Raw genomic sequence first — 58714 nt, forward strand, 5'->3', positions numbered from 1 at the left:
GAGGTCTACCTTTTGTTGGAGTTAAGGTAAAAAGCTGCCACCCTTCAGCTGACATACAGGAACTGCCCACTGTGTCTGCTCCCAGTTATGATGCAATTGCAGAGAAAAAGCGGTTTGCAGGAATCCATGTTCTGCATGGGCCTGGTTGTATATCCAGTCAGTTTCTGTGTTGGGGATGGAGAAGGAGACAACCATTGCCAGCTGGGGACACTAGCAGCAAGGATTCTTTGTGCCCTGTGAGCTCTGAATTAACAGGGAAAGTTCATACAGCGTAACCAGCCAGCTGCCTAGAACTGCCAAGTGGTGTGAAGGTCCCTGCCAGTCCCGGCAGCGGACTTCTGGGTTTTAGTTTAAACAATTCAGAAAGTTTGGGAGTTCCCAAAGCATTTCACAGTTCTGGAAGCATTACAGCTTCTTCTGGCACTACACCTACATAGCCTGCCTTCATAGAATCATAGAATAACCAGGTTGGAAGAGACCCACTGGATCATCGAGTCCAACAATTCCTATCAAACACTAAACTGTTGGCAGGAGCATCACAGAATCAAACGCAGAGATCAATATGATCAGCGAGTGTTCAATTTATTGCGCTTAGCTGTTTCTTTATAAACCCTTTTCGGTTACATAACTGGGTGCCCACGAGGGTATCTACAGTGTATTATTGGTTAAAGGTAGCTGTCCATAAAGCTATTACTAACATATTACTGGCTAAACCACTGCACATGCTAAGAAACCAAGTTACACTAAAATTAACTATGTTGATAGTTCTCTTTAATTGGTTTTCTTTCAGCTGGTACTCATTCCCACTGAACTAGCTGTTGTATTCCTTTCAGATGGCATTTTTTTCTTTCGGCTCTGTTTCAAGGCCTTGTTAGAGTTGTTCAGTATCACAGCATCCAGGCCTTGTTCTCTGTAAAATGGTCCCACACTAAACCATGCCCCTCAGCACCTCATCCACCTGTCCCTTAAACACCTCCAGGCAAGGTGACTCAAACACCTCCCTGGGCAGCCTGTTCCAGTGCCCAATGACCGTTTCTGTGAATTTTTTTTTCCTAATGTCCAGCCTAAACCTTCCCTCCCACCCTCTTTGGGACAATCACCTTTGGGCTGGCAGTCACAGCAGTTGCTTATGCAACAGGATATGAGGAAAACCTGGAGCGTTTTCATTATCTTCAGAACATTTGGTACTGGTTTTTAGGAAGAAAATTTTACTTGTTCTTTGTTCTCAAACCTTCTTTCTTCATTTCCCCAATTTCACGTGCATGTCGTTCTGCAGCTAGACCCCTGTTACCTAAGCAATGTTCTGGCCCCAGCCAAGGAGCAGAGAGAACATCACCTTACTGCTCATTGAAGCAATTTCTTAATACAGCATCACTTCCTGGCCAGAACAGCTCTCCAGTTCATTGTGGATGCATTACAGCGCAGGGCCTGTGTCCCCTACTAATTTTAGGTGTAAGGAGGAGCCGTGACATGACCTGTTTTTACTTAAGGGCCATCATCCAAGTAACGGCTGGTAGTTGGGCCAAAGCGATGACCTTCACGTGCAGAGCAAAATTCCATCAGTGCTACTGGTCAAGCGCACACAGCGCGCTTCACTCAGTTTTATTTCCCATCCATTTAATACATTTTACCCAGAAAATGTCATTCATGCAGCGCACGCAGCACGCTTCGCCCGGTTTTATTTTCCATCTACTTGATATTGAACACATTTTATGCAGGAAATGTCGTTTCTACACTCGGATGCCTCGGTGGTCAGGGAGTAAAGCGCGGCCCCGGGGCCATCGGGTGCCAAGGAGCCGGCCCCGCGCGGGTGCAGAGCGCCCAAGGTCACGGCGGAGCCGCAGGTCCCGGGACAGCCGCGGCCCCGGGGGCACCGACCCCCGCACCCCGTGAGGACGATGACCCCGCGCCGCTTGCGCCGGACGGGGCGTGTCCCCGTCGGAAGGCGGTGGCCGCCCCTCCGCAGCGCTGCGGGCAGGACGCGTGCGCCGCGGGAGGGGGAGGGCGCCGCAGGCCCGGCGCCGCGAGCCGCGGGCGCGGGTAGGAGCGGGGCCTGAGCCGCTGCCGCCCGGGCCGCCAGACAAAGGACCGGTGCCGTCATGGGGGAGCAGCTCCGCGCCCGGGCCGCCGCCTCGGCGGGGCCGCCGCCCGCCGCCGCCTCCCCGCGCTCGCTACCGGGCGGGCGGCTGCACAACGGCTTCCGCCCCTCGAGCCCCGGCGGCCGCGGGGAGGCGCCGCACCCGCTGCTGTTCCGCCCGGAGCCGCCGCCGCTCGGACACGGCTCCCCGGCCAAGAAATGCCGTCTGCGCCGGAGGACGGACTCGGGCCGCCGCCACCGGACGCGTAAGTGAAGAGCGCGGCCCCGCGCCGACACCCCGACGTCCCCTTCCCCCGCGCCGCGGCCGGGCGGAGCGAGCGCCCCCCGCGCCGGCCAATGCGGCTGCCCTGGGGTGGCGGAGGCCGGGCCCGCCCTGCGCCAATGGGGCGGCAGCGGGCGGGGAGCGGCGGCACCTTCGCTCCGCGCCTGCAGGGTCCCCGCCGGCTCCGCCGCCGCCAGGACGCGCCCATGAAGCTCATAGAGCCCAAGCAGCGCTGTAAGTAACGCCCGGGCGCTTTTGGGGGGCTCTGCCGGCTCGGGTCGGGCCCCTACCCTCTCCCGTGCGGCGGCGGAATTCAGGGAAAAGTAGAGCTGGGAGCGGAGGGCGAGTTATCCTGGCTGGAGGGGAAAAAAATACCTCGCAAAGGCGATAAATTTGTGATGAGCTCCTAATGAGCATCGCCTCTGGGTTTGGGGTAGAAGCGTAGAATCGTAGAATAGGTTGGGTTGGAAGGACCTCAAAGATCATCCAGTTTCAACCCCGCTGCCGTGAGCAGGGACGCCTCCCAGCAGCCCAGGCTGCCCAACCCCCCGTCCAACCTGGTCTTGGACATCTCCAGGGATGGAGTATCCACAGCTTCCCTGAGCAACTTGTTCCCGTGTCTCACCACTCTCATTATGAAGAAATTCTTCCTTATATCTAGTCTAAATCTGTCCCTCTCCACTTCATAGCCCTCGCCCCTGGTCCTGTCACTACAAGCCTTTGTAAAAGGTCCCTCCCCAGCTTTCTTGTAGCCCCTTCAGATACTGGAAGGTCGCTGTAATATCTCCTCGGATCCTTCTCTTCTCCGTGTGTTCTTTCGTTGGGAAGGTGCTAGTGAACTGGCTGCCTGCTTCGTGTTCTGTTTGAAGGCTGTGAGTCTTGGACACCCCTGTTCGTTGCATACTTAATTGTATGAGGTTTCTTGATTAGCACTATCTTCTACTTACTTTGTCTTAGATAACTACTTAAATATAGGTATGGAGCTATTGAATAATTCCGTTATGAGCTCTACAAGTAATGCAGTCCGGTGGAGAAAGTTCTCCATTTCTGTGCACTCTCACTTCGCTAGTCAACAAATAAAGCCAACATATGTTTTCTTCTTTGTTCTGAAAGGGTGATTTGGGATCATCAGAATCACAGCTATTCACTGCTAAAATGTAAAAACGTTTCCGCTCAGTGTAGGGAGTAGTGTGCATGGAGCCACTCTGGATTTTTTTTTTCTTCTTTCTTTTGAAATGAAAAGCTTAGAAAAGCTTTTCTAGATAAGCAGAAGGAAATAGTCAGAAGCAGCCTTGGAGAGCTGCAGCTTTTGCAGGGCTGCTTATTGACCAGTACCTTCTCTGGCTTTTTAAACGTTTTTGCTGAGCTATGCAGACCACTTTCTTTTAGAGTATTCTCTGCATCAATTAATTATGTAGTCCTTTCAATACCTGTTGATAGTTAAATTAATCTTTTATCAAATCTAACTTACTGATGACCAAATCATCCTCTGTTGCAAACTGGTTTTGCAGTCTTTGTCCAACTTCACATTTTCATTCAGGAACAAAGTCTGCAGAACTTGGACTAACTTGCTTTATTATTTGGTGTAACTCAGAGGAGTCAGCACTTGCATATCAAACGCTTCATAGTAGTAAAAACTACTTTGAATCAAAGAGTAAAGCTTTTAGGGATTCATGTCATCACTTGAATAAGAATGAGGAATTTGGAACGTCCCTCCCTTCTTGAAGGGAAAACGCCTATCAGAGTAAAGAGTGCTTTGTAGAATTCTTTTGTGGGCGATTGCTTTGCTAAATATGTGAATTCTTTCTGATCTTGTACTTAATTTGTATGGTTTATTTTGCACAAGAAAAAATTTGCAATTTACTATTAGTCTTGCAGGAAAATATCATAGCACGCTTTCATCAAATCATACTTAAATTCTCCTGGTACTGCATAGGTTTTCACTGTGTCAGTGCTACAGTGAATGCTACAAAGTCCCGTTTTGCTGGGTTTTGTATTTAATGGCCTTTGCAGATGTTTGTTCTGTGCTTAAGGACACATTGCAAAATGAAGTGTGGTTGCCACACTTCGCTATTGATTGTGGGGTTTGCTTTGCGTGGTGGTAAGGATAATGAGATAATTGATATTTCCCAATATTTTAACCAATGAAATGTATCTGCAGCAATTATTGTTTATAAATTATATGTTCTTTTGCTTGCTTTTCCTTTCTGCCAAAGTGAGGTAGACTTCTATATTCCCAAGACTTTTTCCCCTCTGAGAAGGGAATATTTTCTGTGAAACCAGTGTGTTTCGCTGATTAGCCTGTGGTGACAGAGGATCTGTGGACTAATTTCTATCCTTTTGACTTGCCTTCTGCTTTTTCTGTTGAGAAGCTGTTTTTTGTTTTGATTTTTCCTCAGTTGAGCTAGATGAGTTGTTAAGGGTAGTGGGCTTAGTTTTCTTGCTCAAATCTGCAGACCCTCTGTGAGGCTAGGGTTTACAGTACCTTTTTGTACCATAGCACTGCGCGATGAATAAGGGAAAGTATCTGTTATGATTCCTTGAGCTGTGAAGTCATCCAGAAGACAATAAAATACTGAAACAATGTGAATTCTGCAAATTTCAGAAGCCTGTTAAAGTGTCATCGTGTTCAGTTTAAATGTGATCTTTGAACAAAAGAAAGAAAATATGTTAGGTGACTTTATCAATATATGTGAAACAGCATTGTAGCCGAGTAAGGACTAAGATTTCAGTGTGACAGTTCACTCGACTGGTGCTCCACAGCCTTATTCTGCATCAGATATAGGGAAGGAGCCGGCTGAAACGCTTTGGGGTCTTTATTCCAATCAGTGTTTTGCATCTCATCCCAGGACAGCTGGTGTTTGTTAGGGCTCAAAGAATGTGTGTTTTGAGACAGGGTGACCCTTTACAACTAACTTGGGTTATAACTGCCACAGTTAATTTCTAAACACTTCAAGTTGTAGCTTCACAGCAGAGAATGCTTTTGGCCAATATTTAGATTAAACGCCTGATGTCTGGCTCTAGCATGGCTATGTAGTAAGGCCAGGTGGAAACTGGAAAACCTAGGGCTTTCAGCTGCGGTGGTGTTAAATATGGAACACCACAATTATATGGCATATTTTAGTGAAGAATACAGGAGTAAAAATTTTGTCTTGCTGTTGTTTGACACAGCGAATATGTACAACATTATCAGTTACTGAAACTTTGTCCAGGGCATCAGATATCCCACAAGTGTTTAATCTTGAGAATTTCTTCAGGAAACATGCTGTGTGAAGTCAGTCTCTAGCTGTTTTTAATGGAGGTGGAAGTGAGGGTTGCTTATGGAATAGGACTGATCTAACAAACTGAACTAGTTGGTGTTTTGTAGTCCAGCATTCTGTTAGTTAACACTGCTTATCTGCCTTACCAAGAAGATAAGGCCTTTCCAACAGCAATGGGAGACAGGCAAATCTCTTCCATCAGGCTGGGTGCTGCCAGACCCAAGAATGAGATTCTCAAGACCTAACCATCGCTTCTTGTAGCATTGTAAATTTGGCTTTTATTTGTTAGGGATTTTTCATGAAGCTATACAGGCTATGGAATGATCTAGTCTCCCAGTGCTATCTTCAGCAATCAATGTTTGGTACTATGACTATATAGGTGTGAATGGTTGCAACTGTTTAACAAACAACCCTGTGCTTTTCTGTTTAGGTTTGGTTTAGGGTGTGTTTTCAGTTGTGTAGGGTTTTCTTTTTTTTTTTTTTTTTTTTACAACTTCTCTGTTGAGGAGGTAGACATCCATTAAGCACTTGCTGCTGAAGGAAGTAGAAGGCTTCACCTGAAATATGTGCATGATTTATTCAGCTCTAGCTTAGTAAGGTTTGAAGAAACTTCCATTACTAAGCAGATATAATTAATATTTCAAGGTTTGTATTCTATTTTTGTTCAAATGCTTCCATCTTACATGTTTGGATTGCTTAAAATAACTGTAAAATAGGAAGAAATAATTGAAAAAATATATATAAGCTGTTATCAGCTTTTTTAATAAAAAAACAGCTTTTAGAAAAGCTCTGAGAATACTATGCCATCTCACTGACCATTTTGATTTTTTTTTCCCCTTATTTTTTGCTCTCTCCCCACTTTCAGTCCCAGTTTAAACAAGAAGTTCTTAGATCATCAGAGCATCAAGCAATGCGCAGATTAAATGCAAATGAAAAATGTTAATGAAGTAATAGGATTTCATCATATGTGTGTCCAGGAAGAAAGGCAGCTGAACCGAGTTTTTTTTCTTGGATACTTATGACTAAGATATCAGAGTATTGATAACATCATTCAAACTACTGATAAAAACATGAGATACTGTACATGTGTTTAAGGAGTAAGAGAGGTGTATAAGCTGAAATGGTTTTGGCAAAAGAAGAAGCTGCTGCAGACTAGTCATGGATAAGCCTAGGGTTCAGGTAGAGAAAAGGAAGTTCTGTCCAGCAGGATTCAGGCACAATCTTTTTGTAAGAGTTGGAGTAAAAAGATTCTGCTAACTTATGTGGTGGTTGTTTAAACATATGAAAAGGATTACACTTGCTTATCCTCTTTATTGGAGGGGAAATGTTATTCAGTGACCAGAGTTCCCTTTCATTCTTGCTGCCCCCATCTTGTCCTTGTTGTGACTTCATGTTCGCCCTCCACACTTGCTCCTTGTATTGTATGATACACAGAATTTTTTAAAAAATTAAAAACTGAACTGTGTTCAGTTTTGGCTGTAATACACCTTATGGGAATAGCCTTGCAGGTTCATTCTCTTCAAAGTTTGTGAAGAAACTAGGTAAAATGTGTCGTGCAGTTTCTCATGAATGAACCTTTCCCCTAGATAGCCCAGTTTCTGGTGTGCATCAAATTACCTCATTATGCAATGATGTAGATACCTTCTGTTTGCATTGTTGCATGCTTCTGCAGCGAAATTTTGGAGTAATGGAGGTTTTTATCTTGAGATAACAAACTAGTAAGTAGATGGTACAGTTTAACATAAGGAGAAGTGATTTTCTTAAGAAGGTAGGTGGAGTCTTTTGATTTATGCTAGGCTTTTAAGAATGCATGATTCATCTTGACACTTTATGTGTCAGTTTGATTGGACATAGACTTTGTAGTGTTGTTATCTTTTATGGCTTACTGCAGTGTAGCAATACAGTAGAACAGTTTCTCCACAGTAATAGATTGCATTGACCCAATAGGTGTATTGCATACTGACTTTGCTGAGAACAGAGAATTCAGCCCGTAACAATGTTGTCAGACAATTTTAGTAAAGGAGTGCATTTTTCACACTGTGAGAGCATCTCTGTAACATACACAATGTCTTCTTTTTCATAGTAAATAACACAGTTATTCAAAGTGTTAGCAAATGTGCATATGATGTATTTCGCTTCTGCTTATTTGCCTGGCTTTTAGTAACTCAGACTGGACATTTATTCAGGTTCTCAATGAAATGCCGGACTTCCAGTTTGAAACAAACAACCCAGGCTAAAAAATAAATAAATAAATTTTAAAAATGCTACAATGTTACCCGGATTTTCTCTCAGCTCTGTAGGGATTGTATCTACATGAATAGCTTGCTTTCTTCATACTCTCTGGTTGTGGCAGGGAGGGCCCTAGTAATTTTGGCTGCCTCTGAATGCTATGCTCCCTCTGTTCAGGGAGGCAGGAGAACCCAGGAGGACTTTGCAGTCTGCATGCATGCTCCCTTTAGCACCGCATTCAATGGTGTCAGGGAAGTTGAGTAGCTAAGGCAGCAGCCTAGGTGGGTTATCTAAAGATACTGAAGTTCTTCAGTGGTGCATTTTGTTTTGGAACGTATTGAAAGTAACAAAATATAACAAGATTTATTTTTTTTTAAATAATCCCTGGAATACAGTAGTGTTTCTACTATAACTCCAGCTGTACAGAAGTTATATGAATTTCAATGGGACTTGTCAGGAACTTTGAGACTTGCGTTTTGACCTGATTGGTTGACCAGTCAAAATAGTTGTCCTCTTTACTGCCAGTGATTGTAACAGATAGCTGGTGTGAAAGATAGCTGTGAAGAAAACTAAACTGTTGTTCTGCATGACTGAAATAGTTTTTGTGGACTGATCTTGTACTCATTATTTGTGTTGAAGAACACTGCTGCTGTTCTAGGAGTAAAGTTCTCCCTGCAGCTCTCTGTTTGGCTCACAACAAAATGAAAGAAACTTAGATTCACAGCAAGAATAAAATAAAAATGCATATTTACTTGCTTTTTAAATGTGAGCATTGTGTGTACCTATCCCAAGAACGATACAGACTTTTGAAATAACTTCATAGTTGATTTCTACAGTACTTATTTTTTCTTAATGATTTAGTTATGACTTCTCAAAATGTTAAGATATAAAAGTAAATAGCTTGGCAGTCATTTATGAATAGCTCTCAGTTATTAGGACTTAACACTTTTATTGTTGGACTTGTGTTTGATAGGAAGGTGGAATACTTCTTACCTGTCTTAAAGATTAGATCTACAGTATAGCTTTAAAGCAATTGTTGGTGCAGGTGGATTGTAGCAAGATTTTATGCCCTTAATGCCGAATATTGGAAATAGTCTTATGCTTAGCTACAGGCTGGTCCTGTATTGCACAGTGCAGCCATGTCAGTTTTAAACTTCTTGCTTGCATAGTTAAGATATATCTGAGGAGGAAATTTACTGTTCCAGTAGGACAGCTAATTAAAGTTCTTACTAGCTTAAACAGATTCGTATAAATTGCTAACGGGATTAGCGTCCTGAGCTCCACATCATTGTACTTGTGTTGCCCAGTGTGGACCCAACCATGCCTGCTTAAATATTTACCTAGTACTTCCAAAAGTGTTTGAGTTATAGGTTAGTGTGTGGTAACACTTGTTTTGGATGTTTCATGTTTCAGGGAGCTTTCATGCATCTGTGTGGGATGTATCTTCCCAAACCTCAAATTAGACTTCATGTCAGTATCTTTACGTCTTGCAGCCTGTAGAGTATGGAAGAAGATATTGGACTTTACAACAAATAATAGTAGATGCTCTTAGAAAACCTTAACTGTAAACAAGGTACTTCAGGGGAGTTTGCGCATTATGCCTGCCTTGTCCTTAGGGAAAGAGGGGTGAAGCTGATGATTCAATTGTTTCACAAAATCACTAGGTTGGAAAAGACCTCCAGGATTGAGTCCAGCCATTCCTATCAACCACTAAACCGTGCCCCTGAGCACCTCATCCACCCATCTTTTAAATACCTCCAGGGATGGGGACTCAACCACCTCCCTGGGCAGCCTGTTCCAGTGCCCAATGACCCTTTCTGTGAAATTTTTTTTTCTGCCTGAACCTCCCCTGGGTGAGCTTGAGGCCATTCCCCCTTGTCCTGTCCCCTGTCACCTGGGAGAAGAGGCCAGCTCCCTCCTCTCTACAATCTCCTTTCAGGTACATGCATTTAACATACAGCAGTGGAGCAAAATAACTCCATTATGGTTAGGGGGAATGTATTAACAGTTATGAAATTTAGACTTTAAAATTATTCAGCCTCACAGAATGATTCTTAGATGCTTGTGGTAAGAAATAAAGTGTCTATGTTCCTTGCAGCCTGAAGCTGTGTAACTGAATGCTGATTTGTGATTACATGAGGAAGAACAGTGTGATCAGTGCCTCCTTTTCTTATTAAAAATCTTTGTAACAAGTTGTTTACATTTAGGCTAACTGACAGAAAAATCGGTGATTCATGTGGTGTTCATGGTTTGGAGTTTGTGTCAATGCTAAGTGGGATGTCCTAGTTGGTAGAATCACATTGCTAGGAGCTCTGCCTGGTTCTCCCTAAAAGTAGAGAGATGACTGTGTGACTGCAACTTTAGAAATGGATCTTGTGTGTTAGCCACATACTTGATGCTTCTAATTTAATTTCTCCAAGAAACATTACTAGCTGCCTCCTTCTATAGTACCTGTACAGATTTTGTGTTCTCACTACTTACTGCTTCATGAAGTTATCTTATATATAAGTAGAACAGGCTGACCAGTCTGGTCAGTTATTATCTTCTATGTGTTATCTGTAGTGATTTTCTCTTGTTAACAGAACAAAGGCTTTGGTAGACCTGTGCTGGCTGTGGCAAATGTATGTATGGTGAGAAGCAAGTAGTGGCATTTCTTGTATAGTTCTATTATAGTCTATAATATATACTAGCAAAGGGAGCTTCTGCTGAAAGAGGAGGACTGTTAGTAATAAATACTGTACTTAAATTGGCTTATTCTTTTTCTGATAATATATGCAGATTGTGTGGTACCAACAGAGCTGCTATTTTGAGTGGGTTGAAGTCTGAAGACTCCCAGCATAATGGGAGTTAATGAATTGCTACTGCTCAGAGCTTTGTGATTAGAAATTCCAACTTGTCTTGGAAAGCCAAGATGTTTCACAGTGGGAATACGACTTGAGAAATCTTATTCTCCTTTTTCGTTGTTTCCTCTGCCTTCCCTCCTTAGTCTATTTTAAGAATTGGTGCCAGGGGTCAGACTGGGTGAAATGCAGTTAATGTGTTCTTTCAAGAGGTGATGACTAAAGAGTAAAATGTTCTCCTGGGAAAAAATATTTTCATTTTTACTAAAACATGCTTCTCCAGAGAGGAGTATTCTGAGATTTTATTTATTCTTTTTCTTAAATGAGGCTTTATGAAGTCTTAACTTGGGGTGTTCAGTACATGTGAATTGGACATGTAAATGACTTCCAGCTTTCAGGAGCAGATGCTGCTACTGTGACTGCACTGAATTGTCTTTCAGCAAATGTTTTGGGTGATATGGTTAACCTGTATATTTATAGTGACTTTCTCTTTCTTCCTTCCCAAACCCCTCATCTGTAGCGTTTCCATGGTTTGGAATGGATATCGGTGGAACATTGGTAAAACTGGTCTACTTTGAACCTAAGGACATTACTGCAGAAGAGGAGCAGGAGGAGGTGGAAAACTTGAAAAGCATTAGGAAATACTTGACCTCCAATACAGCCTATGGTAAAACTGGCATTCGCGATGTCCATCTTGAACTGAAAAATTTGACAATGTGTGGACGCAAAGGAAACCTGCATTTCATCCGTTTTCCTAGCTGTGCCATGCACAGGTTCATACAGATGGGTAGTGAAAAGAACTTCTCCAGTTTGCACACCACGCTCTGTGCCACAGGAGGCGGAGCTTACAAGTTTGAGGAGGACTTTAGAACGGTACGTGAACAGTTCGCAAGGGTTCAGTGGGAAGTGCTTTGGGAAAACATGGGAATCCCGCTGCTAAAACTTGCAGAGAAAACAACATTTTTTTTTTGTGTATCCTAACTGGTTAAGGATAGCAGAATCAATTCACTGGTGGAATTGCTGAAAACATGGAGGATATTCTGCTTGCTGGTTATTGTACTGAAGCTTAGCTGTGCAGGATGTCTACAGTAAATAAGTTCTTTTTAGAGTACAGCTGTGATGATCAGATGTGTCATAATCAGCTGAGGGTGTGTTATGACAACCTAAAAGCCTAAGATTAGGTGCTTGTCTTGCAAACTGGATGTCTGTTAGAAAACCAGAAATTAAACCATATGGGCTGGAAATTAGATTCTGGTTCCTTTTCTCTTCTATTAGTCTTCAAGGAGGCTTAAGTCAAGAGTCTAGAAGGCCAAGTGTGCAGCAGGGAGAGAAACAGTGTATGGAAGCATGACAATAGCAGCTAGCTTTTGGTTTCAGTTCTGGGAGTGTGTCTTGTGAAGAAAGCAGTTCATGAGGTGACTAGGTCCCAGATCCCCTAGAATTTAAAAGTAGTATCTGCAGGGAGCCCCAGAAGTTGGTGGAAATCTGAAATATTGGGATGCTGCTGTTCGTGTAAACTTCAGCAATAGTCTTAGGTCCTGCATGAGTGCAGTAGCATGCACTACAAAATTTAATTGTGGGGACAGCTGTAGTACAAACTGCGTTAGAGAGAGAGTAATTCAGAAGGCAGTTGCCTGTTGTGTGTGTGTCTCTCTACTGTAGCATATCCATTTATTTTCTGTGAAAGAATGACTAATCTGCCTGTACCAGAGCAGTATCACTAAGATTAATGTGAATTATTTACTTGGCAGGCAAGTCTGACGCTTTGTTCCACAGATTTTGACCTGATCTTGAGAGTGAGGGACAACTGCTGGTTGTGACAGGTTACACAGTTGCTTTTCTCGCTCTGCTTCTGTCTGGGGAACTATCATACTGATGTACCAACTGCTGTTGACTGCAGTCCAAGGCTTTATGTGCTTCACTTTTAACTCCAAGCATCCATTCCTGCAGTCCAAGAGTTTTTTTCATTGTCAATCCCTGTCACCTACCAGATGATGAAGATAGTAAGTGGGAGAGAGAATGCTGTAAGAGGTGAACATGAATTCCAGCTGCTACACTGTTGCACAGTCGTTTTCAGTGAATATTGGATATGGAAGCAGCTGGTCTAATGAAGGACTATCAAGCTGCTGAATTCATAGGATCATAGAATAACCAGGTTGGAAGAGACCCACTGGATCATTGAGTCCAACCATTCCTATCAAACACTAAACCATGCCCCTTAGCACCTCGTCCACCCATGCCTTAAACACCTCCAGGGAAGGTGACTCAACCACCTCCCTGGGCAGCCTGTTCCAGTGCCCAATGACCCTTTCTGTGAAAAATTTTTTCCTAATGTCCAGCCTAAACCTCCCCTGGCGGAGCTTGAGGCCATTCCCTCTTGTCCTGTCCCCTGTCACTTGGGAGAAGAGGCCAGCACCCTCCTCTCTACAACCTCCTTTCAGGTAGTTGTAGAGAGCAATGAGGTCTCCCCTCAGCCTCCTCTTCTCCAGGCTAAACAACCCCAGCTCTCTCAGCCGCTCCTTGTAAGACCTGCTCTCCAGCCCCCTCACCAGCTTTGTTGCTCTCCTCTGGACTCGCTCCAGAGCCTCAACATCCTTCTTGTGGTGAGGGGCCCAGAACTGAACACAGGATTCGAGGAGCGGTCTCACCAGTGCCGAGTACAGAGGGAGAATAACCTCCCTGGACCTGCTGGTCACGCCGTTTCTGATACAGGCCAAGATGCCATTGGCCTTCTTGGCCACCTGGGCACACTGCTGGCTCATGTTCAGTGGGCTGTCAACCAACACACTCAGGTCCCTGTCCAGGCAGGTTTCTAGACAGACTTCTCCTAGTCTCCTAGAATTGCTGTAGTAGTCTGCTACTAGTGCCACATCTTTTGTCCTTTAGGCTGGTTGCAAGTCCTTTATGTAACTGTTAGTCTACCAATGATTGAGCCCTCAAAAGTTTCAGTTTGTCTCACGTTGTGTGAGGATGTTGGCACTACAGTAGTGGGTGAGTTTCAGTGCTAATCGTGTGGCCTCACTTCAGGTTTTTAAGCATCCTTCCATGTGTCCAGAGGATGATTTGGCTTGTATTCTCTAGTGACTGTGAGGGGCATTTGGAGACTTTCTGAAGAGGCTGACTATCCTTTTGGAATGGTCTGTCTTCCAAAATTCGTCTCTCCTGCATCATGCATTGCTTACTTAATAAGGAAGTTGATGGCCCTTGCTCCCACAGCTGTACAAGTGAACTGGAAGTTGTCTAGTGGCTATCACAGCTAGGCATTTCTTTCCATAGGTTTGGCTTTATCAGACATAAAAATGCTGTTTATGCTGAGGGACCAGTCTCTGTGATCTCAATCGCAATATAGTCAATGTAGCGCTGGAAGCCATTGCTGAAGTCTGGGCTGTTTTGCTAGCTATTGTACAAAAATACGAGATTGCATAGCAAAGTACTAGTAGATTTAGGTATGAAATTCCACATCTGTGCAGTGCTAGTTAACATTGTGTGCACTGCAGAACTTGTAGGTAGTTTAAGAACAACACTATAAAGGCTGGCTGGGCTGTTTTGTAGCATGAAGCTATTGCTAAAGTGCTCTTACACCTGAGTGAGTGCTTTTGACATGTCTTTTTGCAGCTATCCAGTTCCACATGTTTTTTTATAGCAAGCCTTTCTTGGCTCAAACTAATATCCGTAAAGTAGTACAGAAGCAAAATACTCTCCATTACATGAAGGTTTGCTTGCTTAATCCCTCTTGAAGGGCTGAGTGTCCTAGGTACTAGCATTTAAATTGTCATACTTCATTAGCTGTCATAACAGCAGCTGGCTGTCTCTGTGTGTTCTGCTGGCTATAAATTGATATTGGACAACAGCTTCAGGATTACTCTCAAAGCATTGAAATGCCTCTTTCAAATATTTGATCACTCTAATGCACCTGTAGAAGTAGAGAAAATGTGCCAAGTCTAATATCCTGCTCTTGCAGCATTCAATATTGTGTCATGCCTTATGTGAAGGAGGCTTTAAGTGTTACTGTTTCTGTTACTTAGAAGCAATGTGGAAAAACCTAAGTATGTTTGTGAATGTTAGTTTCTGGCTAAGTGCTAGGAAACTCACAAAACCCATAGAGGTAACATGCTTTTGTTCTGTCCCTTTATTTCCCTGTGTATGTACTTTTAAATTATTTGTCTTTCATGGTATTTGTAAATGTTTATGCGACTTTCAAGATTGCATAGATTTAGGACAAAAGATCCAACATATTGCAAAACAACATTCAAATCCCAAAGAAGGAATTATTTTAAGATTGCAGCAGCTTTTTGTCCTTTAAATAGACAAGTAAACACACTGTTGTTACTTGCCTCTTCCAGTGTCTAATTCTGAATACCTACATGAGTTAAATAGATTTGATCTAGACATCTCTGTTGCTTTTGCTTGCTAAAAAATAAAATGAAATTGGGAAATATCTTCTGTTTGTCTTAAGCCTGTCTTCTGTCCTCTAGAAAGGCAACTGAATCTGCAAATCTGGCTATGTTTAGCTATCCAACCTCCCTCTCATGATCCACAGTGTTGGATAGGAGGAGAACCATGGAAATAATTTTACTGAGAATATACTTTGTTTGCTGAAGAGCATCAGGAAGTGAATGATTAAAAGGACTGTTTCCAGCTTAGGGTTTTTTCTTGGTTTTCAGGGTTTTTTTCCCTCCCCTTTCTGAATGACTGGTTTTTATGACTGGCCGATGTTATTGTCACCTACCGGTGGTGTTGAGGCATGGATGAATCTGTTGCTTAATTCTGATAATCTTCCCTCCTTTCCCCATTATGTACTGTCACCTGGCATATTCTGTAAATGCTCAAGTAACATCACTTCTTTTAAAGTAAGGAGTACATAGACTTATTTGCTTGTGTACCTGTAATACAAGTCTCTTCATACTCTGACTTCTCCATGATATCACACGCGTGTTACTTGCACAAAAGTATGCTGTTATCATAACAAGGAATAAATTAGAATCATAGAATAACCAGGTTGGAAGAGACCCACCGGATCATCGAGTCCAACCATTCCTATCAAACACTAAACCATGCCCCTTAGCGCCTCGTCCACCCATGCCTTAAACACCTCCAGGGAAGGTGACTCAACCACCTCCCTGGGCAGCCTGTTTCAGTGCCCAATGACCCTTTCTGTGAAGAATTTTTTCCTAATGTCCAGCCTAAACCTCCCCTGGAGGAGCTTGAGGCCATTCCCTCTTGTCCTGTCCCCCGTCACTTGGGAGAAGAGGCCAGCACCCTCCTCTCCACAACCTCCTTTCAGGTAGTTGTAGAGAGCAATGAGGTCTCCCCTCAGCCTCCTCTTCTCCAGGCTAAACAACCCCAGCTCTCTCAGCCGCTCCTCGTAAGGCCTGTTCTCCAGCCCCCTCACCAGCTTTGTTGCTCTTCTCTGGACTCGCTCCAGAGCCTCAACATCCTTCTTGTGGTGAGGGGCCCAGAACTGAACACAGTAAATTGCTAGACTGTCACTCAGATTTGTAAAGTAACTCAATGTAAAAGGTACAGGGGGTAGGAGGGAAGAAAGGACTATTTGGACTTTTGTCTAAAACATGCTCAGTTGCAAAATTCCTGTTGATTCCAGTGGCTCAAGGATAGGATGTTCGTACTCCTTTCCTGAACAGACACATACTATACCTGACTTCTCTTGATAGAAATTTTACTGCTTGCTTCTATGGAAGCAGTGCCTAGGCCAAAAACCAATCACTTAATAAAGAGCGTTTGCGGGGAGAGGAAGGAAATCTGTTCCCAACACAAATTTTAAACTTGGAGCTTGACCTTTCCTGTAACCTGTAAGAAAAATAGTTTACCGGTAAGCTTGGTGGCTTGAGAGTGATTTTTGTTTTCCAGTTGTTAGCTGGAGATGTAAGGAAAAGCTAGACCATAAGCTATTATAAGAAATAAAAATTGGACCAATGCCCAGAAGGCGTATAAAAGCCAGAGTGATACTGTAAATGAGGCTGTTTTAATTGATAATTAAAAACTTGCAAGATGTTATGTTCCTAATTGTTTCTTACTGGGGGAAAAAAATGTATTTCTGATTGGAGGTCCAAGAGACAGATGGACTCATAACTGCATCTAGGTTTGGACATTCCTATGCTCACCAGAACTCAGTAACAGTGTGAAAATTCAAACTAGGTGAAATCTTTTATGAACTGGAGCTTCATTGAAATGATGTCCGCATACCAGTGGTAATGCGTTAGGCTTCAACCCTGCTCCATATATGTCATGGCTGCCCTCAGCTCACTTCTAAAGGCCTGGGCTGTTTGATGTTTTCCGTGCTGAAATGGAAATATTTACTGGCCCATAAAGAAACAAACCTGATCCAAGTCTTTGACTTCTGTGCTACCATACTTGAAAGTGGTAGCAAGTTAGTACAATGTTTTTTTCCTTCTATGCTGTCTCGTACTTGAATACAGAGAAAATAGTTTGACATTATGCATATTATTTAAAAAAAAAACCCCAAAACAACAAAAATGCCAAAAACCCCAAGCAAACAACACAACGAAAATACCCCAAGCCCTAAACTTGAACAGACAGTGTTGTTTTCCAGCAGTTCTTGCAAATGTATGACAAGAGGTGGGCTTTTGTTGTCCTTCAGATAGCATGTGTACACAGTAAAGCCAGACCTTCTGTGTATCATTAGCATTCTTGAAATCAGCTGAGTTTCAGGAGTTTGTTGCTAAGGTAAGAACTGTCATAGGGAAGTGTTCACTGTTTCCTTGCTTGTTGCACCCACTTGTAAACATCATTAAAGTCCTGAATCCTTCCTTTTAATGGTCTTGAATAGTTCCTTGAACTGGGAAGTGTTTTGTTCCCTCCCTTCTCCTGGTATTTAAAACATAGTCTAAAATAAAGATAATTTTCTACCGTCTGGCCATAATGAAGAAAAATTATTCTTTTAAAAGTACATGTTGTTTCCCTGTAAACATCATACATATTCCCTCCTGGGTCCTGTATACTCTTAAGTTCTGCAGTTCTTCCTCGCATAGCACAACTTTCTGATTTAATACTTTTCTAGAGAGGCATTGTGCTGAATATAGTTACAGGAATGCAGAGCAGGATAAGGTGACCATTACACTGTCTGCCCTCACATTAAGGATTGTAAAGGGCTGGAAAATAACTGCAAATGCATTTTGTAAAAAGTTGGAGGAGAAGCATCCGCTTAAAATGTGCTCCTACATACATCTCCTGTTTTTCTTTTGGATTTTGCACATAAACTTTGATTTCTGCAAGGAGAAGTGATTTGAACAGCTGACAGACAAGGACAGGTAGAGTGTGGGAGGTCAAGTGAATACTCTGGAGAAAAACATTTCCTACCCTTACGTTATTTACAATGTTACAGGCACATCTATTTTGTGATGCAGTTTTGCTACTTAAGTCATTGTGAGTGAGAAAAATGATAGAGAAAAGGCAGTTCTAATACAGGGAAAGGGACTGAGAATTGTGACCCTGGCTTTGTCATGGCTGGATTACTACATCTTGTGCAACTGTGCCCTAATTCGTGTTCAGAAATGAGAAGAGTGGTGGCTCATTGGGCTGTTCGGAGCCTCAGAGGTCTGGTAGCTCACGGTTCTCTGAGTGAAGGTGGATCGACATGGAATACTGATACCAGTCTTCATCCTTCCAAAACCAAAAAGCAGATTCCTGCAACAATGCAGGACAACAGTTTTTCAGTCTGCTATGTATATCATAGATGAAAGAAAGAAGTGATAGGGCTTTTCTACTTTCAGTATATCAGCTGTTAAATATAACACAGAGCTATAAAAAGCAGAGCAATTTCTGGTATGTCTTTTATACGTGGAGGGCTGGATCTAATAAAACGGCTATGCTTAGTGCTTGAAAAAGAACCTTGGATTAGTTTCTTTTGTTCTGTCCTTACAAAAGTGGTGTGTTGAGTGGAGAGTTGGTAGAAATAGGGATTTTTGTGTGTTTGCACTGGTGCCAGAGGTGCTTTACTCTTTGATTTGTACTGCTTGCTTGTGTCTTGCCATGTCTCTCAGTGATGCTCACATATTTATGGAAGTGTAGTGTGGATGAGATAAAAGAAGCTTGTATCTGGGTATTTGGCTTGCGGGAGAATAGAGGTTTTACGGTAGGGGCCATAAGTTTGCTAATGACTTGTCTTTGTGTGGCAGGCTTCTGGTTCATTGCGTGTTCATCTGTGCATGCTGTACCTGTATTAGATTGTGTTTGGTCATGAGCATCAACGCTACACAGTAAGATGAGGAAACTGAGTCTCCACAGCGCATAACCTAGAGAAAGTCATGTTTAATTTAGTCTTCCATTTCTTTGACTAGCTGTGTGCAAGTGGGTCTTTAACAAACTAAATCCTCTAACTAGTGATGACTTCGTGGGCCTGACACAATGTGCGTGATGAGAAAGAGCGCATGAAGCGTTTATTATGTTGATGCCTTGTATCGTGTCTCTCTTGACTGGAGCTTTTGCTTTCAGTCTAGTAGCAAGGAATTGCTGAAATCCAAGATTTTTGCGAAGTAGCCTTAAGATTTTTGTAACATTTCCTTAAAAATCTTTTCTCACAATTTCTATTTATTTTTATTTGCTGGCTAAATGGTTCAAGTCTTTTATGCTGTGTTTATGCAATTGTTATTTGTGTAGGCGTGTGGTAATACTGAAACAAGAAGAAACTTATCTCCACTTGTCTCTATTGTCCTATGAATAACTGGATCTATACTGAGGTCTTTGAGACTGCTGGCTTGGTTTTTTTGGTCTTATTTCTTTTCTGCGGTTTCCAGGATATGAGGACTAATAAGTATAACAAAAGGGCAGGCCTAAAGAGTAGAATGGCTTTCAGTTAGGGCAAGTTAAGGCTATTTACAAGTAGAGGAAAAAATGTAAGGGGAGAGATTTAAATAGCTCAAAAGAATGTAACCATTGGCCATGCCCCTTGGACAGAAGTATCTTTCCTCTATATAGTGACTTAATATAGCTTCCAGTATTTAAAAATAGGAGGGAGGTAGCCTCATAAATCTTCTCCACTAGCTGTTATAAAACATCCTGCAATGTGCAGATGTTTGAGATTCAGCTCTGTGCTGTATAACTCAGTTTTGTTCCTAATACCCTATTGCTTTTTTGGCTGGAAAGTGGAGTTAGGTAAGACCTACTTTGCAGCTGTGAGGATGCAAATGACCTCAGAGTTTGGGCAGGCAACTTTACTGTTTTTTCTCCCTCTCTCCTCCCTAACACAAGTCTAGGCTCAATATCATCTTGAAAGGAGGCTTTCTGCAGGTGTCACTGTATCCTATTTCAAGAAAGGGATGTGATTTCCAATTCTAGTAAAGAGAATGGCAAGTTGGTGTGTGTGTTTAAGTACAGTATTGGTAACCTGTGAGGTCTTACAGGGAATATCCTTTTTAAGCTCTTATAATTGTTTTTCTGCCTTCTGTTATGTTTATATTTTAACGAACATTTTGCCAGGGGCGTGGGTGGGGCAATGTTTTTGACTGGGTTTATCTTGTTGGTTTTCACCAGATATTGGGAATACTCTTTTATTCGTGAGGCGTATTTAAGAGCTTATCATAACTTAAAGATATAGCTCTCTCAGATTACTGGTGACGTACAGTATAAAAAATGCAAGCCTTCCAGCATAATGCACTGCGTATTTAATGCATATTATAATAAGCATCTGCACTTTGTAAGGCTTTGTGTTGTTTAACTGAAATTTCTTGATCTTAATGATTCTGTTGAATATGTCATTAAATTGCTGGGAAATATGGGTGGATGATGAGTTGCAGCACTTCGCATTCTGAGGAATGCTGTTGTGTAGGCATGTGTCAGATACTGTCCAAAAGCTGCAGAACAGAGCTTCTCTTGGGACAGGGGTAAGGGAAAGAAATTTATTGCTTCAGAATAGTGGGGGAGGAAATGTTTCCTGCTTGTGGAGTAGGGAATATCTCAAAGGCAAAGGAACTAAAGGACCTTACTGCACAGCACATCGATGTTCTGGGAAGTACCCATTGTCAGGCAAACAGCAAACTCCTTTTAGTTTGTCTTCATGCTTGGGCAGGTCTTTGTACTGTTTAAATAGCATAATGTGTTACTATTATAAAGTGATCAAAGTGCTTCAGTGGAGCCTTTTGTCCTCTCAGTATGTTATACTAGGAAATGTTTGTTAATTAATTTCTTGTTCTTTTACAGATTGCTGATCTACAGCTCCACAAACTGGATGAATTGGACTGTTTGATCCAGGGCCTCCTTTATGTTGATTCGGTTGGTTTCAATGGTCAACCAGAGTGCTATTATTTTGAAAATCCTACGGATCCTGAACAGTGCCAGAAAAAGCCTTACTGCCTTGATAATCCGTATCCTATGCTGCTGGTTAACATAGGCTCAGGTGTCAGCATCCTAGCTGTGTATTCTAAGGACAACTATAAAAGAGTCACAGGATCCAGGTAAATTTAGTTCTATTTTCTTTTTCTTTTTTCTTTTTTTAGTTTGATTTTCTTTTCTCCTGAATAATTGAACAGATAGAACCATATAGTGTGGCCAGTTGGTGCAGCCCCAAATTGTGCTTATCTTCTCATTTATTTTAAAAGCTGCCAGTAGCAAGACTGGAAGAATCCTGAGATCTCTTTGGAGAGGGGGTCTGGGTCAGGGAAATAATTGATCCATTCAGCTTTAGAGCTGCCATAGCTTCTTGGCATTCTTAACTACTTCCTATCTCTTGCTGTGAATCATCAAACTGAAGTGTCCCAGTAAGTGAGTCTTCTCTCCCCTGCTTTGATGCCACCAAAGAACCAGAGCAGTGGAAAAATGTTTGGGCTAGAAGAAAATTCCTGCTTAGCGGTTAGGATGTATCCAGGGTATAGGAAAACTTCATGGAATTACTTGCTACTGCAAGATTTTGGCAGAGGAATCTCGCTTGATCTCATTTCCTTACTGACTGTACTTTCCTTATAGGTAGTCTTTTGACTATGGTGACAAGTTAAGGAACGCAAGCGTGTAAAGACTAAAATCTAATTGTCTGTATTCTTACTTTGTTTTTAGGGTGATTTCAGCCTGGGTCAGCTAGTGCTCTGAGAAATTATTTGTAGGGTAGAGGCAAGTTGAAAGTCTCTGGCCTGTGTTTAGTAAGAGATTCAGATGTGACTGCTCTGTTTAAGAATTTTGGGGTTCTGTAGTGTGGATGCAGAATTTTTTTCTCAAGACCAAAAAACAGCCAGAGGCATGTTTAAGTTTCCTCTATAGATGTAGCAACAATACCTACAGAAAGCCACTTCAGTTACAAATGTGTCCATCCAGACTAGTAGTAAAAATACCAATAAATCTATTCCTCATATGTGCAAACTAAATGGATACACTTCATTTTAGTTATCTTGTAATCTTAAGACAAAACAGAAACAAACCAACCACCAAAACAGAATTCTGCAATTCTGGTTGTTGAAATTTCAAGCATAGCCCTTTTGGTATCTGTAAATGTGCTTCTGATCCTTTCCACTAAGAAAAGAAAAACATGACTGTGGTGGGTTGCTGAGTTGTTACAGATGATACAATCAATACTGTCTTTGGGTGGTATGCAAAGCTTCCTACTGTTCAGATACTGAATATATTACAGTGCTACTAGATTTGTTCTGAAAAACTTGCCTAATAGTCAAAGAACACTGACTGAATGGTGTTACTATCTGACTTACTGTGCATTTTCATGAAATGCAAGCGTGGTGTCTCACCAATCCTCTTGTTTACAGAGTCTCTGATTGGTGTGACTGTGATTAGTGCAAATAAGCAAACTTTCTCAAGGGTTAAAAAAGAATGAGGAAGGATGTAAAGGTAAGCGAGCTGAAGATCTCATCTGTTAAGACTGAAGAGTCCAAACTAGAATTTTAATGAAATGAGTTAGCAACTTGTTCTGCGCAGTCATATACTCTCTGATAAATTTATATAGTCAGTAAATACCATACTTGAGGCTGTGCAAGGCATCAAAGTGGCTGCTCCTCGCTCAGAGTTCTTTGGAGGGCTGAGACATTCAGGGCTAATGCTAGGCTTGCTCTGAACAGGAACAAAGCAGACTGCTTCCTGCAACTGGCTAGAGGGACAAAATCTGCCTTGGCTGTCTGGCCCTGCATAGGTATTTAGCTTTGATCACTGTTTGTTCTTTCATCAGTGACTTAAGTGATCTGCTGGCTAATTATTCTTGCACAAGGAAAACTTGCTAGGGTGCTACTAATAGCAAACTAACATCTGCAGTGTTGGATTGGACCTTGTTCTCAGCTCCCTCTATTTAGCATCATTTCTCCTATTTAAATATTAAGGAGTTAACAGTGGTTTAGTTAAAACTGCACTGGATTACATTTGTGGTAAACAAACTCAATTTAGGTTGTATGTCTTTGCTTCATGAGAGAGGAGTCGAAAAATATAATAGGTAGCTGTGTAGACTCTGTTGAAAACTGGAGTCTGAATAGCTGTGGTTAAAAGCTGGTTCAAGCTCCTGGTCTGAAAGAACTGTGCTTTTCTAGTCTTGGAGGAGGAACGTTCCTGGGCCTGTGCTGTCTGCTGACTGGCTGTGAGACATTTGAAGAAGCATTAGAAATGGCTGCGAAAGGAGACAGCACCAATGTAGATAAGCTGGTGAAAGATATTTACGGAGGAGACTATGAGCGCTTTGGCCTTCAGGGGTCTGCTGTAGCCTCAAGGTATGTGGTAATTGAGCTGGTTTTAGAGAGTTCCTTGGAAAACTTACTGTGCATGCTGAACTGAGCACATAATCCTTGGACTATGTGCTGTGTCAACGTGGAAATATTTCTGTAAATGTGTCACATGGTTTGTCCTTAGATCTCTCACCTACTTCTTGCTCTTCTTTTTGTAAACAGGTACAAGCAGTGCTTGATGTAGCTTACTTCCATTTAAATTAGAGTTTTTAGAAGTGCCTATGCTCAATGTTTTGTCTTTCCAATGAGATCACTTTTCACATGTTCAGATCTGTCTCAAATCTATGGATATCAAATCCAAGCAAAGCTTATTACATGATAAAATTTCTAAAGGCTTTTAGCACTCCTCAATAACTCATATTAAAAGGAATAATCTTCCTCACACAGCTTTGGCCATATGATGAGTAAAGAAAAGAGAGATTCCATCAGTAAAGAGGACTTGGCCAGAGCTACTTTGGTCACCATCACCAACAACATAGGTTCTATTGCTCGCATGTGTGCATTGAATGAGGTAAGATAGCATATTACTATAAGCTTAAAACCTTTAGAAATGACATAGTAAGATTATCAAAGCACAAAAATGCAAATTCTGTTATAGTGGATGTGTAATTGGCCTTGGTAAATACGCATATATTTAATGTTGGATCCTAACTCTTTTGATTTGTGCTATGTGTATGCTTTGATGCAAAGTGTAAGGTACTTTCAGCTTCAAAGGCAGGGAAGATAACTTATCTGTAAAGGTCTTGAGCCATTGATGCCTAGAGCTGTTCAGTGGCTTGCAAGCTGTGATACATAGATAATAACACCTTTGTAATCCAAATTAATACTCTCAATTACCTTCTAGTAATTAATGGATCTTACCAGATGACAGATTTTTCTTTGCTGAATAGTATTTTGCTTGGCTTGTTTCCATAGCATGATGTGCTCTAGCTGTGCATTGTGTGAAATACAAGATTCACTGTATTAGGTCAAAGAGGAGGAAAATATAGTTCCTTATTCCTGCCTCAGACTGCTATCAGATGCTTGTTACATCCTCTAAGTGTGATAACTATGGATGGATTGTTCTAGTAATACACCTTTCCAGCTTACAGCAGTTTAAAAAACCAAAAACTCAAACATCTAGATGCTCGTTTTGAGCTGTAAATTGCATCCTTTGCTGCTCTGTGGTAACTGATCTCTTTTGTCTAGTCTCAATGAATTGATCGATTTTTTTTTTTTTTTAATACATCTTTAGTAATGGTTTTTACTCCAGGTTCTGTGGTTAGGAGAAAGTGCTTCCTTTTTACTTTTTTCTTTTATTTTTTTTAATCAATGCCTCCTTGCACCCCTTAACCCCAGAAAATGCTAAAAAAACAAAACCAAAAAAAACTCACCAAACTGCTGTCTGGTTACTTTATTGGGAAGTATTAAGCTTTTTGCTTTATGAGAAATAGGAAATAATTAATCGCAAGTGCTTTTGGTGGGTTTTGGTTTTCTGAATAAACCTTCACCACATCTTCCTTTTAATCTCTCCGAAACAGAAAGTCCTAATACTTAGTCTCCTCTCTTACAGAAGACGCTCTGTGTCTCTGTCCACTGTTTCATTCTGGGTTTTTTTAGTCTTTTTATGCTTCTAATTTTAAGATTGAATTATCAGATCTTCGTGCAGTATTCAGAATGTGGTTGCAAAATGAATTTATGTGATAGTATATTCATAAATTTCATGTTCTGAGTTGCTTTACTAACAGTTCTTAATATTTTTTGTGAGCATAGAGCTCGTGTTTTTTCCGAAACCATCCACAGTCTTTTCTGGAGTGGTGGTGGCTAGTTTGGAGCCTATCATTGTGTCTTAATAGTGAAGTATTTGTCTCTGCTCCCTTCCATTTTATCATTTAACTTTTTAAATTTAAGCTGCCATTTTATTCCTCATTCACTGGATTTAAGTCTCTTCAGTATTGCTATGCTGTTCACTTTTTATTCTGACTCTCTGAAGAATTTTGTATGCCAATAAATGTTACATCTGTTGGTAATATCAGCACTTTCTAGAGCACTTCACAGCATGTCAAACAGCACAAGTCTCAGTGTATGCCCCAATCAAATGCCAACAATAACCCCTCCATCATGAAAATTAGCTGGGACATTATTTATTTGGCAATTTGACTCTTCGAGTCAGGATGACTCTCAGTGTTCTCTTTGCTTTCAGCTTCTTTACAGTGTTGCCTTGTGGCATGGAGTTCAAGCAGCATTGTACAGGGCTATCAAAGCATGGAGAGCGGCAGCAGGGAACCACACATGATGCATTCAGAGGAAGAATTAGGCTGCTGATGAAACTAATGCTTCTGAGTCATTGTGGAAAGGTTCCTAATATCTTTGTTTTATGGGCAGCCTTACTGAAAAACTAGATGTGATCCATAGAATTTTGGGGAGAATGTGGATTGATGTGTAAAGTATTTTTCATTTCCCAGGCAACGTCAAAGTAGAATTTTTCCAACAGAATTAAATTTATTCTGTAGATTTAGAGACAAAAAACCTCATTGAGTAGCTTTACATATTATTAAAAAAAATATTTATGACACGATATATCATTGCAAGTCAGCTAATTGCCAGATAACTTGCTCTCAGGGAAAAAAGTAATGCTGTTGTTCTGATAAATAATCTACATACCTAAATTGCCTGTGGGAGATAAAGGTCTGACTCTCACTGAGCTTGATGAATGAAATGACCAAATAAGAACTTAAAAAAAAGTTGAATGCAATATATATTTTCAGTGGAGTTTGTATGTAGTAGTAGGATGGTGAAGCTCACTTTTAGGTTCTTTGAAAAAACCAATTTATACCTTTCAGCATGAGTTTTGATGAGTTTGGGTTTTTTCCTTCCCCCTGCCCCAATGACTGCAGCTGTAATATTGTGTTGGAAATGACTTGCATATGTGCAGGAAAAAAATGAGACTGGGGAATAAATTAAATATTCTGTCTGCAGAACTTCAAAGCAAAGTTTGCTTGCACAAAGTTGGCAGTAGGGTAGAAAAATTCCATGGTCTGGAACCATTTGGCTACACATCATTTGAAACAGTCTGTCCTAGGCACAGCAGAACTACATAAAGGAAACCAATCTCTGGTTTATACTTTTCTTACTAATGGAACATGTTGCATCTGAACAAGGCTTCTTGTGAAAATATGTGCATAATTTTTTTATTGCATCTTTGATTCAATTAAATTGGCAAATATGTATATATACTATATAAACTATACTGAAGCTATACCATAGCTTTCTTTGTAGGGTAGCTGAAAAATTTAGCAAAACTCCACAGAGTGGAAGACTGTCTTTTCCAGGGTGTTGTAATTCGATAGCTTAAGCAAGCATTTTCATCAGCATCCGTTCCTCAGTTCAAGACTTCTGTCTTTCAGCAGTGAACAATTTAGAAGTAAATTGGTGAGGCACCCTTCAGAGATAAAAGTAGCATTTCTTTGTTTGACTTCTGAAAAATACTAAAGCTGGTTTTAGTTCAATTCAAAAATCTAGGAAAATTTCCAACTTTAACATAACTTATATCTTTGTCAAGGCAAGGGATATATTGGTAAATGAAATTGATAGGAGATCTGCATGTTGATATGCACTCTGCCATGCTAGTTTATGACTACTCTGGGTTAGGTACTGCTTGCTTGGAATTCTGGTAACAGTAGGTTTGTGTGTATATTCAGGAAAAAAAAATCTCATGAAAATGAAACTCAGATGTAGAATGTAATCAGTTTGATGGTATTGCATTACAGGAAATTAATTAGTTACCTGTTTGTCTCTGCTTTGTCAGAAATTACTTCAGAGACAAAACTACCTTGTTGGAGGATGCGAAGTGCTCTTGGCCAGCGTTAATAGTAGCCTTTTCAAATTTGAGTTGTTATTTTCAGCCATATAAGTTCCTAGGAACAAGTGTGAATGCATGCTGATGTGACTGCAGAGTCTCAGGGATAGGTGACTGGCTGTATACTTGAATTATTTAAATTTAGATTGTATTCATGTGTTTGGTTTGAGGACAATCAGGCATATAACTCAGTCATTGGTGACTGGATAAACAAGTTATTGCATCTAGGTATCAGTAGTCTCTAACACTTGAGTATTCAGGTGAGAATGTTCGCTGTGGTATGTCACATGCACAGCACTGGACACAACAAAACTGCAGGCTGTAGCTAAGTAATTGCTACAGAACCAGGTGTTGGAGTTAATAGAGCTGCACAAACCTAGCCTCTCTGCATGTATGTCTTTGCTGGTAACTTTTAGCAGAGGATTCTTAAAGACGTATTTCTAGGGCTCCTTCAGGATTCCTGTAAAAGCTTATGCCTTCAGGATTTGGCCTTCTACTGAATCTTCTAGACCAGTTCTAGAGTATGGTGAACACCATATGGTACACCAGTTCAAATTGTAAGTGTGTTTTTGTGCATAACAGACAAAAGTGGGCTTGGTAAGATCGTTGTGGGCATGGTTTAAGCACCAGGACTGCATGCACTGATACGCACACAAGAAAGGATAACGTGTGGCTTTCTCACTGACAGTGTAGTGCTGATTGCTCAAACATCTGAAGCTTCTACATGAGAACTGAGTTTAAATGAGCTCTGAAACAAAGGAATGCAGTGCATGTCAAGTGTCATGTTTTCCATCTTCTGCTTGCTTTCTGAAAATGGAACTGTAGTCCAGATAACAGATAACGAAAGATGCTTCTTTCCATCTCCTCCATAATCCTTCTCCGATACCCTTCAGAGGTTCTCCATCTGTATCTAATAAGCATAGTGATCTCAAAAAAAGTTGCTTCATTTAATAAGCAAAGGGGGAAAGATGTCTTCAGCGCAACCGTGTCATGTACAATTAAAAACCCCAACCAACAACAGAAAAAAAACACTAATCCTGTTCATGTTTGGAAGGTCCTGGGCTTTTAAGCAAATATTTGCCATCTGTGATATCGGCCTCTCACTTTCTTTGGGATTAAACTTTTTTTTTTTCTTGCAACATCTCCACTTCGCAGTCAGTAACTGCTATTATTTTTTAACTTTCCAGTCTGGAGAATTTTAATGTAAGTAAAAATTCCCATTTAACTTCATAACAGATGCAGAAGTACGTGTTTGATAAGGCAAATGTAGCTGAATGTAATTTTTGCTGGTTTGCTTTCCAATTCTACAGAATATCGACAAGGTGGTATTTGTTGGCAACTTTCTCAGAATTAATATGATTTCTATGAAGGTGTTAGCATATGCTATGGATTATTGGTCCAAGGGACAGCTGAAAGCTCTGTTTTTGGAACATGAGGTAAGGAAATTCATGTTGGGCTTATTTGTATTTGTAAGTACAATAATGTTGTGAGTCTTGACATGGCGAAGTTAAAAGGGAGAATTTTGATGCCACTGCTTTGAAGTGAATGCACAAACTAAGTAGTGCAGAGAAATAACTTTATTACAAATTCATTTGCAATTACCCCTTGTAATCTCACTGGCTTGATCACTAATCTTGTGGTATTTGTTGCTAAATGTTCCACGTACCTTATTTTTTGACCCTAAGTGCCAACAGTGTTCATTTGTGTGGTCGGGTATATAAGCCTCAATTAAAATTAATTTTTGTAAGCATAATTTTGAGGTGATTGTCAGATGGATGTGTTCAAAATGGAAACTGACCACCCTTGATAAAGCATTGTTATAGTGGTTCCGTAATTTCTTCTTCTTTTTTTGACAATTTTGGAAAACCGTGTAAGATTTCTCCCAGTATAAGGTCCGAGAGAGGATCATATGATCTAAGCAAGATCAAATTAAATAATTCAGATACAGCAAATACTTGACCTAGCAGGGCTGATCTTCTAAGAAAGGTCTTTTAATTGCCCTAACAGAACTGCTCATTCACATGCTCATTCTTATTTCGGAATGTGATTAGTTTTGTTTTGCTTTTGCCTCACTTAAAGGGTTATTTTGGAGCTGTTGGGGCTCTTCTTGAATTGCTTAAAATGACAGATGATCAGTGATGAAGCTCTATGAAGAGATTCCTACTGCAGATGCTGCTGGATAAGAGTGAAAGCCACTACAAGGATGGAAATGAAGCCATTATGGTAGTTCTACCTGCTGGATTTGTAAATAATTTAAAATCCTTTTAGCTGATCTTTAACTTCTGTTTTGAGCTTATACTTCAGAATTCATACTGGGAGTAACAAGATTTTTTTTTCCTGTACACTATTTTTTATGGGAAAAAATGTGCAAAGTGGCCAAACAGATTTTATGGATTTATTTTAAGTAGTAGATACTGTTTAATGTAGGACCTGTGATATGAGGCATCTGCTTTTCTTCTGGGGTTTACTGATTAGTGTGGTAATTTTAACTTCATTTAGTAATTACTCTAGGAGATTTTTTATCTTATTTTCATGACGTTTCATGATTTTGTTCTTGGTTTCAAATGAAACTGCAAAGCTGATGCATTTTACTGTGAAAACTAGTAATTGATTTTTTTGCCTTTCCTCATTGGATGAGACACTTAATTTAACACCTCCCTCCCCCCGACCCCCCCAAAAATGTCCAAGCTTTCTGTGACTACGTGCGTTTCTTGGCAAGAGTGCAAGAGAACTTGGTCTAGGGTCAAGGGGTTTAAGATTGTAGTTTGTTATTAATCATGAATTGCAACAGGAACAGTCTGCTAGGAGGTTTTGCAGGTCTAATTCTCCTCTATATTAAAAATTTCAAACAAGATGTGAACTAAAATTCTAATCATTGTCTTGACGCTAAAATGAAATCCTGTTTCTGTTGAAAATCTGTGATCTGTATGAAGAGCTCTGTAGTGCAGATGTTATTTACATGGTACATACTTGGTGTTATATGACAAAGGGTGGAGATTTGTTTTCATTTATTTGAAGACTTTTCTGTAGTCTGCAATTTTTAACTTGATCTTAATTGAAAACAACTGATAACTGCTTTATTCAAAGCCCAGTTTCTAAAAGTAAAAAAATACTGACTTGTGTTTTCTGGTTTTAAGCTAATCTTAACTTTCCCTCCAGGACACTAAGATTTGAGTGTGTATTCCAATAACAATGTTTTCTGCTTTTTTTTATTTTGGACCTTTCTAGATTTTTTTTTTCTAGTTGAATTGATACCCCTTTGAAATCTATGTATTTAGGTTAATGTGTAGCATAATTAAACTTGCTTTTCTTGGACACCATGAGGGCTTACAAATCAGAGGCTGAAAACCAGTCTGTATATTATTTTGTCTTTAAAAACTGTATGTGATGTCACATAACATAAAGGGCTCATCAGAGGGACAGTGTACCATTCAGACCACAGGTGTTAACTAATATATTTTTGGAAGGGGGGTTATTTCAGTTTTTTTAATAGTCACTAATTTCTGTATCTCCCAAATGTTGAAATAAATTCATATTAACTGAAGTGTTAAGTTGTCTGATGGAAATAAAGACCACTACTGTTTTAACGATTTTAATGTATCTGTAGAATTAATTTATTGAAATCAGTGACGTGAAATACAGAACCCTGTTTTGTGACATGTATGACTAGTTATTTCACTGCTAATTCTTTGGCTCTTAACAATTTTTTACTCTTTTTTACATTGCTTTAGTGTTCAAAGCTTTTTGCCTGCTTGGAGTTAACTCTTCCATAGGCTATAAAATACTATGTGAGACAGTGGTGTGTTGTTGATATTTCATGTAATACTGAATTTGACATAAGTAGGCATAGTTTTTCTCTGATTTTTCATGAACAAAAGGAACCTTTCATTAAGCTCATTTACTAAGTTTTCCCTGCAACTAAAGAGATTGGTTTCTATGTTATTGGTTTTTTTAAGGAAGGCTTCAGAATGTTGAGGTAATTGCACTCCCCACAATAAACAGTAGAGGGAAGCATAGCATCGACAATGGAAATAACTTTGCTAAAGCTGTGGAACTTGGTGCAGTTTGTGGGGTGGGTTGGTTTGATTCTGAGAGATTTGCTCATTTTCTCCCTGGCCAATTTTTGAAGAGAATTTGATATGAGAATATCTGTCACTTAAGCGTTCTTGATTTCTTAGTGTTTTACAGTTAGATGAAGGAAGAGTAGTATATTAAGTAAACAAATATGGAATAGCACTTCAAATAAAAAATATGAAACCCTGAGAAAGTAATAAAGAAAAAATGTGGACTCTGCAAGATGCACAAACTGAAGCTGTGCGGTTGAAGAAGGAAAGCACAATTCTGGTAGTCCTAATATTAGCTGTAAGATTCCAGGGACTGTCAGGTAAGTTGAGCACAGCAGTTCCAAGAGTAGCACAAAATAAAACTTCTGAGTGCTGATTTAAAATGTAAAATTCTTAATAGGTAAATTGCTGTACTTAAAATACTCTGAAGTGTATAATACACAAATGACTACATTTGATTGGGGGAAAAATATTAGCAAAGTGAATTAATAAGATGGAGAAATAAGGTATAAGGAATCACTAAGTTGGAGAAATTAGATGAGCCTGTTGTAAGTGGAAAATGAGGTAAGTTAAATTTTGCCTTTCCTGAGGGAGAAAAGCCTACTGCAAAAGTATTTTTGTTACTTTGAAATCTGCAGTTGACTTCTGTTTTTCTCCTTCGCCACAAGCACCATCATATGAATCTGCTAGTACTGTAATTTGCTGCTTTACCTTTAGACTTTGCCTGTCTTCACTAATCCCAGCTTTTGTTTTCCTTCCATGTACCTTCTCAATAATTAAAGTAGGGGATGAATGACAGTATGATTGATTTCTAGCACTTGTTCCAATATTTTTGCCGTAGGGGAGCACTTCATGGCTGTTCTAAGAGCATCTCTGTTCTCTTGATTTTTTTCTGATTGTTTTTTGTATCCAGTTGCTATCTGCAGTCATCTGGTGGGAAGTTTTTTTGCCCTGGTTCATCAACCAGAGGTATCTAGAAGTCCAGCTGTTCCAACAGTTCCATTTCCTTCTCATGATGGGGATTCCAGAACTGAACACAGTGCTCCAAGTGAGGTCTTACAAGAGTGGAGCAGAGGGGGAGAATCACTTCCCTCGCCCTGCTGGTCACCCTTCTTCTGATGCAGCCCAGGGTATAGTTGGTCTTCTGGCTGCAAGCGCACATTGCTGTCTCATGTTGAGCTTCTCGTTCACCAGCACCCCCAGGGCAGCTCTCAATCATGTTGTACCCCCAGCCTGTATTGAAACCAGTTTGCCCAGACTCAGGTGTAGGACCTTGCACTTGACCTTGTTGAATGCATGAGGTTCACACAGGTCCACTTTTCCAGCTTGTCCAGGTCCCCCTGGATGACATCCCATCCTTCCGGTATGGCAACTGTACCACTCAGCTTGGTGTCATCTGCAAACTTGCTGAATATGTGCACTCAATCTCGCTGCCTAGAACATTGATGAAAATATTGAACAGCACTGGTCCCAGTACGGATGTCTGAGGGACACTGCTTGTCACAGATCTCCACCTGGACATCAAACCATTGACCACTACTTTCTAGATGTGACCATCCAACCGACTCCTTATCCACCAAACAATCCGCCAGTCAAATGAACCTCTCCAATTTACAGAGAAGGATGTTGTAGAGGACCATGTCAAAGGCTTTACAGAAGTCCAGATAGATCACATCCATTGCTTTTCCTGTGTCCATTGATGTGCTCACCCCATCACAGAAAGCCACAAGGTTGCTCAGGTAGGACTTACCCTTGGTGAAGCCACACTGGCTGTTTCAGATCACCTCCATGCGCCCTAGCATAGCTTTTAGGAGGATCTGTTCCATGATCTTTCCAGGCACAGAGGTGAGGCTGGGGGGGCTCTCCTTTCTACCCTTTTTAAATTCTCCTTTCTACCCTTTTTAAAAATGGGCACAATGTTCCCTTCTTCCAGTCACCAGGGTCTTCTCCTGATGGCCATGACTTTTTAAATATCATGGAGAGTGGCTTGGCAACCACATCTGCCACTTCCCTCAGGACTTTGGGATGCATCTCATCAGGTACTGTAGACTTATATGTGTTCAGGTTCCTGAGACGGTCATGAATCTGATCTTCCCCCACAGTGGGAGGGGCTTTATCCCCTGGTCTGCATCTTGTCCATAGATGAACCTCTGCTATAACTGCTACAACTGCAATTTTGAGCAAGCAAAACTCTGTGACACTACAATCTGTGATTTGTATCGAGAACCTGGAAATACCTAGATCCTTGGATGTTTTTGGTTTGGGAATGGTTAGGGTGAAGATGCAGGCTTCCCTAAAGGTGAGTTTGCAGATTTAGTACGTATTCAAAGCACTATTTTGGGTATAAATTGACGAGATCTCTTACCAAGGTAGGCAGTGTTAATCTGGCTTTTCTTCCTGAAGTATGTTAAGGTAACTTTTAAAGTAAGCTGGAGCAGAATCAGTGGGATTCCTTACTCTCAATTGTGACAGCTTGTGCCAAGGTCAGCTTCTTCTGGATTCAAACATTTGTTCTTGTTGAAACACATGCTGCTCTCCTCATTCTCCACCTCCTGTTGAGAAACCCCATTTTTTAATGGTTATGACAAAAAGTTTTGTTAGGTCCTGTAGGAAGAAGGGTCTATGCTTTAAATTAAAGATTTTGGACTAAGTTATTCGGGAAAAGTTGCTAAGGCTGGCCGAAGAGTGAGAGATGACTAGGAGTATTTACTTGATCAGGTTTGATAGAGAAGACTAACATGGGGTGCGTGGGAGCAGTACAAGAATCTGACTTCTAGGAGGAGTCGGGTGTTGGCAGTGCATTCCAACCTCAGCAAAGCTGTCCTGGTGTTTCACTATTATCGGTGCTTATGTTCCCCTTAGACTGTCACAAGATACTTGCAAGTGATTTTTGGCAGGACACAGCAGAATTTTAGAGATGGGAAAACCATATGGGGTTGAACTGGTGACAAAATAAACATATGTGATTGTTTCCAGTTGGATGAGCTCTTCTAATGGGATCTGTTTTTAAAGTACAAGGTGTCTTTGAATTTGGGATGAAATGAGTTACAGACTATGAAGAAGACCAGAGTCTGTTTTTTGTCTTGCTACCTCTCACTACTTGGGAGGTAGAGAACATCTGATCTGTAGGATGTCCTGGAAATAAATGCTTGTTTAAACCTAAAAATGTAATCCAATTTATGATTCTTTAAGTACTATTGGTGCTGACTGGATCTTACTAATTGCATGATTATGAGTGTGTTTGAAAAGGAAAAAAAAAAAGAGATGTTGGGACCATGCAATAAGAGTCTGTTCTTCAAATCTTTCCCAACTGCTTTCCTCCACCCCCCCCCCCAATAAAATCCCATCAAAAAGCATTAAAATAAATTGTGGTTCTCATTGTAAAAGTTAAGATAAACTGTCAACTGTCTCGGGGGCTGAGATTCACTTCAAGCAAGAGGAGGTGCTGGCACTTGGAGAGAAGGAGAAGAAATGAGTAAGGAAAGCTGAGGCTCGCAAGAGGGGAAGTGACTGCGCCTGGGAAAGAGGCATGGCAATGTCTTTAGAGGTTTCTGGAGGTGACATGGACAAGGTGAGAAGGGCACTGCAGGGTAAGCAATAAATTTGTTCTTTGCTAGTGCAGCCAGTGAGAGGTGAGTGGTAGAGGTGGGGAGGTCAGGTTGTTTGACAGAATGGCAGACAGTACATTGTCCTCATTCAGGGGAAAGAAAGGTGTAGCACGGCAGTTATGAGCTAAAGCAGTTAATGGTTATTACTTGGGTTGAGCACCCCTGTGTAAGGTGCTAGGCTACCTGTGCTGAAGGCTAGATGTAGATGTGCTCTCTAGTACAGGCAATAGCCTGGTCTCAAACAGCTTGTCTCAGTACGTGAGACACACAGCAGGGAATGTACTGGCCCCTGGAAGATTTTTTTTTCTTTTTTTACTACATCAAAACCAGTTGCATCGTATTGGCAGAAACGCAACTCTTTTCTGCTGGCCTTCAGCAACTTGTTGTTGTGCTAAGCTGTGTAAAGCAGCTGGTTGCAGGAAGGGGTCAGCAGCCTCCTGCAGCTTCCCCTGAGGTAAAGCTGAAGCTGGGGACAAATGCGAGGGTGGCAGAGACCCCAGTGCAGACCTTTGGCCTGGCATGTTTCATTTCTAGATGCTGTATATACAACTATGAAGTACCAACTTCAAGGTATGATTTAAGGCAACAAAGAAGGGAAAACAGCCTGAAATAGCATTGTGTTGTACATAAACCAGCAATGTGTCACTCCCTTTCCTTAAGTGGTTTTGCTATTTTGTTGTGTTGATCAGGGCACTTCCAGCTTCAGAAGTATTTTTCCAAGTTAACAATTTCACTGTTTTTCAGCTGTTTGGATGGATGACCTATCCACCTCTCTGCAAACTTAATTTTGTTTGAGAAAATCTGAACATTGTGTCTAGTACAAAGCAGAAGTTACCCTTTAATAAATGTTATGATGTACCAAAGCACCCTTGGCAATGTGTGTACAGGGTTGAATTTACCTATGTTACTGAGATCTCCATTTATGCCCATCCATGAGGATGTGGCCTCAGCTAAACATGTTTACCATGTTCTCTCATAATATGTTAGAATTATTCTGTTTTTTCCAAGTGGCATACTTTTTCACTTAAACTCTTTTGTGAAAGGTACTTTCCCTTGCAAGGGAACGCATGTTCTTTGCTAACTGAAAGCATTGAGGAAAAATGTCAAGCGGAAGACCAAGCCTTGTCAAGAACAGCCACTGGTTTGATAATGCAGAAGGTTATCACAACAGAGGCATCAGTGCTTCAAGGAACAGGATGGTGTGGCCACTGGTGTGTTGAGACTTGGTTTGGGGTTTTTTGTTGCACTCATCTGTGTTATCCAATTGCACAAAATAAAATAGCTGGTCTCAGCTTTTAGGATTTGAGTTCCTACTGCTAGACTGGGTGAAAGTGGGGATGTGTGTGCCAGTAAGGATGAGGAATTAAGCCTCAAGCCCGTAGGAAAAAATGTGTTGATGCAAATGTTCTTTCCTACAAGCTTTTATAACGGTTGCATCAGCTGGGAGACTGCAATTGAGGTATGCTTGTGTAAATCAGTAAATCATTACCGACCTGCAGATGCAATGCTGTGGTGACGTAGTATTTTTATCTGCTCTGCTGAATCTGTCCCCTCTGTCCTCCTGCTTGCTTTACCCCATCAATACCCTCATTGCCGACATACCCTTAGCCCAGTGTGCAGCTAAGGCAGCGCAGCCAAGATGCTCTATGAATTTCTGTGAAATGCAGTAGCACAATGCAGGCAATGAGAATCTCTTCCTCTGAGAAGGCTGCATAGGCAACTTTCACCTGGAGACTGAAATAAAAAATAATTGTTGAAATAGATTTGAACAGTGAGAAGGCTCTTGTATTTGAAAATTATGTTTTTTGGTTTTTTAATAATGAACTGTAAAGCAATGCAAATTAATTAAAAAAAAAAACTAAATGAAGAAATTAATTTTCTATTTTCCAAGCTGGGTGGGTAAATGAATCACAAAATGCTGAATATACTTAACAGACATTTTAGTTCCTTTTAGCAGAATTGTTTTGTTTTATGAGCAATCTCATCCCTAGTGTTATTTGAATAAGGAAACAAATACATGCTGTTCCTATGTCCTAAGCATGGAGCATGCTGTTACACAGCTAGCATTCAACATATTGCACTTGGCTACACAAAAAATACCCAAAAGTATTTACAAGATAAGCCAAAACACTCCCAAATTTCTCAGTGTTTTAGTCATTTATTTTTTTAGGTTAGAAAGTAAGTTATCACTTCAAATATAGGAGGTTTGAAGTCCTCTCTCCAGCAGATTTGTCTGTGCAGTGTGGCAGCTCCCTATGCATCACTGGTATGCCTCTTCTTTGATGGGGGAAGAGTGGTGTAAGGGCAACTAAAACTGCTTTCTGATGATGGATACAGACTGACCTTAGCCCATCTCACACTATGACTGTTATTCTACAGGTAGAGGAGAGAATATACAGGAACTGATCTTTCGTAAGAGTCTTCTCTACCCTCCACCCCTTGCTTTCATCATGTGAGAAACTGCATTAAAAAAAAAACAAAAACAAATTAAAAAAAACACCAAACAGAAGAAAAGAGGCACCAATCCCTGAAAAGGAGTTTACCTTTTTTCATGGGAAGAATCATCAAGGTCAGATTCAGGTAGACTTCTTTGTTTCAATTTCTCTTTTTTTTTTCTCCCCTATTACAAGCTTGATTTTTAACCTGCTGGAATTATAAGTGCCTTTAGTACAGGAACAAAAAGAGCTGTTACTAGTGCCACTCACAGTTGGTATGAAATCACTTTATAAGTCTGTCTTTCCAGTGTATGAAGATTGTTGGGCTTGGCTTTATTCACAAGAGTCAGAGAAGAACTGACTTTTCCTTTTCTAACCTATTTGCCCTATAGACCTCTTGGAGGCAAGAAAGGTAATTTTGAGTCAGTCCCTTTTCACCCTGACCTTTTCACTTCCCCTGCTATGCTAGGAAGGTGATGGTGTGTGACTGGCAACTGGGTGATGGGGACTTGTGACCTCGCACACACAAAATAGCTGAATACATAACATCAGAGAACTGCTTTTGAAACCAACCAAGCAAAACAACTTAATTAGTAAAATATTACTTAGGCTTGAATTAGAAATGTATCAGTGAAGAAGTCAGTTTCTGTCACGAGTCATGAAATTAGCAGTGTTAGTCTTACAGCAATTAAGTGGTAGAAACTACCATTCCATGTCTCTCTACTGTTTTAAATTTCATGTCTTGAGCAGGTAAGATTAGGCTTGAAGCCTTTACAGAGACATGTATTCATCACCTAAGAACAGTGAAGGATACCTCTACCCAGGCCTACTGAAAGCACTCTTGTGCATGTGCCCATGCCAAAGATAGCACCCCCTTTTGCTTTGCGGGCTTAGGGGCCAGTCCCCAGACCTCATACAGAATCTGAGTGGTTTTGCAGCAGGAAAACCTGCTGAGAAGATGGGTTGGTTTGTGCTGACCTGCTACCCTTTGAGGGGATGATGCCTTAAACCTCCTCCAACCAAATGGTACCAGCGGCACAAAGAAGGGTCAGGTATTGATGCTGTCTTTCCTGCCAGCTGGCATCACCAGCCCGATGTCAGCCCCTGCCCCTCCTGATGCCGGTGCCAGGGAGCACAGCTGCCAGCCAGCTGCCCCTGTGCCCCTCTGCTTACCCCTGGGCTCTTGTGGCTCCTTGGGGAGCCTGCCTCCCATGTCAAGGTGCTATCGAATTTCCATCCTAAAAATACATCACTGAGGACCAATGAGGCACCTCGATGAGCTACTGCTGTGGCCAGGGGGAACCAAAGCACCTTGGTGTCAGAATGGTGGCAGTTTGTCCAGCTTTGCAGCCACGTGGCCAATACCAAAATGCAAGGCCATGGAGAGTCAACATCGTAATATTTACCAAAATATCTTGCTACATAGAGCAGATAGTTTCTGATGTACTTTTAGCTGGCTCTCGTTTAGGTCTCTGTCCACACACGCTTAACTTGGAAAGAAAAAAGCAAACAAATATGAAGAAAAACCCTTGCACATGCACGGAGGGAAAAAAATTATCTGTAAGGTTTTATAAGGTTGCATAAGTGCCCCTGGAACTAATCTGGTACATCTCCAAATTAAACAGAAATCTTTGGTGCTTTTAAATTTCTCTCTGGGTGGAATGACAATAGTTTCTATGTTTGTTAACTCTGTAGATGTTTGCTGTAGATACTATCAATGGGCATATTTTATTTAAAGTAGTATGTTAAAGTTTAAAGCAAAGGTCTTCCCTCCACCTGTGAACATAACAAATATAACAATTAGGCAGTAAAAACTTAATTGAAAGTAATCCTAGCTGTTAAGCTGTGCATTTTGCACGTGAGCTTGAGGGGAAAAAGTGTCCACAGGCCCAGCAAACCCTGGCACAGATGAGGAGCTCTCCCCAGCTGCCTCAGTAGTCAGCCGTACTTCTGTCTGAGGTAGAGCCAATACTTGCCAAGTGATCAGTTTTCATGTTGTGTAGGTGTGGAGAATCATCTTTTTTCACTTGGTATCATGTGCTGATTCGGGGAATAGGATAAAGAAGACCTGCGCTGCCTTGAGCTTCTGAATCCCAGTTCAGCCACCTTTATACTGTGCTTTTCCCCGAGGGCTGGTACAGGTGAGGGTGTAGATGATGAGCAGGATAAGCTGCTAACACCAGCTTTGCAGAAGAGCACTGCAACGCATACTCATCCTCCAGCCAGGGAGAACAAAAATGTAACACCATGAAAAGTTGTAGAGACATTGGAAACGGTGAGCTCTCCTCAGACCAGAACAACATTGCAGGCCGTATTTGATGTCAGATTCCTGTATGGGCTGAAATAGCCCAAGCCTCTGGTCCATGGGAGTGTAGTGAACGCCTCCCAGCTCTGCTTGTGCACTCCTGGGAGCTTTGCTCTTGCTTCTTTTAGCAGTGCTGAAAGGCAGCAAGGTCCTGGATGAAAGACAGGAACCAGGCAGCCCGTGTCTGCTGACAGTGTTTGTGAGGGGTAAGAAAAGGCCCCATTTTATCTTTGTTCTCATGGAAAGTGTCACAGAATGTTTACTGTCCCTTCTGAGCAAAAACCTGCTGATTTCCAGATCTTGTCTGAAACCCCCATGCAGTATCCAGCAGGCCACTTGGTTTTATCTTCCTTGGATAAACAAAAGGCTGCTGGAATTTGAAACTTGTTCCAAGAGTCTAGGGTCCAAAGCCTGCTGAAATCTGTGTGAGTCCTTCCCCTGGTCTGGGCTTTTGAATGGAGCTTGGAAGTTTAAAGACCAGCAAGGCAGGGCAGCACGACTTCCCCATGGTGCACAGGGCTGGCATGTAGGACAGAGGGACAGAGGGACATTTCCCATTCTTAAGGGTCGCCTGACTTTGGAACAGCTAAAAAATACACACACACATACACACACACACACAGAATCACCAGGTTGGAAAAACCCCAACTGGATCATCGAGTCCAACCATACCTACCAAACACTAAATCATGACCCTCAGCACCTCATCCACCTGTGCCATAAACACCTCCAGGGAAGGTGACTCAACCACCTCCCTGGGCAGCCTGTTCCAGTGCCCAATGACCCTTTCCATGAAAAATTTTTTCCTAATGTCCAGCCTAAACCTCCCCTGGCGGAGCTTGAGGCCATTCCCTCTTGTCCTGTCCCCTGTCACTTGGGAGAAGAGGCCAGCACCCTCCTCTCCACAACCTCCTTTCAGGTAGTTGTAGAGAGCAATGAAGTCTCCCCTCAGCCTCCTCTTCTCCAGGCTAAACAACCCCAGCTCTCTCAGCCGCTCCTCATAAGGCCTGTTCTCCAGCCCCTTCACCAGCTTTGTTGCTCTTCTCTGGACTCGCTCCAGAGCCTCAACATCCTTCTTGTGGTGAGGGGCCCAGAACCGAACACAGGATTCGAGGAGCGGTCTCACCAGTGCCGAGTACAGAGGGAGAATAACCTCCCTGGACCTGCTGGTCACACCGTTTCTGATACAAGCCAAGATGCCATTGGCCTTCTTGGCCACCTGGGCACACTGCTGGCTCATCTTCAGTGGGCTGTCAACCAACACCCCCAGGTCCCTCTCCTCCAGGCAGCTTTCCAGCCAGACTTCTTCTGAAACGCCGGACAGCACTGATCCAGAAATCCCCGTACAGGAAAAAAAACCCAACCAAACAACCAAATACCCAAAGCCCTCTTAACGCAACGAAAAGCGCCCGTGGTCGCGCTGAGCCGCCATCAAGCGCGGGGGGGGTCCCGCTCCCTCCCAGGACGGCGCCGTGACGGGGGGCAGTGGCGGGGAGCTCCTCCCGGAGCAGAACCGAGCCGCCCCCCTCACCCCCCGGGTGCGGGAGGACCCGCCGCTCCGCCCCCCAGGCCCCGGGTGCGGGGGGACCCGCCGCGGGGCTGCGGCCACCAGGTACGGGGAGCGGGGAGAAGGCGGGTGGCGGGTGGCTAGGAAATCCGGAGAAGTATAAATGTAAACCGCGCCGTTAAATTCAGGACCCGCGCGCGTACCTATGAGTTGTCTGTCAGACAAAACGCCAGTCGGTTCAAGAACGAGCGGCGCTTCCAATTCGGAGACGGTCTGAGGAAAACTCCGTGTGCCCGGTCCCCCCGGCCCCGGAGCCGCTCCCCACAGGCCTCTGAAAACTCAGGCGCGGAGCTGGAGGAGCTGCGGGACCGGCTCATCGCAGCGATCCCTGCCCTGAACATCCTTGATACTTCTGGGATACCAGCTTCGTTCATTTCCAGAACGCTCAGTCCCTTGCGGGACTCCAGCAGGTGCGCATCTCGCAGGACATGTGTTCGCAGCCAGGGTGGCTAAGCTCAGCAAAGTGTTCAATGAAACAAAAAAGCCCAAAGATACACTGACCATTATTGTTATTTTGAACTTTCTGCTGATTTGCCGCTCGTTTATTGCAGTGTTCTGTTTAATGTCTCTCATGGTAAGTTGTTTATTAGGCAGTTAGGATGGATTTGGGTTTGCATGGTAAATTTTCGACTTAGCTGATTTCATTAAGTTGACATGCTCGTCGGGGAAGCCGAGTCTGTCTGTTGTTGAAAGTCTGCTCCTGCAGCAGCAATGAGGAAACATTCCTGTTAGTGCTGGGAAATACAAGGATAACGTGAAACTTAAAAGTGAAACAGGATTGTTTTGCTCAGAAGGATTCTATTATGCCTCAGCTAGGGCCATGTTATTAGGCACCCTAAATCATTATCTGTTACTATCTCTCCACATGATTATTTTTAGCTATATATTGCTCGTTATTTTATGTGCTCTTTGGTTTATATTTTTTTCACTTGCATTACATTTAATTTTGACTTCTCCACCTTTAGCAACAGTGTAACAGAAGCTGTTATTTTGATGGAAGGTTTCTCAGGGCTTCTCTTAGAGTTTTCCATGTTAATGTTTTTAAAACTCAGTCATTCGTTTTTACTCTAAACTGAAGTTGGAAAGTTACAATGAAAGACAATATAGTGTAGTGTAGCTTCATTTTAGAAAGTTTTATCAGAATTGATTTACGTAATATGTAAAGGGGGCAAACGTCAGAAACCTCTTTATCTCCCAGCTTGCATGTGCACTTTAGCTAAAATCTGTATTTCTTTTACCTAACAAGTGACTTAGATCTGACTAACTGGATTTGCTGTGTTGGTTTTCTGCCTGTGACTCTGAGAAAGGGGACTTGGAGACACGCAGGGATCCCTTCCAGATCTGTATTCCCAGGCTGAGATCCTACAGGCTGGACACAGTGGGGGGGGGGAAGATTTTTCAGATATTTTGATGCAAGCACAATTGCTTCCTGAGGGATAAATCTGGCATGCGTTTCCTTAGAAAACCGTGCTTGTGTAAGAAGCCCCGTGCCACCCCTTGAGCTGAACTAGTACAACCATTCCTGGGGTTGGTGGTGAACCACATTGTGGAACTGCCACGGGTTCAAAAGCATGTTTTCTTCTTTGGTTATTGATTACTTTTATTGATTACCTGATCTGTTTGGCTGTGTGGCTGCTGTGTCAGAGCCGAGAAGGTGGCCTGTGAAGAGGGAACATGTGGCTGGGAGAGGGAGGTAAGGGCTGTTTCTGCTGGCACTGCTTCTGCTGGAAGACAAGTAATTGCTTATCAAATTGTGGTCAGCAGTAGATGACACGTGGTTATGGCAGGTGCTTGAAAATTGTGTCTGAATGCTCAGATATCTTAATGCAATTGTGTGCACATGCAGTTAGCTGCATGTGTGAAGAACTGATTCTGTATTTCTGTTTTAATTTTGAGTTTTCACCTGATTATGTTACTTTCTTGATGTATAGCAATGTATTTGCGTAAATTCAGGATATACTTTCTATATTCCTCTCTTGCAGTATGAGGGTTTCAAAAGCTCCTTTTTTTTCCTGGAAAAAACAGACCTAGGCATCGTAAGGGTATGACTTTTATTAATCAGATTATATTCAGCTGCATAGGTAGATGCCTAGAATTCTAAAAGGGAAGATTAAACCACCCCTAAGCAGGTGCCTTTAATCCTAGAGAGCATAACTGTCACCTGCAAGCAATTTATCTTTTCACATATATATGCAATGTTAGATATACTTTAGAATGTAGCCTAGACCTGCTGTTAATTTCTAAATGGCAGAAGTGATTAGGCAAATAGCACTGTTTTAATTGGTATGGCGAGACTGAAAAGTCAGTGAAGTATAAGCTTTCTATAATCTGCTGTAACTTATTTCAGTCTGGAAAGCATTGATGCTTTTGTGCATTGTTTTAGGTCTTGTTCTCATTCTTACTTTAGATACTGTTTCTCTGTCATGATCCTGTTATAGCTCGTAAGAAAACGCTTTCAGCACATCAGGTTCTGTGTAGTATGAGTGTGTATTTGGAGAATGACGGTACACTTGTTCACAGAACTTGAAAGAGTAATGACTGGCTATTACAGTCTTTACTCAACAGAGAAAAATCAGAGTGTTTTTCTTCTAACTTAAAACAAGCAACTGTATTAGAGTTGAGAAAAATGTCACCTTTATTGCTTGCCCTATGGTGTGTCACTACCACTGCAGTCTGGATTATCTTCATAGCGCCTCATGTAGCTTTTAATAAACATATTTTTAAAAAAAAAATAAAAATCTTCATTTTATCCATTCTTCCTAAGAGGCAAGGAGTTTCTTGCCAGCGGTCTTATGAGAACCAAATACGTCTCTCATAAGCTATATTGTTGCCTGCATTAATTGACATATATTGATGCATTTGTGACCAGCAAAAGTGCAAGCTACAGCTTATCTGTAGGCAGTAGGGTCTCAGGCTGTGGTACGGAGAAATTTGGAAAGGTGCAATACTTTGCAACCAAAACTGACAACATACAGCCTCATCTTTCATTTTTTCTTTACTGAAAACAGAAGTGTTTTCTGTGCAGTGTATTGGACTGCAAAGATAGTTTTGTTTTGGTTTTTTTGGAAGCTGTCTGCACTTGCTCTGATGTGCTAAGTGGAACAGCAGTTGCCAGTAGGACGATATACCAATTCAGCTGCTCTGGATGAAGATACCTGTGTGGAGACTTGTCTTTTTCTGCATTGTCTCCTTGCCTCTCTTAGGCTTGTAGGATGCTGGATGGAACTACATGCAGGGCAAGCTATGATCTTCTGACTACAAAATCTTTGGAGTTAAAGTCCCTCATCCCTTTGGCTTTGGAAGAAGCATTCTCTGTTTCCAGTGATGCTGTATGCCCAGCTGTTCAGATGGCACCTGTCTGGCATGGTCATAGACATGATGGTATGACAGATCAGGATCCTGCAGAATGCAGGTATAGCCAAGAGGCACATACAGTAACTTTCCTCTCACTGTAAAGGCAAAATCCATCACTTTTCCCCCTGCAGTATTTTAAGCTGTGTAAGCTCCTGAGACAACAGATCATCGCTTCAGGAGCAAGATAACTTGTTCAGTGGTGAGATTAGCCAGCAGTTTGTGGTAGGCTTCTTCCCCAGAGCAAGCAGCAGCTGGGAATTATGTAACTGGCTTGAGGGAATGAGATGATATATTTTGTTAATCAGTTGGGTTTAGCTTAGTCTTCATTAATACAACTCTTACCAGTTATTTTTCAAACCATACCAAAGCCATTTAATAGTTGTTTCTGAGCTGCAGTTCAGTATTGGAGAACTACAGGTTGTCCACAAAGCGTGATATTCTTGCTGCTTTTCCTTAGGACCTTCAACAAATGAAGCAACACTCCTTGTTGTTTATTTTGTGTCAGATTTATTAGTTTCTGCTTGTTTCATTTGTTGGGATAATGAAGCGAGAAGGCAGAAAGTGAAGTGGTCTTCAGCATTTGCTTTTAGACGATATTATGTGTTTTAAGTTAAGGATAGTTTTGTTTTCCTTTTCTGGTATTTATTGTAAGGTGATTCTCTGGGCTTTTGGTCTTAGACTGTTATGTGAGCAACAGAGAAGAATGAACAGGTACATAGAGCAAGTGTCTTTTTTTCTGTGTTGTTTGTCTGGGCAATGTTCTGGATGTACTTCCACAGAGGTATGCACCAGGAAGCATGTTTGCAAGCTCATGCAAAGTGTAAGTTGGGTAATGCTATGTAAGTGAATAGAGTTAAAATTAATGTAAAACCAATACATCTGAGGTAAGCTGGGCTCTTTTTAACTATTAAACATGATTTTCTTTGACTCTGACACAATAATCTATTGGGTTTCTGTGGAATATTGTCCTTGAATGCTTTTTGAATGGTAAGTACATTAATTGCTGCCAGAAGATCATCATTAACAGTGTCCAGAAGTAATGGTAATGTTCAGCCTTAGGTCATATGTGGATATTTGGTTATAATGTACATTATTGTTCTTTTAACTCACTGGTAGGTTATTTACGGAGAAGCCATTTGTCATTCCTTTCTTTCCAACTCTCCAAGTTTTTTGTGCAAGCTGGGAGGGACTGGAAATTATAAATTTTCCTTTTGCCAGCTCTCTGGCATGTGCTTCTTAAGAGAAATGTCTCTTCTGGTCTTTACACTTGTTGATACCATCAAAATTATACCCACAGCTTGCCAAGAGACATGACCAAACTTCTGGGATTTCTCATCTGTCTCAGTTTGCCAGTGTCTATCCCTACATACACCACTTATACACCATTTCTTCTGTAGTTACAGTATACCTAATGTTCAGAAGCTTCTCTTGAATTAATTTCAAGCAGTGGGAAAGAGTGCAGATGAAAATATTGTAAAATAAATTTCAGTTCTTGATTGCAAAGTTTGAAGCTAAGTTTCAGATGGGAGAAAAATAGAAGAAGAAAACAGTGTCTTTGGAGTTTTTAAAAATGAAAGGTGTTTCCCAGCCATTGCAGAAGATCTTAGAGGCAAGTTTGGGGTATGCAGACTGAGGAGATGTTTCAGCCAACAACTACCAAACTCTTGTATGCCCTTGTCTGAGTAGGACTTGAAGGTAGTTTTGAAGTTGGGAATTTAACTCCTCCTCAGCAGGATAGTGCTAGCTTCTTTCTCTCCTTTTGTTCAAAGTGGAAACAGGCTCCTGTCTTTCACTTTTTTTTTTTTTTTTTTTTTAATTCAAAGCTTCCTTCTTTCCTTCCTGCAGTTTCTGGATTTCTACCAATGTGGATGTGATGATTCATGTTTTCCAGATGTGAAATGCAAATGTGGGAAGTGGGATCTTTCCCTCTAGGATTTTCTTGGAGTCTATGGTGCTATTGAGTTTTTTTAATTAATATGTCCCTCCTAATCCAAATGGTTTTTCTGCTGGCCACAGTGGTTTTGGGGCTGTTGCAGTACTTAGTAAGTCCTATCTGAGAGTATTCATTATACATGCATCTCAAGCTTGTTTGGCTTTGAGAGCTTCTTCAAGACCACACAAAACTTCTTAACTTAGTCCATTGCCATAGGCAAATACCTCCTTCTCTTGTCCATTTTACAACTGATCTCCCCAAGCTCCAACAGGGGGATGTTTGGAGCTTCTTCAAGCAACCTGCTGTCTGGTGCACAATTGAGAAGCTAGTAGGACAGGGCTGTGCACTACTTGTCTGTGCTCACTGTCCCAGCTCCTTTCTGCTCTGTCTTCATTTGCTGATATTGCGATGGACTATGTGATCCCACAGGAAATAATATACATTACTCATAGGCTTTGTTCAAGGTACCAGGTATATTTGAATTGGTGATTTCTTGGCTTTGTGGCTGTTCCTCTCCTTCAGAGGCCCCTGTAATCAGCCCTTCAAGTTAATCACCTTTACATCCCCTTAAAAGTCACTGAAAGAGCAGGGAAAGGAAGAGCTGAATTATGAAGTCAAACCCGAAATGGTTCCACTTTCAAGGCATGTGCCAGCTGCACCTTTCTGTCACTGAAATGCTGCATCCAGTCTCTCAGTTCTTGAGACTGAAATTCTCTGGACCAGAGGCATCACACTCAGCTTTGTCTGTACAGGCGTGGCTCAGTGTTGATGTTCAATAAATTCTCATTGATTTTTAAAGTATGTTGCAGCACTAGACTTGGTGAGAGCATTTGCATTATATGGGCTAACTTTTGAATTTGTAATCTGATGTTTTGAGTTGATGCTTAAGGAATCAATTTGGTGTGATATTCCCATTTGAATGTGCTGATGTTGTTACACTTATTGTTAGACACATTAGATTCATTTTTAGAGAAAAAATATTTTCTGGTAGTTCACATTATGTTTTTTAAGCATTGCAGCCTTCCAGATGAGAGCCCGTCAGGCCTTTGCATAACAAGCCACTGCCCGTCTCTTCTCGCCATGGTCACATTCTGTGCTGCAACATGTTTCTGGAGAGTTCTCTTCCTATTAAGTGTATCTGTTGGAAACTCTGCTTTCATGAAAGCATCCCCTTAAATTACACTTTCTTCCATAAAAGCTTGAAAGTTACACTATCGGACCTGTTTAATCTAACAAACCAACACTACTTGTTTTGGATAAAGGCAATAGGCATTTGGGATGCTTCTTCAAAAAGTGCCTTTTGCCTGTTGATTCCCCTTTTCTTTCTTTGCTAGACTTCTGTAATAGTGTTTATTTCATTAGTCTGGAAGGTCCTTGGGGCAGCTATAGCATGATACTGGCAATACCAAGAAAAAGTGTCTTTTCTGAAGGGACTGAAAAAAGTCTTCCTGTGGGCAGAGATAAAACTGAAATGGATATCAGCTGAGCAAAAAGAGCCAGCTGAGAGGCGCAGCTCTTCCCTTCTTGAAGAGACTGAGTTAGTACAGACCTGGTAATTTCTCCACTGGAGTGATTAGTGCTGTGCTCTAGTAGCAAATGGGTCTCTTTGTATAAAAGCTGTTTACGTTATTAACTATAGAATGAATATTTTCTGTTTCCTTACCTAAACCAGTTCAGACTATTTCTCTGCACATCTGACATTTCACATTAAATTTGGGAGATGCAGCTCCTATAAAGTATAACTTGATGACAGCAGTGAAACTAGAATTGGATGAAGAATGTATGGAATGCAGCATCACATCTGATAACAAAGGGCCCTCAAAATCTCAGCAAAAATACACAGTTTGTGTCATTATATATTGAAGGAACAGGCTTCCACACTAAATAAGTGAAAATCTCAGCAGTCAAAATAGGATGTAATTGGAGAACAATCAAATTGCTTAAATTTCATTTTCATTTTTGCAAATTAACATGTACTGGCAATGCAAATTGGCAGGGCAAAAAAGCTTTGTAGCAGAGACATCCCCTTGCATCCCAGCCAGAGCCAGCTTCCTGTAGAAGCAAACACTATTATTTGGTACCATTTTTAAACACTTTTTAAAATTAACTTGGTCCCACTAAAAGGATTATTGAATAGGATCTAGTTAAGGGGCAATTACAAGGTTGGCTGGAATAACAGGTTAAGAGGATAAATGTTTAGTCCTTCTTTTAAGTCTCCTGTTTTTCACTTCCCAGGTTGACATGTGTTGAGACGTTGCCCAAGCGGCACTCATAGGACTGTCCAGCTAGCAAATGCATTTTTTTGTGATGGCTCCTTGACCAATGTAATGTCAATAAGGAAGCTGAAATAGAGAATCCAGGACTACTCTTTTTTTTTTTTTTTAAACTTTTTCATAACTCCTATGGGAGCAAGGTACCACGTTGAAAGCCTATAAATATTTTTTACAATCTTCCTGAAGTTCTTTTCTAGGTGTTTGTTTCTATAAACTTTCTAATCCAGCGGTTCAAGGTGCTGTGATAAATGGCCTGCTGTTGGGCCGTGGGATAACATGAGGCAGCAAAGCCTGCCTAGTTTGCTTCTGAAGTGTTTCCTTGTAAGAGTTTTCTGATAGGATTGTTTGACTGTTTTTATGGGAGATTTAGGAGGCTGAGCTGGTTTTGTGGTTCTAAATGCTCTGTTGCTCTTAGCTCCTGTAATTAGGAGGACTGGGTTTAATAGGAAGAGCAGATGAAGCAATTTAATAAATTCTTTTATGACCAGTTCTTAGATAAATTTCTAGGGTTTTTTTCTTAGATAGCATCAGTCTCTTCTCTCTTCTTTTCCCTTTTCAAATCTTTTAAATTTCACCCTTTATGGCTCTCTTATCATTGCTGTCTAACTTTTACCAAGGTGACTCCCTAACTCCCTTGCTGCTCCTAATGGGCTCTTTTCCTTTTATAGCTATCTGCCTTTTCAGTGTAACTATTGAAGAGAAAAGGCAAACGTGATACCATCTGGGGAAACTGGTTTCCTGTTTTGTTTTTTTTTACACAATGTCTCATTACTCCTTATGTAACTCAAACTTCTCTTCTGTAAAATTTCTGCCCTCCCCACTTACAGGTTAGTTTTCCTGCTAGAGTCACCCTTGGCTCCTTTGCTGCACAGTCCTTTGCCTTGTGCTTTTTATGAGTTAAGCCAATCCCATGCTTCTTGTGGTCAGCTATTTTTTAAACATTCTCTCCAATTACATCTCCATAGTTCCTTAAATGTGAGCATCGGCACGTTTGAAGACTTACTTTAATATTCTGCTTTCTAACAGTTCTGTTTCTGTAGAGCCAAGAAAATACGAGCGGAGGAGCTGTATGGAAACACTAGAGAAAATGAAATTAAAGAATTAAAATAGCCAGAAATCTGGAAAGCAAAGGTAAAACATATTTAATAGGGCAGGTAGATTTTTATCTTGTTTCACTTAACAAAACAGAAACATTCTCTGGAGAGAAATGTTTCTTGCCATAAAATTAAGAATCTGTATTTCTGGGCTGCAATACTAATTAACAGAAGTACACCCTGAAGTAGCATGGAAAGTTCCTACTAATCGTTCCTGAAAATGATGTAATCGAGCAGCTTCACTAGTATTCACTCAGCAAAGGGAACTTGAGGCTGTTTTCTCGAAGCTTTAAAGATTCCCTGTGAGCTGAAATAAGCTATTAAGCAAGGGTCTAGTTGAAATAGGGATGGCTTGGTGAGGCTGAGTGGAAGACTGAGCATGAAGAATGTGCTGATCTGCTCAGGGCATGTTGGTTTTTTGTTAACTTCCAGTGTGTGATTTCACTAAGACGAACTGTTGTTGGTGAGTAGAAGCATGTTTTAACAATGTATATGCAGTCAAAGATGTTTTTTCTAGTCAGAGATTTTTTTCCTGTGGCATGCTAGAAGCTTTTCCTCTTGACTTCCATCTGTTTCCTTGTCTTTCATTTTAGTAATTGATTATTCCTTCCTTGTTTTTATTTTCTGAATTTTGTACAGAGACATATTTGTTGGTATGTACCTATAGCTGTAGTATTTGTATATAATGTATAATGTATGTATATAATGTCTTATGCTTTTTTTTTGTTGATAGAGTAAATGTTACCTGTGCAGTAACTTCTCAGAAATACCTAACCCTGTAAAGCAACATTCATCGGTAGTTTCTGTTGGAAGCCTGTTTTAAGAAATAGCAGACAACCTGGTTTTTGTCTTAAACTGTTATCTTCCCGGTATTTAGAGATTTTTCTTCTTTCTTGCCGGGGACTATATTAATGCACTATTGTAGATACAATAATTATATATTATCATTATTAAAGCAAAAATTAATAGTGGTTTGGAAATGATAATGAAGTCATCTTAATTTTACAGAGTTCAAGGTTTTAGTTGAAAACCTCACAAGAAAAATAATGGTCACAGTGGCAGTTTGCTGTCATATGTCATGCGTTGTCCCTTAGAAGAGCACATATGGCATTAAATAGCTTTGTTTCAGAACATAATCTTGTGTGAATGAAAGGAAATAACCTACCTTGCCTTTACATGCCTGATTAGTTTTTGCAAACAAATCTTGCATATTGAAGGAGATGATGATGAATTGACTCTAACAGCAGCCCTACAGCATCAGATATATAGAGGCACTCTTCTGGACAGCTTGTTCTGTAGATACAGAATTTGTTTTCTAAAATAGCCACCTCCTTTCCCTCTAGAAAGCACTTGTCTAAGATTCACATCTTGAAAATTAACAGTGAAAAGTATTCTTCCATGTGAACTGTTAAAAACCAGACAATGCTACTCTGGCTCTCAACACTTAAAGAACAGGAGGAAAAGGTGGTTGTGTTTAAGTGCAGTTCCTCATTTTACTAAAACCCAGCCAGGAACCTTAAGGACATTATAAACCAAATCAGTTTTGCGTAACTTGAATAAGACTTTTCCATAAACAGAAGGGCTGAAAAGGTGACAAGCGTGAAAAAGCTCAAAGTACAAGTGCCTCTTCTGTACTCTTCACCAAGATTTCTAGGTGAGGGCATATCAGTTTCTCATGATCCTGCCTCCTGCTTTCTTGGCCTCCTCTTTACCAAGGAGTGTCTGAGTGCTGGGTGGCAGCTCTCCCAGGGCACAATGGAACGGTTGCCAGTACTTCCCCAGTATGTGGCCCCCATCAGGGATGTACACTGGAATCTGTGCCCATCTACTCTTATTTCTTATCAGAGATGAGACATAAAATCTTACAGCAACCACAGTTTTTGGGTGGCCTTTAGGAAGACGTGTTTCTGTAGTCTTCTGCCCCTTGGTTTTATCCAGGCACAGCTGTGCTGTTGGTGCCTGAGCACTCCTGGGGTGCCTGGTAACATCCTAATTTTCTCTGGGGGGTCAGAAGAGTATTTTCTTGGTATTTTCTTTGCCAGGTCACCTCCAGCTAACCTAAGAGAGCTTGATTTTTTAATCCATATCACCAAAGTAGAATGTAGGGTGCAGAATCTGTAAAAGAAGGAGAGACTTGATTTCTACAAGTTGACTGCATAGTAGTCTAGGAAAAAAAAAGTCATGTTCCCATATGTTTCATGGCAGCTTTGCAGTGGTATTCTTTCTTATGGCAAGATTTTACTGAAGATTGAAAAAAGAATATGCCAGATGTAGGAAGTGTCAGCTGAAGACCGCTTTGAAAAAAGCCCTTTTTCAGCCTTTCCAAAGAGTTATAGTTGTGTGTTAACATTTCTTTAAGGATATAATGGGATATTTATAAGTGTCTGATGGTTCCGAAAATGATTGGCCTATCACATACTTAAGTTTACTGTAAACAAGAATTGCTTGACAAAATATTTAGTCATCCTGAATGATATGTCATAAATCTCAAAATTAACAGATAAATGCAATGTAATTGTAAATCAATAAACATATTGGTAGCTTTGTAAAAGAAAAAAAAAACAAACCCACCTTCCACAACTGTTGCCTACTTTGTGTTTAACTGTGTTATAAATAATTATTAGAAATAAATATTAAAAATACTAGAAAAATGTAAAAACATTTTAAAATGTAGAGATACTAAAAAAATAATGAGACAATTCTGACATTATCTTATGCTTTCGATGTAGACCAATATGTCATCAGAAACCCTTAAACACTCACAATTACAAAACATTGGAATTAAAAGTCTTGTTGTATTATTGCAGTTATTGGACAGGAAAAAAACTGATCATTTCCTCTCCAAAAGATTTCCTGATATTTTTGGTAACAATTTTTGTCTATTCTTACTTATTTGCAGGAAGGGGGAAAACAGATGCTAAATGATATCATGCCCCCACCCTCAGCATTGTGGCTGTTGGCTATTAGTCAGTTAATAGTGTTCTCCTTTCAGGGAGAAAATTCATGTTTGGTGGAACGTGCATGACCATAACCTTGCTAAGGGTGTGCACAATGAGGAGGTCAGCTTGGATTTCAGGAACAGTCATGTACTCAAGGAGAATAGTTGAGTCCACTGTTATTTTTGTCACAGTGAAAAGTGAAATGGTGAGCACTATACTTGCTAGTTTAAAACCTTTCAGAATGCCAATCAAAGATGCACCTTTTTGGTGGGGTAAAGTAGGCTAAAGGCAAGATTTCTGTGCCTAGGAGTTTTCCTACAAAAATATAGCTTTATAATTTTTTTTACCTTCTATAGTTAACTTGCATTATATAAGGACTAATCTAACCAGAAACTGTGTTAGAGGGTCAAAAGGTTTCCATTATTATTTGCTTAACCTTTTGCTGTAGACACGTTCTGTAAGGCTGCTATTTTTCTGTTAGCCCCGTACAATGATTTCCAGAGAAAAGGGAAGTTCGCATTACATTTGTCATCAGAGTGCTACCAACTCAGCAGACAGTCCCTCCCTCATACATGCAAACTGAGGCACATGAAGAACATTTGCTGCTCACCATATCAATGGGAGTTAATAAGCTAGGCTCTCATATGATTCATCTTCTCCATCTTATGTTTTGATGGTTTTGATGGATTTTGAGTGAGTTTTATTAGATATTTGTATGATGCGTAGCACCAAGACAGCCATTCTCTGACAAGTAGTCCTGAAGTACTACTAGAATACAACAAATAGGTTATTAATGTTGCTCTGATTTTGCATCATAAGGAAACTCTTCCTTAGAAGTATCAAAGAGGTTAAAGGCTTGCACAGAAAACCATCCAGATTTATGCAGGTATATTATAGATGAAATTCTGGGAAAAGTTATTATAATCTGTCTTAATATACTTCTTGTGTTAGAGCTATGACTCCATTTAAAAGACAGGTCATTTTTTGTTTTGTTTGCTTTTAAATTATTGTTTTTCTTTTTACTTTGGTTCTGGGACAATTCCCTAAATAAACTTCCAGGTAAGTGGCTCTTGTTGTTAGCCATTTGTAACAGTGCTGGAGAGGTACTGAATTTATGGAGATCGGAGAAGCTGAATGTGTATTCTGCTTATATTGATACACATAATCCTCAGGCTTAATGCACAAGAAGAATTTCAGTGGACCAACCCATCAGTCTTAAAGCATAAACTTTGCTTTTATCTAGAAGCTGGACAGAGACCTCTTTAAGCAAAGAAGAAAGCTGAGAATATAGAGTAACCGCCTTAGGATGCTTAGTGGAGTTATTTTTATTTAGGAACACAGAGTTGGAAAGGACCCTTGGATTGTTTTTAGACAAATCAAAGCTGTAATCGTACAGCTTTTGATAAATAGCCTTTCCTGAAATCAAAACAAGTTGTACTTTTACAGTTAAATAGCTAACATATTGTGCAGAATGGGACAGCTCTTTTTGGGAAAAAAATCTATTAGATTAGAAATCACCTTTGAATCCCCAGAGCTGTACAGAATTTAAGAGTCTTTACTTCCTGTGAATTTAAGCATAACTTGAAATTTAGCTGCCTGCCAGACCTGCTGACTATAGTGCCTACCATGGTATGAGATTGCTGGGTGAGTGGGGAAGCAAAAGGAGGATGAAAAAGTGCCATTTCTTGACAATTCAGGTGATAGATAGAACTAGCAAGCCCCTGGGGAAGGTGCTGGTCAGAGGGGAGAAGAAATCCCTGATACTGTGGAATTGAATACTGTGTCAAGAAGGTAATGGGCTAAGGTAGCGGGCTATTAATCGATAATCTGTATTCTGCCAGTTTTCTGTCTTCCTCTTAACCTGCTACTAGGTTTAAGCTCATTTTTCTGCTGCAGATTATTGCAGATAAGGTTATACTTGATCCTTCAAGACCTAACAAATTAGGTATTTCAAAACATGTTAAATATTTAGTCTCACACATTTCTCGTGATCCACTGTCACATAGAACATAATGTTTCTTTTTGTTATCTAATATTTTTCTTTCTCAATCTGCTGTCACATAGCACATCAATGTTTCTTTTTGTTATGTAATATTTTTCTTTTTCTCCCCATCTTCTGCATTTCATTACTAGTTCTGTGCCCTTTTTATTACTTTTTTTATTCATAGTTTGTGTCTTCTGTTTTTCTTGGGAGATTTTTTTTTTTATTAAAGATGCAGCAGTCAGAAAAAAAGGGAACAGAAAGCTAGAGTTAATATGAATGAATGTAGCAAATTACTACAAATAATTAATGTTTGGTATAATCTTGAGGTCAAGAAAAGCGAGAAAGATGGTAGAACTGTCCTAGAGCTACATGAATGGGGTAAATACAGAAAAAAATTGACTGCCCTAGAGCTAGGTGCATATGGTGGTAAATGTAGTAAATATATGCAATTCCATTACCTTTCACTCTAAGCATTAATGAATTTTCTTCAGCGATGCTTAAACTGCTTTAGACTTGTTCTTCATAAAATTCATCTGCACTAATGTTCTCAAAGTGACTTTGAAAGCCGTGTACATTGTTGTTCACAAGAAAAACAGGTTTTAAATTCATTAGTGCGAATGAATATGTTCTGGGAGTGTGTCCCAGAGACTGTCACAAGCTTCTCAGGCCTCATCCAACCCATCATGACTGTGAAGGCATCAAATGGCATGTACAGTTTATAAGTGTGTATAAAACTTACACTGATCAGGAAAGAAAATTCTAGATTAGTTTCCTTCTCATTCTTCTCTCGTGTGCACCTCTGTTATCAAGCAAGTGAAAGTGTTGGATTCTGTGCTTAATTTATGCTGGTATACATATTTGGGATGGGTCCTTTGGGATAAACGGCACAAAATCCTTCCATACAGTTCTGAAAGAAATTGCAAAGGAATCTTAATGCACAGCCATTTTAATTTCTTGTAACCGGGACAGCGAGAAAGAGGAGAAAGTAGTGGGGTGAGACCCCCAGTATGGTCTGGGGGCTGTGTGCTCCTGTTATGGGGCAGCTGTGATACAAACCTGACCTTGTGCCTGTTCTGGCTAAAGCCACATCCCTATTGGTTCAATTTGTTTAAAGAAGAAAATCTTTACTGTGGAAGGAGGAGCAGACAGAAGGGGCAGTGAGTGCTTTGCTGGCTGCTTGCTGTGTTTTAAAAGGTCAGTAGCTCCTGTTGCCGTGAGGGTCAGTAGCTCCTGTTGCTGTGAGGGTCAGTTGCTAGGCTGCTGTGGATTTCTGCACACCTTTCCCCAGCAAGAGGGACCTCGTGATGAGGTGCAGTGTTGTAGTAGTGCCTTTTTAGTAACCTCACCCACTCTTTTCTGCTGGCTGAGCAGACTAAGACAGATGCTCTCAGGAGCAGTTGTTTTCTTTCCAGGGTTCTCAAAAACAGCTGCTGAAGTAACTGATAGGTTATTTATCCTGCCAAATTAAAACTAATGTATTAACTTGGGGAACGGAGTTACCGTCTATGGAACTGTCAGGGCAGTGAGGCTTTCTTAGGAATTCATTGCCACCTTCACCCTACTTGCATCTTCTTTTAACTCACAGCAAAGCACACTTACTTTAAGCTTAAGTGAAAATTATCTTGGAAAGGTTGCGGAGTACAAAACTCTGTCATGAACTTGTCATTTAACCCTGCTTTCCTTTAGCCCCCTCAAGTAGCAGGAACTTCTATGCACATTTGCAATGTGCATAACAACCATCACTTCTAGTGGGGATCAGGCCTTACAGTGCTAAAGGTGGAGCAGTTGTGCAGTAAGAGTCTTAACCTGCACCAGAAAGGTTAAGAAAAAGGTACAGCAGGAGAGCAAACCAAGGTAGGGCTGGGAAGGGAAGAATGTGGTTGCTGAGACAAAGTATGTGCTTTGCTTCATTTTGTGAGACCACAACCTGTACTATTCACATTGTAGATAATTAGAAAACAGCACCAGAGTGTAAGCAGATGAAGTTTTCTAACCTCAGAATAAAATTTCCAGGATGCCATAGCAAGTGTTTATCAGACATGTGCAGCTAACAGAAAGTTAATTATTTAATTTACCTCTCAGTTCAGTGGCTGTGACAGGCTTAATACTCCCTGAAGCAAGTGTGAAATTAAGGAGGAGATCTGCACTGATCCTACTATGGGCAGGTTGGGTGGCCTATTTCTGTGTTGGCCAGGCATTTCTTATATTACATTTGGTTTTCATTGCTTGTAACCTCATTAAATGTTTGCTGTTCATGAGTAGGTTGGCAGGCAGAGTTCTGTGAAAATAACAGCAAGTGATCAGGTAACCAAATACTTAATCTATGTTTGCTTAGCCTGATATGTCATCAAATTCTTCCCAAGTACCTTAATGTACAACAAAAATGCTAACTAGGGTCTCAGACCCGACCTGAAGCTTGCCTGGGAAGTTGGGCCAGGGATCTACACTGAGGTCCTGGCACCCAGCTATTGCTGTATGTGCATTAAAATTAGTTATGTCTCTATGTGGAGATTATTAACTCTCTGAAACTTTTTATGTATATTTCTGTGTATTGAAGGGTTACTGTTATCCCTTCTGGCATTCTTGGAACTTCCTCCTTCACCCTTAATAATCAGAACTTGAAATAAAATCTTTATCCCTCCAGAAGGGCCAGTGAAAGATACAGCTCAGGTCCAAAATAAAAGCCCTGCATTGCCAAGACTCTGCAAAAGTGCTGCAGAGGTATGTCTGAATTGCTTAGGATCTCTCTGTGACGTATCATGAGCTTATGCGAACTCCACCAAATGGCATTACTTGTAATTGCCAGAAAGTCCTTAAGCAAAGTAATTCAAAATTTGTCAGTGCCCTGATAACTCAGATGGTGGTCATGGATTCTTATGGGCTATTCAATCTTCTAGTCATTTGAACATAACCTGTGAAACTTGCAGTAATACAATAAATCCACATTTGAGGCCTTAAATAGTAGATGAAAAGTGAATTTGGCAGGATAATTTAATGTGAGACTTAATTGCCAAATTGGGATATAATCTCTCTGGCTTCATGCTAGATTGGACATCAGCTTTTTTTTGGCTAGGTTAGCCACAGACACCCACAAAAGTCTTGAATTTTGTTTTCCATCTATGTGGACAGGTTGGTTTGCAACAAATTGTACTGCTTGATGATCCAGCATGAGGAATCATGTAACTAGTGCCTTAGCCATCAGATAACTTGTTGATCCAATCTTTGCACATATTTAATAAGACAGTTGTTGCTTGGAGCTGTACAGAAGGGGATGTATAATTGACCCTATTAAAAATAAAGATTTAGTCGTTAGTTCAGGTAACATACACCCTGCAAAATTGTCTGTCGTTGGGACGGATTAAGCACATGAGTCTGCTCACAAATTAGCAGCACATGCTAGAAGGCAAATACAGAATGTGTATGTCAAGTGGCAAGTCCGTGGATATGTCTTCTGCTTCATGTGCTTGGAAATTTTGACTGGAGGCATGTTTGGTCTTCCTCATATATTTTGTGAATAACGCTATACTTGCTACACACTTGCTTTCTTATTTTACTGTATTAGCCAACCTGTTGTACCTTTTTTGCCTTGATTTGCCTGTGTTTTTGTCAGAGAGCGTGTTTCAGAACACTGGGGAGGGAAGGAGGATGTGCGCACACACTGGCATTGCTGAATGTTTGTCCTGAAGCAAATAGCTAAGGTCAAAAAATGAACTCTACACTTCAGGCAAAACATCACAACATTTATGAAGAGGCCAGTAATGTCCTTGGAGCCATGTGGGCACCTGCAGAGGCTACTAAGAAACCTCTGTCAGCTGCATTGGATTTTTTTTGATTTGTAATAGAAAGTTGTGTCAGAAAAAGCAAACTGTCCTGGTCTCCTTTCCAGTGCTTTCATTGATCTTTTATGTACATAATTCCTAGCAACTGAATTCCTTGAAGATGAGGTTT

The 58714-nt window shown here is 40.9% G+C and overlaps 1 protein-coding gene across 2 annotated transcripts; it reads left to right on the forward strand.

Annotated features, from left to right (window-relative positions):
* Nucleotides 1-2099: 2099 nt before the first annotated feature.
* On the forward strand, nucleotides 2100-30801 carry PANK1 (pantothenate kinase 1). Of its 2 annotated transcripts, none has more exons than XM_069864328.1 (7): nucleotides 2100-2343; nucleotides 11210-11562; nucleotides 20866-21119; nucleotides 23181-23357; nucleotides 23760-23883; nucleotides 28521-28646; nucleotides 29290-30801. In XM_069864328.1, the coding sequence occupies exons 1-7, from the start codon at nucleotides 2100-2102 to the stop codon at nucleotides 29347-29349; spliced, it is 1338 nt and encodes a 445-aa protein (XP_069720429.1). In that variant the 3' UTR covers nucleotides 29350-30801. The 2 variants fall into 2 exon arrangements, with proteins under 2 accessions (XP_069720429.1, XP_069720430.1); XM_069864329.1 differs by lacking the exon at nucleotides 2100-2343 and adding an exon at nucleotides 2528-2594.
* The last annotated feature ends 27913 nt before the right edge of the window (nucleotides 30802-58714 follow it).

This window comes from Phaenicophaeus curvirostris, chromosome 9 (assembly GCF_032191515.1).
Source record: "Phaenicophaeus curvirostris isolate KB17595 chromosome 9, BPBGC_Pcur_1.0, whole genome shotgun sequence".
Taxonomy (NCBI): domain Eukaryota; kingdom Metazoa; phylum Chordata; class Aves; order Cuculiformes; family Cuculidae; genus Phaenicophaeus; species Phaenicophaeus curvirostris.

Excerpts from the sequence above, each read along its gene's own strand:
- PANK1 (XM_069864328.1), top strand. The coding sequence starts at position 2,100 with ATGGGGGAGCAGCTCCGCGCCCGGGCCGCCGCCTCGGCGGGGCCGCCG. Across the intron at positions 11,563-20,865 it reads TTGAGGAGGACTTTAGAACG|ATTGCTGATCTACAGCTCCA; the intron begins GTACGTGAACAG and ends GTTCTTTTACAG. Across the intron at positions 23,884-28,520 it reads GCATGTGTGCATTGAATGAG|AATATCGACAAGGTGGTATT; the intron begins GTAAGATAGCAT and ends CCAATTCTACAG.